Here is a 68,461-nt window from a genome sequence, read left to right on the forward strand (position 1 = left end):
TGTAATGTGATCTAATGCCCTCTTCTGGCATGCAGGTGTACATGCAAATAGAGCGCTCATATACAATAAATAAATAAAATCTTAAAAAAAAAAGGCTCTTCAAGATAAACACCCAAACACACTATTTTGTATTCCCATCAGCAATGTATAAAGATTTGTTTGTCCACATTCTTGGCAATACTTTAAAATTTTTCAGCATCCTGTGGGTGTGAACTGGTTTCTCAATGTGGTTTCGACTTGCATATCTCTGATGGTTATGACACAGAGCACTTTTTCTTGTGTTTATTGGCCATTTGTGCTTAAGTATATGATTTGCCTATTTTAAAATTAGTTTGTTTTCCCCTTCCTCCTTCTCTTCCTCCTCCTCTTCCTCTTTTGAGACCGAGGTTTCTCTGTGTATCCCTGGCTCTCCTGGAACTCTCTTTGTAGAGCAGGCTGGCCTTTAAGTCACAGAGATCCACCTGTCTCTGCCTCCCGAATGCTGGGATTAAAGGTGTGCCACCACTATCTGCCTCAAATTAGTTTCTTTTTGAGCTGCAAAAGTTTTTGTTTTGTTTTGTTTTTGTTTTTTGTTTGTTTTTCAAGACAGGGTTTCTCTGTGTAGCATTGGCTGTCCTGGACTCACTTTGTAGACCTCGAACTCAAGGAGATCCACCTGCCTCTGCCTCCTGAGTGCTGGGATTAAAGGCATGTGCCACCATCGCCTGAGTAAGAGTTCTTTATGTAGTCTGGATATAATTTTTTTTTTTTTGCTTTTTGGGGTTTTTGTTTGTTTTGTTTTGTTTTTTCAGATAGAAATTCTTTGTCAGCTATATTATTTGAAATATTTTCCTATTCAGTAACTTAAGATTCCTGTCTTTGAAAGAAAAAGTCTTAAATTTTGGGGCCAGAGAGATAACTCTGCACCTAAGAGCCCTGCTTGCTCTTCTAGAGGACCTGGCTTGAATTCCTAGTACTCAGCACTCAAAGGGCAACAGCTCACACTGTCTGTAACTCCAGTCTCAGGTGATCTGGCGCCCTCTTCTGGCCTCTATAGGCACTGCATTCACATAGTACCTAGACACAAATGCAGTCAAAGCATTCATACACATAACAATAAAGAAAACCAACAGATCATTGAAACTTAAAACTCTTAAAAATTAGCCTTATTAAATTCCTTCAAGTAATATCCTATCAGATCTGTGAAATTTTTGTTTATGTTAGTTTCTCTGGTGGCTTAAATGAGGATGGTCCCCATAGACTCTCCACTTGATGGAACTCCTTGAGGATTATTGGAAGGTGTGGCCTTAGTTAGAAGAGGCTGGGTTTTGGAGTTTCAAAAGCCCTGTCATTCTTATTTATTTCTCTCCCTCTCTCTGCCTCATTTTGTTGGTGAGATGTAATCTCTAGCCAGCCTGCTGCCATGCTCTCTGCTACGACGGTCATGGATTTCAACCCTCTGCAACCAGGAGTGCCCAAATTAAATGCCTCCTCCTCCTCCTCCTCCTCCTTCTTCTTCTCCTTCTTCTTCTTTTTAAAACCAAGACAGTTTCCAAATGCTTAACCAAGTCAGCTACTTCATTCGTGTCTTGCTTGGAGACGGCCTAGCATAGGACTTACTTCCTCCCAGTCTAGTCAGGGCAGGTTTTGTTTTGATCCGTGGCACAGCTTCCATTCCGAGCATCTCGTCACCAGCCTTGTGTTCCATGCCTTGGATCTGATGCCTTTCTCTTTCCTATTATCCGGAGCCTGTCACATGGTAGACTGTTTAGACGAGGAAGAGGCAACATTTGTGACTCCTTACATATCTGCAGGGTATCTTTATTCTGCTTCCGTCTTTTCTGAGGCTGGATCTTGTTATGATTGGATCTTCTGGCCTCAAGCAATCTTCTTGCCCATTCTCCCCTCTGTGGTGAAATTCCAGGTATATGGCCCCAGCCCCGGTTTCCCCTCACCTTTATTAAAACTGGAGATGTTATAGAATTCTATCTTAGTAATCTTTTTGCCCAGGCTAAATATTTGTTTTGGGTATACTCCTATGTGTGTGCTTCAGCATATGTATGTGCACATGTGTGCAGTGCCTGTGAAAACCAAAAGAGGAAATTGGATCCCCTGGAACTGGAGTTACAAATGTTTGTGAGGCACCATGTGGGTCCTGGGAACCAAACTTGGATCCTCTGGAAGAGCAGCCAGTGCTCTTACCTGTTGAGCACCCCTCTAGCTCCTGGAAGTTCTTTCTTTTCTTTCTTTTTTTTTTTTTTGATATTTATTTGTTTACTTTTATGTATGAGTGGTCTATCTGCATGTACACCCACGTCCAGAAGAGGGCACCAGATCACATTATAGATGGCTGTGAGCCACCATGTGGTTGCTGGGAATTGAACTCAGGTCCTCTGGAACAGCAGTCAGTGCTCTTAACCACTGAGCTATCTCTCTAGGCCCGGAAGTTCTTAAGTTACTATTATTTTTGTTTGTTTGTTAGGAGCCGCTGCCCTGTCTTACTGTGTTGTGATGCCATCCTTTTTCCTGTTTCACTTTTATTCTATTTTTGAATGATTTAAAAATCCTGTATTTTTCTCTTCTGTTCTGAGGTTACAGAAAGATGTGTCTTTGGTGTGACTCTCTTTCTTTCATTGTGGTAGCTAGAACCCACTATTTAATCTGAGAAAATCTCATTTAATTATGGAAAACTTTTGTTATATTTATTTTATGATTAATTCCCCATCTACGCATTTCCTTTTCTTATATACCCTGTTTTCTCCTTTTCAGCTCCTTTATTACTCATACACTGAACTACTTGGCATAATCTTTTAATTTCCTTAATTCTTGTCTCTGTCTCTCTGGTTCTTGGCACTTCTTCCCTGACTTGTTTTCAGCATATGACCACAATTTATTTCTTTTGGAACTGTCTCTGTGGAAATTCCCCAAGGCCTCCATTGAAGGCCTCACTAGGGAGGTCTGCATTGCTCCTGCTGCTGGAGGCTTAGGTGCTACTGTCAGTGCTGGGCCACTTGCAAATTCTTGCCATGTTGATTTTAGGAAGAAGAGATGCTAAAGCTTTCAAAAGGAATAAAACACGGATTTTAGGCAAAGTATTAAAGGCATAGTTGGAGGTTATGAATTCAAATATTTAAAAGAATAGAGAGAGCTTCGGCAGGCACCTAGTTTGCAAATAATTTCAATTGCAGAACACTTGGGTGCCAGCAGTTTAAAAACTCTCTTAATTGCCAATATATGTAGGGACTTTGTACTAGATTTCCTTTTATTTTTTTTCCCAGACAGAGTTTCTCTCTGTAGCCTTGGCTGTCCTGGACTCACTTTGTACACCAGGCTGGCCTCGAACTCACAGAGATCCGCCCGCCTCTGCCTCCCGAGTGCTGGGATCAAAGGCGTGCGCCACCACCGCCAGATCTTGTTGCCAGGTGGAGGGTATGACTGGGTTTGGTCTTCTGAGATGGACCAAGCAATATTCCCACTTCAGCCTCCCAAGTGCTGGGGTGACACTGGGCATTGTAAAAGGATGTTTATGAGCAGACAAGAGAGTGAGCATGAGCTGAGGACAAACGAGGGAAAGCTGATGCCCAGAGAGATGGCTTACATTGGGCTTGAGTGTGGTGGCCTCGTGGGGTGCCACTGTAACAGGAAACAACATGAAGCCAGGACAGCCAAGGCTACACAGAGAGACCCTGCCTCGAAAAACAAAACAAAACAATGTCTGGATCCCAATGAAACCCTACTATACCCAGGTTTACCAGAAAAATTGGGTAGGAATGGGGTTAATGACCCTCATCCTTTATAAAATCATGAATGCTGACAGAAGAAGAAAACTTTGAAAGGCTGCAGTCCTGCACCTGCCCTGGCCATCGTTAACCGCTCTCTGAGTCCACTCAGGATGAATCGTGTCAGCTGAGCTTAAGCAAACTGTGTTAGATGGACATGGAACATCACTGTTCACTTGCCTAAGTAGCATATACAATGTGGCATTAATAAATGTATGTGAGAAGAAAAAAGAAAAAAAAAAAAGAAAAAGAAAATAAAAAGAAAGAAAGGAAAAGAAGGACAAAACCAAAATGTAACCACTTTAAAAAATAAAACCAATGCCATGTATGGTGATTATGATACTTAGGTAGCTGTGTGGTAAGAAGGCTGGCACGGCCTTGAACCTGGCTGCTCTCCTTTTTCTTTCCCCCTTCCTTTTCCCATTTTGGCACCTACTGATTTGCTGTAGCTCTTAGTCAGTGTATTTAGCTCTTGGACACTGTGTTTGTCCTACTTGCTTATGAGCTCAAAACTCGCAAAACGAATGCCAGGTGATTTAAAGAAAACTCCAGAGGGAATTTTCCTAAAAGAGGAGTATCACCAAATGCTGCATCACCAAAGACTTAATGACATGCACACAGCACACGAGCTGTGGATGTGTGGACATCTGAGTAAAAAGCACGAATCCCTGAGAACTAGTCTCTGGGGGGGTGGGGGGTGGGATGTAGCTCAGTTGGCAGAGGGACTGCAGAGCATGCAAAAGGAGCTGAGTGTGATGCCCAGCACTGCAGAAACTAGATATGGTGGTGTGCTTCCGTAGTCCCAGCATTCAGGAAACGGAAGTGGGAGCACCAGAATTTCAAGGTCATTTTTGGTTACACATCATGTTCTGTTCGAAGCCAGCCTGGACTACATTAGCCTCTGTCTAAGAAAAAAAAAAAGTCTCTCTGGGTGTGGTGGCCTGTAACTCCAGCACTCAGGGAGGCAGAGGCAGTGGATCTCTGTGAGCTTGAGGCCAGCCTGGTCTACAAAGTGAGTCCAGGATAGCCAAGGCTACACAGAGAAACTTTGTCTCCAAAACCAAACCCCAAAAAAAGTCTCTGGATGTGAGGTGGTAGGTGTATTAATATGTTATTATTTTCTATTTTCCTTTAATGCCCAAGAGCAAGATATAAAAATATACACTGTATACAAACCTAAGCTTTCAATAAATGTAACATAAACATTCTAAGGCTAAGTAAACGCAGTCACAGTTTAAAGAGGTGAGGCATAAAATGATGTTGAATTTTATGATTGATGACTAGGAAAGGGATAACATTGGAAGAAAGAAGAAAATTCTTTAAGTATTAAGAAGGAAAAATGGTTGGGGGTGGTGGTGGTGGCACACGCCTTTAATCCCAGCACTCGGGAAGCAGAGGCAGGCGGATCGCTGTGAGTTCGAAGCCAGCCTGGTCTTCAAAGCGAGTCCAGGTTAGCCAAAGCTACATAGAGAAACCCTGGCTCGAAAACAAAACAAAAGAAAAGAAAAGAAAGAAAAATGGATTCCACTTAGTTTTTGGAGGAGAGGTAAAAAAGAAAGGAGTGGGGCTGGAGAGAGATGGCTCAGTAGTTGGGAGAGCATACTGCTTTTCTAAGAGGGAACAAACCTGAAGCCATTTTGAAAAAAAATTTGAGTTCCCAAGACCTCCCTGTATAACTGATATCCTGCTTGGCAGAAAGAGACAAATATATAGGCAACTGACATCATCCTGTTTGGCAAGTTGAGACACAAATGCCAGGCAACTGGCCCCACCAGTTGAATAACCCCACCAATGGGTACAGGATCAGGAAGTCCTCTATCCCTAAATCCTGATTGGAGAGATAACTTGGCACAGATGTTTGTAGTTTTGGAGCTTAAAAACTCTGTAACATCCTGGCTCGGGGTCGCAGTTCAGCTCTCTGGTCTGTTCCGTAGCTCTGATTGATCAGTAGCGGCCTGAGTTCAATAAAATTTTATCATCTGCTTAATACTAAAACGTACGTACATGCAAAGACACAGTCAGCTCCCGAGTCTATGGGGTTGTCCCTGACTGGTCAGTTTTTGATGCCTAATTCAAACAAAGATGTTGCTTGGCTGGACTCTTGTGACTACTTGGGTTATTTTTGATTTTCGGACACCAACACTTTTGCAGTAGTGGGGCTGGTTCCCAGCATTCACAAGTACTCAAAACCATCTGTAAATCAAGTTCCAGGGGATACGCCCTCTTCCGGCCTCCAAGGGCACTAGGCATGCATACGTGCAGTCAAGAACTTGTACCATAAAACAACATATTTTTAAAAATCTAAAAACGAGAGAGAGAGAGAGAGAGAGAGAGAGAGAGAGAGAGAGGAGGAGAGAGGAGGAGCGAGAGAGGAGAGAGATTGATTAAAAAAAAAAAGCCTCGAATGTCTAGTTAATCCACATTTCCGGGTTGAGTGAACTAAGTTGCTGAGGTAACCTAGAAAGAGCAGGTTTAGGGACGAAATTCAACTCAATTTAGGGCAGATTACATTGAAGGAGATGAATGAAGCCTTCGTGGGCTTTACGGTTTCAGGCCGGCAGGGTGGCAGGGTGGCGGTCTGGCCAGGGCGTCATGAATATTGCAAACAGGTCTGAACCGCCGCCGCCCGTAGGATTCCAGCGTCTAGGTCACCTGGGTTTCCTTCCGCCATGGTGCTGTGGGCGGGGGCGGCAAGAGTGGCAGGAGCTTCCAGCTCAGCGATTGGTTGATGAGACCGCCCTCAGAGCCTAAGCTGGACATTAAACAAGCCACAGTCGTATTGGCCAGTGATGAGAGGAGAACTGTGATTGGTATAGGTGTAGGGGCGGGGCTAGCAGGACCTACCCCGTGTGGATTGGACAAAACGATTTCAACGTCATTTGAGAGGCGTGGTCATCTCTAATAAAGGAGAGAGTCTGCACTGCACCTGCAGTAAGTTCCACCGCAGTTAGAGGTCCGGGTGGTCCGTGTGAGGCGGAGCTCGGCGGTTCCGTCTGCTTCAGCCGCAGCGTCTCCTTTCCAGTCTCGCTGCATTCTCCAGAAAGGGGGACGGACCTCCACTTCCTCTTTCAGAAAAATGTGAGTTGACTCTGGTCTAGGGTCCTCGACACCTCTTTATCGACTCTTCCCCCGCAGTGTCCGACTCTGCGGGACGGAAAATGGCGCATTGCAGCAGCTGCGGCGACGCCGGGAACCACCGGCTCGCGCCGCCCCCAGACCGGGCCACCCCGGGATGCTGGCCAGCGCTCCATCCCGCACCAGCTGCAGCTGGCAATCCACGGCAGGGCGAGGGCGCGGGGGTCCCACGTTCATCTCCTCCTCTCCTCTTGTCTTTGTACCGTGGAACCTCAAAGGGGAAAAAGTGGGGTGGGGGGAGGTATAGATCAAACAGGGAACTCAGAGACCCTTTCTTGTTTGACAGAACCTGTCTCTTAAAGCGTCTGGGAAGACTTTTATAGGTGCACCTGTCCATTCGTGACTCGGTTTGCCCGCGGTCTCTGGGGGCTTGTGCTTGCCCCTCACCCAAAGTGTGATTTTGATGTACCTGCCTCATGGCTGTGAGCAAAGCTGCAGTAGAAACTTACTTGCTAGTTCTGTAGCGTCTTGTGAGCTGCTCAGAGAGTCTCAGGGGACAGTGGTATGAGATCCTGATGCAGCCGTTTATGCTAAGGTGCTTTCCAGCGATCAAATCCTAGCCAAGACTGGAGGAGAAATAGGGAGAGCGGGGATTTCTTCATTTTATCCAAAACGCGTAGTTTAGTGTTCAGCATCATTCCTTCCGAAGATCTGTGGCTAGATAAAGTAAGAACTATCTTTTAGGTTCCCATATACATAATGAGGGATTTTCTTTCCATTGCTGCCTGGATCTCTTGCCTGGTACTAGGTGTGCTTGTGTTCTCTCGTTCTCTGTCTGTCTTTTGTCGTTGTTTGGCTTTTCCAGACAAGGTTTCTCTTTGTAGCCCAGACTGTCCCAGAACTCTGTAGACCAGGCCAGCCTAACTCAAGAGATCCACCTGCCCCTGCCTCCCAAGAGCTAGGTTTAAAGGTGTGTACCACTATACTTGGCTTGTATAGCTTCTCTTGACAAAAAAAAAAAAAAGGGGGGGGGGGTAGGATTTTTGTATTACATAAGGGTTAGGTTATGTGGATAGGTTAGTGTGGACTGTTTTTACCTCCCAACAAGTAGTAAGTGACGTGAGCCCTCCAAAACCTTTACAGTCATTTCATCTTTTCTTTTTGAGTTCTATGGCTTTAATGTTCTGTGCATTTTTTTATGAGCCCATAGATCCTAGCTGGGTTTTTATTGGGGGGGAGGCAGGATCTTTCCTTGCTGACTGGCTCCAGGTAGTTTCATGTGTGAGGACTGGAAGGAAGGAGACAAAGCATGGTGCCTAGCAGGGAATCACGAGGTCTCTGACCTTAATCTTGTCATTGGTGCCACCATCCTGGACTCCTTCCAACACTAGCTGCTACCAACTCATTGAAATCCCTGCCCTCAGCCTAGAACCGGATTGCTTAGCTAGCTCAGTAGCAGCGCAAGTCTTGCGTCTTCCTTTCCCCTCCTCTGTGTCTAGGAAGGAAATGGGAAAGTGACCCTTTAAATGGAAGAGGCCTATAGGCTCTCCGAGGGCCATTACAGCTTGCCTAGAGGGTTTCCTTGAGTTATGGACAAGGAGCTTGTAGATATTAATTCATTGTAATTAATCAAGGGATTTACTTTTTTGGCAACTTTCTGATGGTTTAACTTCTACTGTAGTTATTCTTGGACTTCTCTTGCAAAGATGTTTTGTAGAGTTTAAGAAATATCTGTTCTCAGCTGGGTGTGGTGGCACACGCCTTTAATCTCAGCCATCGGGAGGCAGAGGCAGGAGGATCTCTGTGAGTTTGAGGCCAGCCTGATATACAAAGCGAGTCCAGGACAGCCAAGGCTACACAGAGAAACCCTGTCTCGAAAAACCAAATATAAATATATTTATGTATGTATATATATGTATGTGTGTGTGTGTGTGTGTGTGTGTGCATATATGTGTATATATATATATGTCCTCCATCAGACTTTAAATATCTCCCTTTATCTTGCTTGTGCAGCCCCCACCATGGCAGGAAAAAAAAAAAATCTCCTCTGTAGGTTTGATTCTGGAGACTCGTTAGCTGGTGAACGTCAGAGAGAAGTTTATCTTAAGGACCTCACAATTGCCGTGCCCGCGGGCCCACACCTTTAACCCCCAGCAGATGGGAGGCAGGGGCAGGTGGATCTGCATTTCAGGCTAGCCTGGTCTTCACAGACGGTTCCATGACAGCAGTGGCTACATGAGATCTTATCCCCCAACCGATCAAAACACGAAACAAAAACAAACCCACTCTGGATTATTCCCTTTTAAGGCCATGGGAACACTTTGCCTTCGGTGGTATTGGAAAAGAGACTGGTCCTCACATGCATAGTAGCATCGTTCAAGCTTTCTTTTCTGATGCAGGGGACTAGGAGAGTATCCTGAGACACTGCCAGGTCTGAAGAAGGGTGGGACAGAGTGTCTGTGCTGCACACACATGGAGGACTATTTATAGCATATTTACTAATGGCCTGTGCTTTTGGAACAACTAATGTCACTGTTTTAGGTCCCAGAGTCCATTGAAATGAAACTCTTATCTCCTCTGCCAGAAACAACGCAAACAGCCCTGACTCGCTCCACCTATATAGACTTTGCTTTCGGTGATTCTCCAAACTTTCTTTGCAGCAGCTGTAGCGTACCAATTACAGTGTGAAACGGAACGGCAGCCAGATCTGCTCCCTTCCCCCATAAGCAGGGGGGAAGTTCAATTGCCTTGATAGTTTAGGCTTTTCTACGCATTCCTCTTCCCCTGAATTGGGCTGTCCTATTCTGTTTCATGTGAAGAGCTACTAATGGCTTGGCAAATTCCATTAAGGTCAAGGCTGGCATATTTGTCCCTATGGCCATTGTACTAGAGGACGTGCTTGAGTCTGCATCACAGGATAGCCTCAATCAAGGTCTCTTAATGGTGCTGTGAGCCTCATCCGAGCATTAGGGGAGCTCCCCGTGCTTCGGATTGCAGAGGGGCTGAAATGCCTTCTCATTGCTTTCAGCCTTTGCTTTGGTAGCGTGAGGCGAGGACGCGCGGGATTCCTTTCTTGTCTCAGTTACTTTATGTACCGTTTGCTTCTCGCCACAGGTCTGCTCCAGCTCAGCCACCCGCTGAAGGGACAGAAGGGGGTGCTCCAGGTGGGGGTCCTCCTGGTCCACCTCCCAACACGACCAGTAACAGGCGACTACAGCAAACTCAGGCACAAGTGGAGGAGGTAGGCTTTCTAAACCAAGAAGCTCAGAAGCAGAAAGGATTGTCTTGGCTGTTCTCCTCTTTTTTTCTAGGGGGGAAGGCTGTGGCAGGCAAAGCATCCCTTGTATCCATAGGCCCTGGCTTGTGATCTCCCAGGCAGTGTTCACTTCCTCTGTCTCTAGGGGGCGCTAGTCACTGCAGCTTTGTTTCTGCAACCCTCTCAGGTGGTGGACATCATGCGTGTGAATGTGGACAAGGTCCTGGAGAGGGACCAGAAGCTGTCAGAGCTGGATGACCGAGCTGATGCCTTGCAGGCGGGCGCGTCACAATTTGAGAGCAGTGCTGCCAAGCTAAAAAGGAAGTATTGGTGGAAAAACTGCAAGGTGAGTTTCCCTGCCCTCTCTGGTTAGCGGCTCCTCTGCTTTCCTCTGAAATCTAAAGCCTTGATATGCGCTACCTGTGTTGGCCACCAGGGTAGGCTAGAGTACTCCGAACCACTGAGAAAGCTCTAAGTAGAGGAATTTAGAGAGGGAAGAGCTTTTCCCCATCAGCACCGTGTGCAGAAATTCTCCCCTGCTTTTCCTCAGACCCATGACAATAACACACTGGCTCAGTCAATGTGTTTAAATACCCACAACTTCTGCGAAGCCAGCAAACAGTTTACAAAGTTTGCCTTCCCGTTGGAATTCCAAGAAAGAAAGAAAGAAAGAGAGAACAGGCAACAGGCCCTAAACAAAAAGAGGTTGCTGGTCCTACTTCTTTTTTTGTTTTGTTTTGTTTTTGTTTTTTTGAGACAGGATTTCTCTGTGTAGCCTTGGCTGTCCTGGACTCACTTTGTAGACCAGGCTGGCCTCGAACTCACAGTGATCTGCCTGCCTCTGTGCTGGGATTAACGGCGTGCACCACCACCGCCCGGCACAGGTCCTACTTCTGAGGTCATGATCCTGTGGGGAGCAGAGGTCTGTGGGTGACCTGCCATCTCTAGGCCTGGTTCCTTCCTTCCTCCCTAAGCGCGAGGGCTCATGCTCTGTCTGTGTTTCCTCAGATGATGATCATGCTGGGAGCCATCTGTGCCATCGTCGTGGTAGTTATTGTAAGTAAGTATCACTGTGGCTGCTGATGGGGTGACGAGGTGGGAAGGTCGTGGAGTCTTCTCCCAGCCCTGCCTGCCTGCCTGCCTGCCTGGGGAGTGGGGCTGCCCTGACCGAGGTACGGAGACTGCGGCTGTGGGATGGGAGGGAGGAAGGGCAAAGACAAGGAAACTCCTTGATGGCCAGGCCTCCCCACAGCAAAGAATTGTGGGGAGGTGGTCCCTTCTGCTGAGGAAGTGGGGTTGTGCTGTTTGTCACTGGCTTGGTTGGGGCTGGGGTACTTATAAGTGAGAGACCTGAAGGTGCAGGAATGTGATGTAACTTGCCCTCTTGTTTTCTCCTGTCTCTTTTTTCTTCTCCATCTGGGACTTCCTGATTCCTGTGTCCAGTCTACTTTTTTACTTGAGAATGTGCCATCCCTTCCTGTTCTCCATCTCAATCCAAGTTCATGTCTCTTTCCCTCTGTTTGCTCTCTCACCAAACTCCTCCATCTGCCTTTCTCCATTCTAACCCAGGCTTCACCATCATCCATTCCTCCTTTTTTTTTTTTTTTGGTTGCGTTCATCTGCACTTTCTTCTTCAACACTAGAAATGCTGCTCGTGGCACAGTCTTGAAGTCACTACCCAAAGAGCAATGGCTGGCACCTCCTCCTTACCCATTTATTGTGTACCCCAGAGCTTAAATGAGTTGTGGCCAAGGGAAGGAGGAGGCCGGGAATGGCAGAGGTGAAGTGTCTGAGGAGTTGGCATGGCTGAGGGGAGCAGAAGGGGATTTGTGTCCATAGTGCCTCCGAGAAAGGCTGGCCTTTGCCAGGAGGGGGGCAAGAATAGTTGGGAAGTAGTAGTGTGCTGCCTGTTTTGCATATATGTAATAGTTGGGAACTACTACTTGCTGACCTCATTTGGAACTTTCCCCCATACCACGCCTGTCTTGGGTCCCAAAGGTCTGTTGAAAGACCAACTTCGAATCCCTTTTAGAAAGTCGAACTTGTATTTTGTTAATGCTTACCTGTCAATCCGAGATTTTCTGTGTCTTTAAGGACCTTTCCAGCTTTTTACGTTGCTCTCTGTAGACTTAGAAAACAAATCCTTACTGATTATAAAAATAGCAGGAGATGCTTACTTCCTCCTAGAAGCCGTCCCATGTGCTTCTGAGTAGGAGCTGCCCTCTTTTCATGTTATCCAGAGCACTTATGTTGTTGACAAGAGCATCACCATGTTATTTCAGTGGATCAGTGGCTTTGACAGGAACAGGCTTTCAGGAGCATGCTTCTTGCCCCCTCATTAATGGAAGTCCGCTACCTCCCTTGCTGTTGATAAAGGAATAGGAGAGTTATTAATTGGTGAGACTCCCAGGTTCCCACAGAACCCTTTCCTCCACACCACCCCTGTGTTCTTGCCCGAGACAGGGATGAGGCAGGAAGGCCTTTCCAAATTGAGAGGAGTCCAGCAACCCTCTCAGCTCAGTCTCGGCTAGGAGTGTGGCAGCCTGTGACAGGTGTGCATCTGTGCACCTGTGCATCTACAGCTGTCTGCAGCCCTTCCTTCGGTCCCTTCCCTGGAGCCAGCCTTGCTCATCTGATTTCTGCATTGCCTCCTCTCTCTCACTCCCTTTGCATGCTTTGTGTGTGTAGACACTGGAACCCGAGGATGGGAGCTACTCTGTCGTGGCAGCTTCTGCTAGGCCTCATGATAGCACGCTGCATGGGACAAACCCAGGTGCCGGGGGAAGGCAGGTGGGAACAGGAAGCGGATGCTCTCAGACCTTCATTCCTTCTGTCCTCTGGTCCACAAGCAGGAACAGGCGGGGGCCATGCTAGGCTGGGGTGCCCACTTTTCCACGCAGCAGCATTTCATTCTGCAGAACCATTCCTCCTTTCCCTTTGCCCATCTCCCACATTCCCTTCGTCCTGCCTCAGGGCAGGACTGAAGAGCTGGAAGAAAGCAGTCAGTGTACCCTCCCAGCATTCCCCCGGAAAGTCTCTACTATCCTCTGGGCTTCTCTTTGCCTAATGCAAGGGGGTCACCGCTGGAGAAGAACCAACAGTGTCCTCGATGTGTCCCAAGCCTGGAGCAAATTTACCCTGTTGGCCCACCCAGCCGTAGCACGGGAATTATTTTCTGGGTTTTTGTCCCTGTGAGGCTTACCAGGTGTAGTTGGCTTTGTTCTTTTGGGGGTGTTAGCCCTTCTACTTTCTTTCTCACCCCACCCCAAGCCCTCCTTTATGTGTTCGCAGTCTCCTTTCCCTCCCACCACCCATGTGCATGAGCAAATCTACAACTAGACCCTGGGACTTTGCAGTCAGTTGAAGCCAAGCTCCCCACATCCCCTTCTTTGGTTTGCCATGAGATGATGTGGGGTTTCCATTGTGTCTGTCATTACCTCTCTGTCTTTTTCCTAACCCCGTCTCACAGTTTATGTGTAGTAGTTAAGAGTTCTTCCACCAAAGGCATGTGACACATTTACCGATTTCATGTATTCTCAACAAAGGCGAAAAATACAAATTCCTACCACATCAGTTGACTCGGTTGTTGTTTGGGTTGTGCCGGGGAGGGGGACAGGAAGGTGTTGTCCTGCGTTGGCTGTAGGCCAGAAAGGCTGACTTGTGTGTGTTCTTTGTTTTTCTTGGAGATTAAAGTCTCTCTGTTGGCAGAGGAAGTGGTCTGCGTTCTTACGCTTCGTACCTGAGGCGGCCAGCGCTGGCAGGTGCTGGTGAGAGGAAGTGATGACAGGAAGTGGGGTGGGCACCTCGTGCTGGCAAACAGTTGCAGGCTTTCTAGGGGCTCTCCCAGTCACCCCAGCCGCTTGTCCTGCTCTAAGGGTTGTATGAGGCTTCCGGCCTGTACCTCCAGTCTTCATCCTCACACATGATTTGCTCCCCTCTTGTAGTTCTTTATTTCTCTTTGGTGTTTCAAGACAGGGTTTCTAGTGTGCACCATTGTACTTGTTTCATAAATGGATTCTCCATACTAAATGTTTTTGAAATAGCAAGTTCTGTTTAAGATCTATTCATGTTTATTTTGCGCATGTATTTGCCCACATATATGTATTTACATCACATGTGTTCCTGGCAATCCAGAAGAGGGCTTCAGATCCCATGGAGTTGGAATTGCATGTGGTTGTAAACCACCATATAGGTGCTAGGAAGCAAACCAAGGTCCTCTGCAAGAGCAGCCCTTGCTCTAACCACTGAACCATCTCTCCAGCCCCTCCCCCGCTCCCTTTAAAACATTGTTCTGTTCCTAACAATGTCTACAAAAAATGGCTTCTAAAACCAGATCTTGTTTTATTTTATTTTGTTCTGAGACAGGGTTTCTTTGTGTAGCCCTGCCTGTCTTAGACTCGCTCTCTAGACCAGGTTGTCTTTGAACTCACAGAGATCCGCCTGTCTCTGCCTCTGAAGTGCTGGGAGTAAAAGCGTGCACCACCATTCTCTGTTTCATTTTTTAAAAAATTATATTTAGGGCTAGAAAGTTGGCTGAGCAGTTAAGAGCACTTGTTGCTCTTGTAGAGTATCTGGGTTGGATTCACAGCACGTACATGATAGCTCAAAACCATTCCCAGGGGATCTGGTGCTCCCTTCTGGTACCAGGCACATAGGTGGTGACATACATACACGCAGACAACACACTCAACACACATAAAATAATACATCTAAAAAGAACTTCCAGAGGTTGTGTGACCCCTGCAGGCTTCTGCATGGATGTGGTGCACATATACACACTCAGGCGCGCGCGCGCGCACACACACACACACACACACACACACATACACACACACACACACACAAATATTTTTTTTTTTTTTTAAATATTTATTTATTTTTATGTATACAGTGCTCTATCTGCATTGACAGCTTCATGCCAGAAGAGGGCATCAGATCACATTATAGATGGCTGTGAGCCACCATGTGGTGCTGGGATTTGAACGCAGGACCTCTGGAAGAGCAGACAGTGCTCTTAACCTCTGAGCCATCTCTCCAGCCCACACAAATATTTTTTAAAAGATACATTTTTTTTTATGTGTATACCTGTTTTTCCTGCATGTATGTCTGTGTACTACGTGCATGCCTGGTGTCCAAGGAGGCCAGAAGAGGGCATTGGGTCTCCTAGTTACAGATGGTTGTGAGTTGCCATGTGCTGCTGGGAACCAAACCCAGGTCATCCGGAAGAGCAATTAGTGCTCCTAACCACCGAGTCATCTCTCAAGCCTCCCCTGCCTTATTTTTTGATAATAGACCTTATAATCCAGCTTTTATATGCTGAGTTGCACTGTATCCACAAGGCATTTCAGAGAAATGAGCACAAGAAGCCTGTCCTGTAGCTGAGGGAGTGTAGTCTAAGTCTCACAAACTCCTGGCAGCTGTGCATACAGCAGTGGCGCTGTAGCCCTGGCAGGCCTCTGTGGGCCTCTGCTTTATACCTTGAAACTGCAAGTCGAAGCAGCTCAGAATGGGACCCCAGACCTTTGCCGGGACCAACCGGGGGAAAGAGAAGAAAGTAGAAAAGGTTGGCTCTGTAGACACAATGTGTTTTTATTTGGACAAGGTTAGAGTTTGTGAGTGGTGGCCAGCCCATACCCTCTTTCCCCCTTTCACTTTATTTGCCCCATTTCATTTCTTAGATTTCTTAACACCTCATGTCAAATATGGCCGTTGGTGTTAGCCTCCACTCGATAATCCTGTCCTCCCTCTCTTGTCGCCTCTGCTTCCATCAGCCCACTGTTCTCAACAGTGAAGGAAGGCAGCACCTCACTCCCCACGTGGTGCCTCCTTCAGTCCCACACCTCAGCATAGACAGGGTCCTTCCGGTAGCTGGAACACGAGCATTCCGGGAGAGCGGCTACCCAGAGTGCCTCAGGGTCTTGGCGGACCTTGGTGAAGAAGGTGAGAGAAAATGGAATTAGATTGGTTTCAAGTGGGTAATTCCAAAAGCAGCTGTTGGGAGTACGGTAGAAACATCTGGGACTTGGCACTTTGGGCTTCATCTCTGCTTTGGGTGGGCAGGTACTTGGGAGCGGGGTTATCTACAAACTCACCCTGCTGTCTCCGAAGTCCCAGATACAGCAGTGCCAAAAGGAAGAGAATGCTGGCAAAGATGACTCCAAAGGCTCTTCTCTGCTCTGTGGGTGAGAGTGAGCACAGAACCACGTGCTGAGGCCTCCTCCCCTAGGCTGAGGCTCCCGCTAGGCTGAGGCTCCCCCTAGGCTGAGGCTCCCCTAGAGTGCCTCTCCCTTCAGGAAGCAGGCTCTGCAGTGGGTGCTTGTGAGTTCTCACTGGAGGACCTGGGCTGGTGCACACAGCAGCCCCTGCATTTGTTCAAGGTTGTCAGCTGTCTATGTCGCTGTTCTGCCTCTTCTTACACCAGGGCTTTGTTCTGAGACAATCTCACTGACGTCCAAGCTAGCTTTGGATTTATAATCCTGCTGCAGCCTTCAAGTGCTGTGATTATGGACACACGCCACTATACCCTCTTTCACCTTGGACACTAGAAAATGTTTTGCAGAAGAGATTGGGGTTATACTAGTGACAAACATCAGATAGCTAGGGAAGAGTGTGAGCCAAAGCAAACCCTAAGTTTTGGGGAAGCTCAGAGTTTAGTGAGCAGCCAAATGAGATTTTAGGCTCTTGGATATTTTCATTTTGAGGTGTATATCCTTTCCTGCTTAAAGCTGCAACATTCTATGGCCTCTGCGGTGAAACCCTAGTGTGTGATGCATTGAGATTATAGGGTGTTCAGCTTGCCTGCTGGCTGGTTTTTTTCTTTTACTGTTTATTGGCAGAGAACCCTGGGGAAACGGCTCAGCGTCTGCAAATATTGGCTGACTCACCTGTAGGATGAGTGCTGGACGTGGTGACAGTGTCTGTAGTCCCAGCTCTTTGGGAGGCTGAGTAGGAGGGTTGCTTGGCACGGGAGTTTGAGGCCAGCCTGAGTGGCAGTAAGGCCCATTTCCAAAAACAAACAGGAGGTGTAATGTGGGAGAGCAGCCTTGAAGAGTTGCCTAAGTAGTTAAGAGCTCTTGCTCTTGCAGAGGACCTGGGTTCCATTCCCAGCAGCCACACGGTGGCTCACAACCACCTGTAACTCCAGTCTCAGGGGATCTGGTGTCCGCTTCTTGGCCTCCATGAGCACTGCATGCACACAGTGTACTTATATCAGGCAAACCACTCAAACACACAGAATATTAAAATCAGTGTAGGAAGCTGAGTTCAGAGTAGCTGGTGATGTTAATGTGCAGATGTGTTTACCTTGAAATATTGCCTCTCGGCCTTTCTCCCACATTCCCTTGGCTATAGCCATGTTCCCTAAGTTCTCTGTAGGCTGCTGTACAGTTTGATGTCACACGAGCTGAGCTGAGTCTTAAGGGCTCCCTTCTTGCTGAACTACCTAACCGGGTTCGAGCGTCTGTTCTGGGTCTTATTCCCTGCCTGCCTCCACCTGTCCCTCTAGCTGTTCCACCTGCCTCCACCTGTCCCTCTAGCTGTTCCAAGCTCTGTCACCCCTGATCTCCAGCCCAAGCTGCTTATTTGGAGGCTGGGGATTCACAGCGGTGGAGGCTGCCGCTCTGGGAGAGGTAAAGTCAAGAGTGTGAAGAAGGTGGACCTGAGGGAAGTGTGTGGGCGTCACCACGAGGCCACAGGTGACATGGAAGTAGGAGGAGGACATGGGGAGGAGAAGGACACTCCCGGTACCTGTGTGTGTGGATATCCTCATGCTGACTCTGCGGGGCTCCTCCAGGGAGATGTGGGTAACTTGGCAAATGTAAGTGGCACCGGAGGGGCCAGGCTCCACTGTCACAGTGGAAGAGATGCTGTAGGTTCCCATCATGCTTTGCCTGAGGCCAGAGAACGAGGCACCAGAGACTTGGGCTGGAATTCCACCTGGCTCCTCTCGAATCCATGTCACTGCCACATCCATAGGGTAATAGCCAGCCACACTGCAGACGAGGGAAGGCAGCAGGTCTTTGTTTGCCAAGTTCAGTTGTACTTTGGGGGGAGCTGGAGAAAGAATGAGTGAGGAATAGGTTATAGAGGCAGCCAGTGATTGCTCATTGTGATCAGAGCTGCTCCTTCTGCCTGTCCCTGATTGGCAGGGATTGGTTGGGAGCACAGCATGAAGGTTCTTGTGCCCACAGAACTCCAGGGAAACCAGGAATGTTAAGCATGCAGGACTGTCTTTGTAGTGGGAAAGGTATTTAAAAAACAAAAACAAAAACAAAAAACACCTGTTCTTCCGTCCAGAAAGTTGGAAATAGGAAGTGATCAGTAGCCTAGGGATTTGTGTTTTCTGTTGGGCCAGGCCATATGGAGCTCCTACAACCAGGACTGGAGGTGGCCACTACTTTAAATGACCCTTACATTATCTGTATAGCCAGGGGCTCCCCCAAGCTTCCCAAACCGGGACTAGAGGTGGCTAATAGCCCAAATGACCTCTATACTGTCTGGATGACTGAGACCAGCCCAGAGCCTTCCCTAGGCCCTAAAGCTGGTAGAGGGAGCCTCTCTCTAGAACCCATCTTCTGGGAAGAAATGACACTACCCTGAGACAAGTTTTGATGTAATTACAGGAACCCCCCCCCCCAATTATATTGTGTTTAAACGTGTTGGGAACAGACTACCCGATCAGACTCCCCAAGTCTAATTCAGGGTGACAAGAGTTTTTATTCTCACCTCTTTGTGGTTTGCTTTCCTGCCTGGACGCCTGCAGGGTCCCCTCAAGGAAGTGGTTCAGAGGACTGAAGTTACAGATGGCCAGCCAGGGCGGTACGGTTCTGGGCTGGTCATTTCTCGGGGGACTTATCTTGGTGCTCAGTGAGGGCTCCCTCATCTGATGCTACCTGTGCCTCCAGGATGACGCTGGAGCTTGGGTTGTGGGAATGACTTTCAGGAAGTCCCCTCTGGCTTTGGGTTCTAGGCTGGAGAACACGCCCCCAGGCGCCCCCTCTCCCTTCTCCCCAGAACAAGCAAGGCCTGGCCTCACCTAAGATGTTAAGTAGGATGATCTGTTGAGCTTGGTACAGAGAGGTAGTGACCTGGCAGATGTAGCTCCCCTCATCCTTTAGGCTGAGGTTGGGTAAGGTGAGGGAGGCATCCCCAGCCGCGAGTAGCTGCTCAGGCTCCAGCGAGGCACCCGTGCGCAGAGCCTGCACCTGCCCTGTCTTCCAGCTGTACACCAGCTGGCCGCTGCCTTTATGCTGCAGCCGCCACTCCACGCCAGTGAGGTCCAGGCCTGGTGCCGTGGAGAAACTGCAGTGCAGAGAGACAGAGGACCCCAGGAGATGATTCACGGCCTGGGTCTCTGATGTCACCTGGAACTCCACTGTAGAGAGAAAAAAGGATGACTTGTGGCCTGTGCCCTCCTTGAGGTCCCCTGGCCTCTGAGCTGGGACAGACAGCTTCTACCAATTGAGTTCATTTCCTGTCCAATGGAGTCACACATAAACGGGGCTCTGCAAGGGCAGCATGGCACATGTGAGTGTGAACTCAGGGCTCTGCTGCTTCAGTCTCGCCAGTGTTAGGATTGCAGGTGTGTACAGACACACCAGGTTTACTACTCAACTCTACTTTCCATGAATAAAACCCTACTGAGGTATATATGCACTGGGCCCCTTGTTACTATAAGTAAAACACCCAGCCTTGATATGCTTCTGGGATCATTGGCGCTTGTGAAGCAAATGGCCTTGACTTCCAGCTGTAAGATGTAACTGTACATGGGGACATTTGGGGGTGAAGTACCTACGGCCCAGTCAGCTCAAGGGGAGATTATATGTCTGTTTTAGTGGAGAGAGGGGAAGTACGACGTGATGATCGATGAAATGGGTCAAGGCTGTGTGGGTGTGTTATGTAACGTTTGTAGGTTTGAATAATCTCAGAAAGGAAGAAGCCCTAAGCCACACAAGGCCTGACGTAGATGCTGGACATCTTTTGTGATGTGTCAGGGCACGTTTAGGTAGGGCTTTAGAGCCAGTGGGTGTAGAGTGCATGCCTGTACTGTCAGCCACTCAGGGGCTTGACAGGATCACAAGTTCAAGGCCTGCCTGGGCACTGTGGTGAGACCCCCCCCTGTTTCACAAAAAAAACTGAAAAAGCAGTTGTAGCTGTAGCTCAGTGGCAGGACACTTGTTTAGCACAGGGTCTAGGTTCAGTCCTCAGTACAGGACAAAATAATACTAACGGCAAATGTTTCTAGGGTCTTCTGTGGACTCGGTTTTCTTCATTTTGGAGGCAAAATATTGAACAGGACTCTCCACATACCTGTCATGTTCTCAATTTTTTGTACCTGGTAGGAGGTGCTAAGTGGGAGAGGACAAGGACTTGGGGTTCACTAGTAGGAGGCACTGAGCAAATTCTGTCCCCCCATGCGCTGCTGCAATTGCTGAGAAGCACCAGACCAGCCTCAATTTTCACTGGGAGGAAACAGGTGCGTGGCTGAGTAAGACAGCAGTAACAACGTGTGTATACAGAGTAACTTCATGTGTTGCTTCCCCATGACAGCCAGTGAAATAAAAAACATCTCTATTTTGGAGAAAATACTTGATGATTTTTATGTTTTGACCCCTTCCCTCTTCTTGAGTCAGGATATTTTAGAAAGAAAAGATGAAGGTCTGTGAGGTACCCTAGGAGGACCTACAAGTTAGATTATAGACTTTGTTTCCTTCCTTCTATCCCATCTCTCACCACCACCCAAAACAAACAAAACCTTGGGGCTACTGAGAGGGCACAGTGGGTACAGGTGCTTGCTGCCAAGCCTGGTGAAGTAGTTCAGTCTCTGGAACCCACGTAGGAGAAGGAAAGAACCAACTCCTGCAGTCTGTCCTCTGATCTTCACCTGTGTGCTGTGGCATGTGTGCGTGCACACACACACACACACACACACACACACACAAATAAAAAATTTTAAAAACCCTTGTGCCACTGCTTTTATTGTCTCACCTTCAGTCCTCACAGTGCCCTGGGGGCTCATGGGTAGGTTCAGCGTAGGGTGCCAGACAGCTCCAGTGTCAGCATCTCTGAGAGTCTTCATCACCATGGAGACACTGGGGCCCCCTCGAGAGACCTGTATGTTGATGATGAACCAATCTGCTCTCTCAGAAGTGGCCTCTTGTGTGGCCTGGAGGAAATACTGGGAGATCTCACAGGTCACCACCTTCCCACTGCAGTCAGCATGGAGCAAAGCCTCCGCCTGGGGAATCTGTACCAAGTCCACTGTGGAGAAGGGTGGCACAAAAAAGTGATGCTGGCTGGACACACCGCTGGGCAGCTGGGACGAGGGTGTGGCTAGACAGGACTGGGAACTGGGCTGTCCCTGTGGAGGAAGCCTAGGACGACGCAAAGCTTTTACCTGAGGCCTCAAAGATAATAAGTGAACCATCTTCGGCCGCTGTGCTTCCTTGGAAATCTGTGATGCCTTCCAGGGAGCCATCGTCCAGCACTGGCACCTGCTTCAGCACAAGCAAGGCCTTTTCTCTGTCCCCACTGCTGGCAAAGGCCCCTCGGTGCCTGTCTTTTGTCACCAAGAAGCAGTCTAGGACTATGTCCGTGGCCTGCCACTGGCTTTCTGCTGTGAGGGGCTCTGCAGAGAAAGTGATATGAGTACCCCCTTTTCTCCGCGGTTGCTTCCCACCCCTCCCCCAACCATGGCCGCATCACTAGGTGGGTTGCCTTCTGGGTCCTGCTGTGTTGGTGTTATTACATCATGTATAAACCCAGCTGCTGGAGAGGCACCTGCTACCCAGGCAGCTACTCAGGTAATCATCCTAAATTCTAGATCTGTCCTGTTTATAGCCAGAGGATTATGTTTTCATATTTCTACATTCCAAATGTGAGATGCAAGGAAATTTCTTGAAAGGAATTCCCAGTAAAAACAAAACAAAACCCAAAAAACAAAGGAGCAAGTGCTGCCATGGGAGAGAGGGGCTGGGGCACTTTCTGCTCCTAGGGACGTTGACAGCCATTTTCTCATTTCCTAACCTGCCCAGAGTCCTCTGCTTTCTGTCATTGCTGTGGCCCTTAGCCTCCCCTACCAGGAGTCACCTCCCAAGTGATGTCTTAACCTGGGGAGCCTGTTCCTCTTCTTCGGCTCACAGGGCAGCGCCTTCTCTCATGAAATGGCGACACCCTGCCCCTTCCACAGAGGAAGCCTCTCTACTCTTTCTTTTGAGTTCTCAGTCGTACCCCTCACCAAATTAGTTCCTCGTGTTGTTAAGTGTCGCACTCAACTGCTGGGCTTAGAGGACAAGTGGAAGCTGCTGCTGTTGTGGGTAAGTGGCTCCCTGGGGCTCCATTAGCTCAGTGCCCCAGCCCCGCCCCCCACCCGCCAGATCACGGCACTCACCAGTCTCTGTCGCCCCAGAGAGAGCCAAACTGAACAGCAGACACCAGCTGAGCTCCGAGCCCATGAGGTTGCTCTCAGGCTCTCCCTTGCTGGAGATCCCCCGCAGCCGAGGAGAGGGTTCTGTGAGCACCTTCCTTGTACTTGGTCTCTTCTCTAGTCTGCTTCTCTTTCACTTTCACTTCAACTGCCTATGTCGCCTGGGGCCTTTGGCAGCAGCAGCCAGAACCCCCACTCGCCTGTCCGTCTCCCTTCTGTCCATCCCGCACCCAAGACATCCCCAGGTGATTTAAAAACCTGAAATTAGCGCATGGTTTCTTTTCCCATCAGCCTTAACTATGAGAAAGCTGGAGAGGGGCTGGAGCCAGGAGATCAGGTTTCCCAGAAGTCTGGGCCCTTCTTTGCAGTCCCTGTGAAATCCTGTTGGTCTGCTCTGGTGACAACTCCCTGTTCAGATTCATAACCCCACGGGTGAGATGGGGTGTGGCCGGCTAGTGGGAGTGGAGGAAGCTGGAGAGCCACAATATGGAGTCTCACTTTAAATGTGTGTGTGTGTGTTAGTTAGACATGTGCATGGGGATGGGTTATGCCCAGCCATACCTGTGTGAGGAGGGTAAGGACACTGCGTGTCTTGAGCTATTACTCCACCTTACTCTTCTGAGACAGGGTCTCTCTCTGAACCTGGAGTTGTTTGGTGGCCAACAAGTACCAGTGACCTCCTGTCTCCACTCCAACCCCTGCCCTTCCAACACTCCTACCTCTTGAATTACAAGCACCCAGGGCCACATTGGAGCTATTGTTTTATAAATTGTTTTGGTTTTATTTGTTTATTTGTTTTTTTCGATACAAGGTCTCTCTGTGTTATGCTTGGCTGCCCTGGACTCACTTTGTAGACCAGGCTGGCCTCAAATGATCTGCTTGTCTCTGCCTCCCAAGTGCTGGAGTTAAAGGCATGTGCTACCATGCCCGGCCTTGTTGTTTTTCTTATGTGGGTGCTGGGTATTTGAAGCTAACATTCCCCCCTCACTCTTTCTTCCTCTTTCTCCTCTTTTTTTCCTCCTAATTTTGTAGGGAGGGAAATAGCACATGGAGCTAGCGTCCCTGGGCCATAAGGTCTGGCTATGGTTCCAATGCTTACCTACATTGAGAGACGAGGACAGTGTGTATAGAACTAGAAAAATGAATTTATTTACAGTTTTAGCTTAAACTGAGAGAAAGTCTCCGCTTTGCTCACAGCAGTGTCACAACTTACAGAGAAAATAAAACTAAAGCCAGAATGTCTGTGTGGCATTAGATAGTATCTCTTGCGGCAGGTCAGTCCTGGCACCAAGCCTCCTTCTGGGTAGCCCATTAAAATGTTTTAAAATTTTAATTTTAATCATGTGTTTGTGTGTATACCAAGTGTCTGTGGGTGACAGAGTTACAGGTGGTTTGGATCCATCTGAGGGTGTTGGGAATCGAACTCTGGAAGAACAACTTGTGCTCCTCACTGCTGAGCCATCTCTCCAGTCCTTGGTGGGCCATTTTCACCCTCAGCGTGTAATTTTGCCAGTTGTAGGGCTTCATTTAGAGGAAGTGTGTTTTAAGTCGAGAGTCTGAGCCTCCCCAATCTTGCTGGGCCACACACTGGGGATTCCGTTCTTGTCGTGGTCAGTCTCAGAAGGGCAGCTTGTGGAGTGTACTCAGGGAAGGGCCCCCTCATCACAATGTTAGGGGAGCAGGCCACCACCCAGATCTCCCCTGGACTCTATGGTGCTTCAGTGGAAAGGGCCCCACCCAGCACCAGGCTCAAGGGTAGGAAGCAGGTTCAGGCTTCCGGTAGTGTTCCTGGATGGGGACGGCGCTGCCCTCCTCCTCCCTGGGGCAGCTGTAAGGACAGAGCTCTTCGGGTTCTGCCTGGCCGTCTGTGAAAAGAATCAGCCAAGTTTTGGTCAGCAGTGGGGAGAAGTGAGGTGAAGGTGAGAAGAGGATAGCCGGGTCAGGGGGTGGTGGTGGTGGGGCGGCTGTGGGAAGGACGTGTAAAGAGAGAGTAGGTGGGTGAGGTTGGGATGGGGGGGACTTAGGTGGGTAGCAGAGCTGAGATGGTGAGCTGGGGGCAGGAGGGGGGCTGTCTCTTACTTGGTCCATGATTTCTCCTTTGATGGAAGAATAAGATTCCACCCAGAACGAAGACAAGGAACACGCTGGAGAAGGTCACAAAAATGTGGACGCAGCCTGAGCCGCACAGGGGTCTTTGCGCTGCAACAGGCAAGGGCACCGAGAGGCTTTGGAGGAGGGTTGAACCCTGGACTCTCAGTCCAGCCTGTCCTTTTCCTGCCTGTTATTACCCTTCCCCCGTTGGACTAGTTCCCTCTCTCCTAATCTCTAGCTCGCTTCTGCTCAACAACTCCCCCCCCCCCCCCCCCCCCCCCGCCAACCCCTAACTCTGTCTTTCTCTTTCTGTGCATAGTGAGTGCATGTGTGTGATGCAGAGTCCCAGTTATCCTGTGAGACAGGGGTCCTCTCTGACCTGGGTATGTCAGCTAAGCTGGCTCTGAATGTTAGGGTTACAGATGCGTGCTACCATACCCAGCCTCTTTTTCTGTGGATACTGCGTATCATGCGTGCCCCTTTATCTGCTGAAGTTTCTCCCCAGCTCTATAAACATATCCCTCACCCCATGCTTAGGAGTTTCCCTTGCTTAGGGGCTGTCCTCTTTCCTCTGTGATTTCTCCTTGGGGTGGGGGTGAGGGAGAGGGAGAAAACTCACATTGTGGCCAGTGGGTATACACAGTTGAGTGAGGAAGCTGCCTGAAGTCAGCTGCAGTCCTGGCCTCTAGCTTCTCTGGAAGGGACAGACAGAATGCATCACAGCAGGAAACCTCCCCAGAATGCACCGGGCTGAAAGCCTGTGATGCCGCAGGAGTGAGAGGGAAAGCAAGCTGACCCAGAACCTAGCTTGGAGTGAGTGCCAAGTGGACAGTGCTGGGTAGGCTGGCTGCCTTCCCACCCCCGCCCCCCCACACCGAGACTGGATTGAGGAGCAGCCTGCTACTTACCTGTGGCATTGGGTGAGTTGATGGGGTTCGGAGCTGGGCTCAGGGCCTCAGATGGCTGTCTAGTCTGTGTAGGGCTTAGAGGATGATTACAGTCTGTACACTCCTGGTCCCTGCACTGCCAGCCCTTGGAGCAGGTGCACTCGGTATTGGAAGTGACCGTGCAATTGCGAATGCGATGACCTTGGGAGAGAGGAGAGAGTCAGGAGAAACAGGGCACAGCAGATCTTTAGAGGTCTTTAGGTCTTTAGGTGTCTACTTGGCCCTGATCCTCACCTGAGACCCACTCAGAGGATGTAGATGTTTTCCCACTGCCATCACCTTACCTGTGTCCCCCCCCCCCCCCCCCCCCCCCGCCACCTGCTACCTTGCTATTGTTTTTGAAGAAGAATGGGGGACAGGAAATTCACAGGCTCAGAAACTGAAAGTAAAAGATTGTTTAATTTTCTTTCCTACTCACTGCTACTTGAAAGGTTTTTTCTGTGTTTTTTTTTTTTTTTTACTGGCATATTATATACTTCTGTAGAAATGTGCACATCATAAGGACAAAGCTTAGCGAGGCGTGGTGGTGCATGCCTTTAATCCCAGCCCTCACTCTGTGAGTTCGAGGTATACATAGTGAATCCAGGACAGCCAAGGCTACACAGAGAAACCCTGTCTCGAAACCCCTCCCCCAAAGAACCAAAAAAAAAAAAAAAAAAAAAAAAAAAAAAAAAAAAAAGAACAAAGCTTAAGATTCAGTATAAGGGGCGGAGTGATGGCTCAGTAGTAAAGGTCCCTGATGCCAAACCTGAAAACCTGAGTGCAATCCTTGGGACACATATGTTGAAAGAAGAGACCTGACTCATACAAGCTGTCCTCTGACTTCCACCAGTGCACTATGGCAGGCATGTACTCCCACACACAAACAAACAAACAAATAAATATACTTTAAAAGTTAAAAAAAAAAAAAAAGCTGCCAGGTATGGTGGCACATACTTTTCATCCCAGCACTTGGGAGGGAGAGCCAGAAGGATCTCTATGAGTCTGGGTCCAGCTGTGTGTGAGTTCCAGGATAACCTAGGCTACATAGTGATCTTCTGTCTCAAAACTTTAACAAAAAGTACAGCCGCATAGTAAGAAACAGTACATATAAATTATAATAAATAAATAAATCTTAAAAAAGGAAACAGTCCATAACCAACACTGTCCTCTTTCAGTAACTAAGCTTTCACAACATGGTCATTGCCTTGACTTCTGCTGCCATAAAATAGCTATGCCCCTATCTGTGCTATGTGAGTGGAATCATTTAGTGGGACCTCAGTTTTGTCTGGCTTCTTTTACTTAACGAACCTAACTTTTTGCTTAATTTACATTTTCTTTTAATTACTTTGTGAATTTTAGCTATTTTCTTGGCTGTAATTGCAGGTCATTCTTTCTCATGACTGTATAATATTCCATTTACGTATCCATCTGATCAGCGGCCAGAGAACATTTGAGGAATCTCCAGTTTTTAGCCGTTAAGAATAGTGTGTCTATGACGCATGGTATGTTTTTAATGTTGCCAGAGACTAACTTGAGTGTAGGCATCATTTGCACTTAAGATAGACAGTTTAACCCAGAGTAGGGGCCAATGCTGGGAGCAGCCCATCAGTTATACCAGCGGGCAGTGTGCTGTGCTGTGCTGTGCTTACAGGTTGTTGGGGTTGAAGGGGAGCGTGACTCTGTGAAAGGCAACAATGTCTGGATGTGGGACACACTCCCGGGAACTCAGGTAGCTCTAGGAGCCCTACAGGTAGAAGAGGGCTGCAGAACGAGTGGCTGGCAAAGACCTGCATCAACTGTAACAGTTTTCTTTTGCTTAGGCTGACTCTGAAGGCAAAAGTGAAGGAGCCAGCCTGGCGCTTAGTGAAGGGGCTGAGGGCAGACTGGGTGTTAGCACACGGCCTTTTGATAAGGCCACAGAGTGAGGCAGGAAGCTTTGGTTAAGAAATACCCAGCCATGTGGAGGCTGCTGCCAGTCTTATCCTAAGTGTTTATGTTGCTTTGCTGGGTGTGTGCTGGCACATGCCTTTAATCCCAGAATTTAGGAGACAGATGAATCTCTAGGAAGAGGCTAGTTTGGTCTATGTAGCCCAGGCAGGGCTGCATAGAAAAATCTTGCCTCAAAACAAAGAAATAAACCAACTACAACCAGTGTTTCTTTTATTATGACTTTATTCTCCTTGGTGTATAAAAAGCGTGGAATGTTTCATGAATCTGTGTGTTAATCTTTCTTGTATCTTTTGAGTTTCAGCGTTTGTGCCACCAACGTGAGCCCTTGACCAGTGCCTCGCCATGCTGTGCTGAGGATGGCGCCCAGTCCACTGAGATGCGAGATGGATCTCTTTGATGGGTTCACAGTGGGGGAACTTTTGTTGTTGTTACTGTTTGAGATGAGGCTTCTCTATGTAGCCCTGGCTATCCTGGAACGTGCTCTGTAGACCAGGCTGGCCTTGAACTCAGAGATTCTCACAGCGATCTGCCTGCCTCTGCCTTGGAGTGCTGGGATTAAAGAAGTGTACTACCATGCCTGGCTCCATTTTTTTTTTTTTTTTTAAAGACAATGTCTCTCTTTGTAGCCTTGGCTGTCCTGGACTTGCTTTGTGGACCAGGCTGGCCTCAAATTTACAGTGATTCACCTGCCTCTGCCTCCTGAGTGCTGGGATTACAGGTGTGCGCCACTACACCTGGCTGTTTGTTTTTTTTAAAAAAAGACTATAATATTAAAAGACAACTTATTAGCTAGACACAGTGGTGCATGCCTGTAATCCCAGCACTCGGGAGGCAGAGGCAGGCGGATTGCTGTGAGTTCAAGGTCAGCCTGGTCTACAAAGTGAGTCCAGGATAGTCAAGACTACACAGAGAAACCTTGTCTCAAAAAAGCAACAACCCCCCCCAAAGACAACTTAATCAAACCACACAGTTAAGTTATAATTGTCTTCCTAAAAGTGTCTTGTTGGATATATGGGAAAATATATATATTGTATGTTTTTTGAGACAGGGTTTCTCTGTGTAGACCAAGCCTGGCCTTGAACTCATAGACCTACCTGCCTCTGCCTTCCAATTGTTAAGATTAAAGGCATGGGCTACCATGCCCAGCCTTACTTATATGAAGCTCCCCCCCCCCCATATAGGGTTTCTCTATGTAGCCTTGGCTGTCCTGGACTCACTTTGTAGACCAGGCTGGCCTTGAACTCACAGTGATCAGCCTGTCTCTGCCTCCCAAGTGCTGGGATTAAAGGCGTGCGCTACTAATGCCTGGCTGTATATGACGCTTTTAACACTTGGAAAAATAGCTCAATTTGGTTTAGGCACAGTGCGGTACTTCCGCAGGAATCATCTGAAAGCCCCCAGACAAGGCTTTTGTTGTCAGGCATTTGCCTCAGTGTAAGCATCAGGTGGTTGTGTTAACTTGTTAGAATTCACCAGCCAGTTGCCTCAACTTTCCAGAACACATTCTCTATTAGTGAAATTAATTTCTAGCTGGGCGTGGTGGTGCGCACCTTTAATCCCAGCACTCCGCAGACAGAGGCAGGTGGATCTCTGTGAGCTTGAGGCCAGTCTGGTCTACAAAGTAAGCTCAGGAGAGCCAAAGCTACACAGAGAAATCCTGTCTCGAAAAACCAACAAACAAAAATAAAAAACAAACAGACAAAAATACCAAATCAATTTTGACTTCTCACAGATTTTTTTGGTAACAGCAATTGAAATGTTACACACACACATACACAAGTGTCTTGCCAGCAACTGTTATTTCAAAGGGGCCTCTTCAAAGTGTGCTATTCTAGTGTCTGATAGCACAGGCATCCTGAGTCCCTAGCAGAGGTGGGGAAATGACAGCAGAGTTTGAAAACAGAGCTGCAGATATCCTACCTCTTCGTTTGCAAAAGTAGAAATTGATAAATTAAGAGAAAGGACAGATCTATTTGCTTTTTCCCCCAAAAGGCTTTTGTGCAAAAAGTTGCTATGCCCTGGCCTCTGATTATCTCCCAAATTCTGAACAGCTGACCTACAGATGTACACTGGGAACACGGGCCCTTCACTGGCTGGGAGTCGCTTTTCTGAAGCCTGGGTTTCTGGACTTGCCATACCCCCTTCTAAAATCTGATAAAGATAAAGACGTTTCGTTGTGTGTCCTCACGCACACATAGGACCTCAGGGGACAACTTGCATGCTGATTCTTTCCTTCTACCATGTGGCCAGGAATGAACTCACATTGCTGGGGCTTGGAGGTGGCAAGTATCTTTACCTACTAAGCCATCTTGTTGCCCCCCCACCTTTTTTTTTTTGAGACAAGGTCTTGACTTCTGTGATCAAGCAATCCTCCTGCCTCAGCCCACCTTTTAGTTGTGCTTATGGACATGTGCCATTGCACCAGGCCCCATCACTCCCTTTGTCCTCCCAATCTTATCTACAGAGTCCTCCTTACCACCCTTCCAATTCTGCATCCCTCCCACGAAATACTAGATAGCATCCCCCCACATGCCCTGCCCAAGGCACACTGCATTTAAGCACTGGCCCCCGCTTCCCATGAGCCTTGAAGCAGCTGACGCTCTCTGGCTCCAACTCTTTTGGCTTCTCTACAGCCAGCCTTGCAGCCCCAGCCTCTCTCGGTGTCACCTTTTGTACCCCTTACCCCCTTACCAGAGTTACAATGCCTGCAGTTCTCACAGTGTGGCCGGTGGTGGTAGTTTGGGGAGAAGGAGATGCCTGGGGTACACTGATCGCACTGAGTGGCTGTTCCGTCTTGGCTACAGTCCTTCACTAAGAATGTTCCTGTGAGCAGAATCAGGGTCCAGAATCAAACTCCAGGCTCTGCAGCTGCCACACTTCGCTTGAGCTCAGCCTTACCCCATGCACCCCCTTTCACCTTAAACAGCATTCCCCAACCCCTACTGAAGCCCACTCTTACCTGGCTCACACATCTGGCAGCACAGTCCTCCCTGAGTCCGGTAGTGTCTATCTGGGCAGATATTGGGGGCTGCAGTAGCTGAGAGCCCTATCAAGGTCCCCAGCATGCAGAGCCAGTAAGGAGGTGGCCATGTCATGGCTCCTGTCCTGGGAGATCTTTTCTGAGCCCCAGATATTGGTGTGGAGTCACTGGAGGCTCCTCTGTGCAGCAGCCTCCACTTGGGTGGTAAACCAACCTCCGATGGCAGTTGTGGCTGTTTTGGTTTTCTCTCTCTCTCACAGCAGCCTCCACCCCCTTCTCTTTTCCGCACTCTGGAGAGACTATGAAGGAGCAAACCCAGCACTGCTGCTCTTCACAGACACGTGCCCTCCTCAGACACCGCTCTCACTAATGAAGCCAGTGTCTAACCTGTCTACACATGCTGCTTTTCCTGGGACAGGGTACTGCCTGTCCTGTTCACAGGCTGGACACCAGATGCCCTCATCTGTCCCTGACATGTCTCCTCTCTCATTCTTTTCAGAGATGACCAGTTTGAAGAAGGAAAGGAGCCAGATTACTTCTGAAGCTCTTAGGGTCAGATTAGTTTTAGGATCATGACATTTTCAGATTCTTCATAAAACTAGCACCACAGGGCACTCTATTGGAGGTGGGGTAATGCAACTGACAACGGTATTGGGAGATGGTCTTATATATCCCCAAGGAAGCCTCAAACTTGCTTTGTAGCTGGGGATGACTTTGAACTTCTGACCTTTCTGCCTTCATCTCCTGAGTGCTGCTAGTGTTGCTAAAGGGGTGTGCCACTGTGCCACTGTTGCTGGTGTTACAGGGGTGTGCCACTGTGCCACTGTTGCTGGTGTTGCCATGCCAGGTTTATGTGATGCTGAGGATTGAACCCAAGACTTTTTGCATCCTGGGAAAACACTACCATCTGAGCTATGCCCTCAGCCTCAGATGCAGCACACATGCAGCAAGCTATTGCATGTACAGAGGGGAGGAGTCATGACAAACAGCCTTGCATAACTCAGGTTTGGTTTTCTTTCTTTCCTTCTTTCTTTTTGAGACAAGGTTTCTCTGTATAGCCCTGGCTGTCCTGGACTCCCTTTGTAGACCAGGCTGGCCTCGAACTCACAGAGATCCATCTGCCTCTGCCTCCTGAGTGCTGGGATTAAAGGTGTGTGCCACCACCCCTGGCCAGGTTTGGGTTTCTGGCCACAGAAGCTCTTCCAGCATTGCTTATAATTAATGGCCAAGAGTTAGACCTTGTCTCCTGTGTTCCTTTCTGTGCTGTAAGATCACCTGCAGTCTTCTTTAATCCTTGTGTGTGTGTAGGTGTGTGTGCAGGTAGTATTGTGTATGTGGATGCACAGTGTGGAGGTCAGAGGACAGCCTTGATTTTATTCCTCAAATGCATCTCTTCTTGTTCTTCTCATTCTTCTTGTTCCTGTTCTTCTTCTTCTCCCCTTCCCCCCTTTCTCCCCCTCCTCCCCCTCTTCCTCCTCCTTGCTGTTTTGAAACAGTATCTCTCACTGGCCTGGAAGTTGCCTACTAGAGGAGGCTGGCTAACCAACAAACCCAGGGATCCTCCTGTTTCCACTCCTCCAGCACTGAGATGAATATGCGCCACCATACACAGCCTTTAAAAACAAAACAGACCGGATAACATGGGATTTGGAGATCAAACTCTGGTCCTTGTACTTTCCTGACTGAGCTACCACTCCAGCCTGCTTTTCTTCCCTCTTAATGCCAGTCCGTGACGCAGCTATGCCCCCTGCCCATGGGACTTTTGCCAACCCCTCTCCTTCACCTACTCCCATTTTTATCCTTCCTTCTGGCTTCTGGCTGAGTTGGTCACCAGTGTCTTCAGGCACCTGAACCATCTCCCCTCATAGCCTTGGGCACGTGGGACTAAAGGCAGGCTCCCGGGTCAAGCCCAGTGACTAGTGACTAGCTCCTCTGGGAATTGACGTGCTGTTGGAGTCTCTGCACTGAAGACGCATGGACCTTTGAACTGCCCCATGCTTTCTTTCCCCGCTGACTGATCTTGAGGATGCGTCTCTTTTGGGGGCTTCACAGTTGTTTCCACACTGCTGGTGAAATGTCACAGCCTCATGGTCACACCTGGGGGATGTTAGATCTGCTCTATCTCATGCTTCGGTTTCCTGCCTCTTCATTTTTTCCACCCTCCTCCCTTTCCCCAGCCCCTCTCTATAGCTCTTCAAGGGTCCACTCACGCCAGGAGCCACAGCATGCTATGATTTAGAGTTGCTCAAGGGAAACTACCCTCCACCACATGCCCATCACAGACTGTGGCAGCTTTAGCACTGAAGGAACCTGCTTCCCCCTTCCCAGGCTCCCACAGCATCACCATTAATCATAATCTTAAAACAGATGTGGGGGTGGGTAGCTGATAACTGAGAGCTGGCCCTGTAGGAATGGAGGTGACCCTGGTGTTGAGGAACTTACCTGGCGCTGAGGAACTTTAGAGACAGGGCTGCTAAAAGGGTTGTTGAGTGCACAGAGAACATAACATCTTGACCATACTGTGAACTTCCATGTCACCTGGGGCTTCCATCCCTAGGGTTGAAGCCTGTCCCTCCTTTGTCTACTTACTCCTCCTCAGGGGTCAGAACAGGGACAGGGCCTGCCTGGCTCTCCTGGCTCTGAAGTGTATCCCAAGTGCTCATGTATTGAAGGTTTTGGCCAAAGCCGTAGCACTACTGGGAGGGCAGGTAGCTTCTTCTGTGAATTTAGTCCTTTGATGAGTTCATGGCTAAACAGGAAGTGGGGTCAAGTTAGAGCCAGTAGCTCACTAGCTTTGAAGGGTGTATCTTGTCCTTAGGCCCTTCTTTCCTCTCTCTGTCCCTCTCTACTTTCTAGCTGCCATGAAGTGAGTAGTTTGACCCTGCCACACCCTTTCACCATAAAGTACTGCTTTGCCACAGGCCCAGAAACAATGGCGCCACTCAATCGTGGGTTGACATCTCTGGGACTGTGAAACAAAAATAACGTCTTTCTCCCTTGAAGTTGTCTTCTCAAGTATTTCGCCACAGCCATGAAAATGAACACATCACCTTTCATCGCCATATTCTTTTTTGTTTGTTTGTTTGTTTGTTTGAGACAGGGTCTCTCTGTGTAGCCTTGGCTGTCCTAGACTCACTTTGTAGATCAGGCTGGCCTCGAACTCACAGCGATCCACCTGCCTCTGCTTTCTGAGTGCTGGGATTAAAGGCATGAGCCACCACGCCCGGCTTTTTTTCTTTTAAAGTTTACTTTGTTTTTCAAGACAGGGTTTCTCTGTGTAGCCCTGGCTGTCCTGGACTCCCTTTGTAGACCAGGCTGGCCTCGAACTCACAGTGATCCGCCTGCCTCTGCCTCCTGAGCACTGGGATTAAAGGCACGAGTCACTTCATCCAGCCTCCATATTCCTTTTATCATGTAAATTTAGAACTCTGAAGCTAGACACAATCATGCATGTGGTTCTGGGGCCTCAGGAGGCTGAATGAGAGGATTGCTTGAGTCCAGGAGTTCTAGACTATCCTGAACATAATAGTGAGACCGATCTCTTTTTCTCTCTCTCTTTCTCAAAACTCCATACCCATTAAACAATAATACCCCAATTTCCCCTCTCCTTAATTGTCCATATGCTTATTGATATTTGTGTCTCTGAAGAAATGTTTATTAAGTCTTTTGCTCAAGTTTTAATCATCTTGATTTTAGTTATTGGTTTAGCTACTAGTCTCTTATTGGAAATATTTTTTTTTTTTGGGTTTTTCGAGATAAGTTTTCTCTGTGCAGCTCTGGCTGTCCTGGAACTTGCTCTGTAGACCAGGCTGGCCTTGAATTCACAGAGAACCGCCTGCTTCTGCCTTCCTGAATGCTGGGATTAAAGATGTGCACAGTCACGTTGGGCATATTACAATGGTTTGTAAGTGGAAATAGAAGAGCAAAAGAGGCGGCCACATGAGGACTCAGCCCAACACTGGTGATTTAGAAGATGAAAGATAAAGGCTGTGAGCCTCAGAATGCCCAGGAAGAACCAATTGCAGCCCAGTGACCCTGATTGGACCAAGCTGAGGGAGCCCCATCTTGTCCTACTTTGCTATGCTGTGGACTAAAGTGAGGGTCTCACCTGTGCTAGGCAAGTGTTGTACTGTTAAACTACATTCATAGCCCAACCTAGTTTAGACTTCTGACTTATAGAACCTGGAGGCAGGAACTGAGCAGAGATCATACAGGAATGGTGCTTACTGGCTTGCTCAGTCTGCTTTTGTTTGTTGTTTTTTGAGACAGGGTTTCTCTGTGTTACTCTGGCTGTCCAGAAATCACTTTGTAGACCAGGCTGGTCTCGAACTCACACAGATCCACCTGTCTCTGCCTCCCAAGTGCACCACCACGCCTGGCACAGCCTGCTTTTTCATACAACTTGGAACTACCTCTCTAGGGGCCGCACCACCCATGATGTGTTGTTTTCAGTAATAGGGTCTTAACATCTAGTTGCAGTGGCCACCAAGAGCAGTGGCAACATCATGTGCTATTTTGAGGGCCTCTGGGGAAGACATTTTAAAAAATTTTTTATCTACCTTTATTTTATATGCATTGGTGTTTTGCCTGCATGTCTGTGTGAGAGCATCAGATCTTGGGGTTACAGATAGTGTGAGCTGCCATGTGGGTGCTGGGATTTGAACCTGGGTCCTCTGGAAGAGAAGTCAGTGACTTTTGACTACTGAGCCATCTCTCCAGCTTTCCTTCTCAGGAAGCAGCTGGAGAGGGCTAAATGGCTCTGCTGAGCTTCTGAGTTGTTGAATAGGGTCCTTGTTATTTTGTTTAGATTTCCCTTAAGGTTTCTACATTTATTTAGGAGGATGTATTTTCCAGCTTCCTATCTGGCGGCTCTCATGCTTTCTTTCCCAGACTCTGGGCTACTGAAGCCCTGGATGGTGCTTGCTGGTGTCTCCTTGGCAACTGCCGACGGATGCTGTCCACATCCATGGTACCTGATGATTCTGATTCAGTTGGAAGGTTTTATTTATTTTATTATTATTATTTCAGATAAGGATGATGGCCACACACCACCACAGCCAGTTCATGCTCAGATTATTTAACATCTTGACTAGCAGTGCATGAAAACTCCATTTTCCTGTTTGCCAACATGTTATGCCACTCAAAACTTATAGCAGTTGTGGCTGGGGGAGATGGTTCAGTGGTTAAAGTGCTTGCCATGCTAGGGTGAGGTCATGAGTTAGATCCCAGCACCTGTCAATACCAGCTGTGTGCACTGTGACTTGACTATAATTCCAGCCTCAGAAGGCAGAGACAGGGGATCCCAGAGCAAGCCTGCTATCAAGATTAGCTATCTTGGTGAATTCTGACTATATCCCAAAATACAAACAGAAGTTTCATTTTGACCCATAGGTGGCACTACTCATTCTGGAATCTTCCCCAGGAGCACAAGAAAGGGCAGAAAGCCATACATACATACATACATGGCAGAAAGTCATACATACATACATACATACACATATATACGTGTGTGTGTGTGTGTGGTTTTTTTGAGACAGGGTTTCTCTGTTCCTGGCTGTCCTGGACTCACGTTGTATAACTGGCTGGCTTTGGACACACAGAAATCTGCCTCCCAAGTACTGGGATTAAAGGCATGCACCACCACGCCTGGCTCAGAAAAGAATTTCTGTGCCAATCAAGCAGTATTTGTAAATAAAGCAGTTTATCCTAAAGTCCTTAGTTAGAACTTACAACTGAAAATACAGACACGTTTATTGTTTCTTAGGAAAAATCTAGTATGCTCTCCTCAGAGAAACTTACTTGGAAAAGGCAGGTATCTAGAAAGGAGTTGTGTTAGAAAGCTCAGCACACCAGGCAGGAACTAGCTCAATACGACATTTTAATAAGTAAATACATGCTTTAGTGTCAGTGGTGGGGCAGACATAAGCAGATGGCTGCCAGGCAGAGCCCCACACTCAGTACTCCTCCCCTTCTTCAGCCTCTGCTTCCACGGAGTCCACGCCCACCTCCTCATAATCCTTCTCCAGAGCTGCCAGGTCCTCGCGGGCCTCTGAGAACTCCCCTTCCTCCATGCCTTCCCCCACGTACCAGTGCACAAAGGCCCGCTTGGCGTACATGAGGTCAAACTTGTGGTCCAGGCGGGCCCAGGCCTCTGCGATGGCAGTGGTGTTGCTGAGCATGCACACGGCCCGCTGCACCTTGGCCAGGTCTCCCCCAGGGACCACGGTGGGGGGCTGGTAGTTGATGCCCACCTGCCAGAGAAGGAGAAAGGCAGTGAAGTTTATAGTGACCTCAGAAAAGATAGTTCACTCCAAGTTGGCAACTGTGGACTCTGCTCAAAGTACAAAAACTCATACTATCTTTTAGGAAATGAAAAAAGATGTTAAAGTATTTACTTGAATTACCAAGGCCAAACTGGGAACAACACACTGAACAGACCCACACCTCACAGTACAATAAAGGCCAAAAAGGAGAAGCCTACCCAAGGCAGACTGCTTGCTTAGTGAAAAGAAAACTGACAGAAATCTTCATGTGTAGTGCTTAGTGAAAAGAAAACTGACAGAAATCTTCATGTGTAGAAAATACCCATAGAGCTGTGACCTCTGGGAAGAACATGTTGGAGCTGAAGGATGGAAACACCTGGGAATATGCTAAGCTGGTGACCTTTTACACCTGGGAACATGCTAAGCTGGTGACCTTTTACACCCTGATCAACACATGGTTGTTAGCAGCAACTAGGAACACAGCCAGACTGGAGCTGGGACCAGGTAAGGCCAGAGAACAAAGGGGTCCTCCTCAGATCAAGAAGTACACTCCTACCCTAAGAAGGAACACGTGACCTTTGCTCCTCCCTGCTGGCCTGTCAACCAACATCACCTGTATACTGCATCTTAAATATGCAAAGACCAACTACATTGATACTAACAAAAGGAACCTAGGGAAGATCCTAACAGGGTCCATCGGCTGCTGGCAGACCCTTTCTGTAAGAACTGCTCCTAATTTACACTTCCCTGTAGGCCAGCTCTTTACTACAGACACAGGTGCAGCTGGAGGAAACTGGACTGAGGTACAGCATTCCCCGACCTCACACAGATACACGCTCATACGGGAGGCCTTGCCTTCTCAGTATTTCACTGAGAAAAACTCTTCTGCTTAAAGTCTGGTAATTGATGGTATGATAAATAAGGTTTGGGGCCTGGAGATGGTGCTGCATGCTTTAATCCTAACACTAAGAGGGCAGAGGCAGGGGGATGTGTGTGAGTTGAGGCCATCCTGGTTACATAGTAATTTCCAGAACAGTGAGGGCTATACAGAGAAACCCTGTTTTGAAAAACCCAACCATCCAACCACCCCCACGCCCCAAAACAACAATGAGAACGAGATAAAACAAGAAAAAAGGGTTGGTAGTTGACAGTTCTAAATAAGGGTTCCCAGGATTATTTACAGCACCTTAACTACTCACTACACACATTCTTTGGAGCCTGACATGGAAAGAGAAATTCTTCCCACAGGCTGTCGCTTGCTCAGCTAGAATGTCACAGCACCCATCCTACCTTAAATCCCGTTGGGCACCAATCCACAAACTGGATGGTGCGCTTGGTCTTGATGGTGGCAATAGCCGCATTGACATCCTTCGGGACCACGTCGCCCCTGTACAGCATGCAGCAGGCCATGTATTTGCCATGGCGAGGGTCACACTTGACCATCTGGTTGGCTGGCTCGAAGCAAGCGTTGGTGATCTCTGCCACTGACAGCTGCTCATGGTACGCCTTCTCAGCTGAGATGACCGGGGCATAGGTAGCCAGCGGGAAGTGGATGCGAGGGTATGGCACCAGGTTGGTCTGGAATTCTGTCAGGTCCACATTCAGGGCCCCATCAAACCTCAGGGAGGCTGTGATGGATGACACGATCTGCCCAATCAGACGATTGAGGTTGGTGTACGTGGGGCGCTCAATATCCAGGTTGCGCCGGCAGATGTCATAGATGGCTTCGTTGTCCACCATGAAAGCACAGTCAGAATGTTCCAGCGTCGTGTGTGTGGTCAGGATGGAGTTGTAGGGCTCCACGACCGCTGTGGACACCTGGGGGGCGGGGTATATGGCAAACTCCAGCTTGGACTTCTTGCCATAGTCCACCGAAAGCCGCTCCATGAGCAGAGACGCGAACCCAGATCCTGTGCCGCCTCCAAAGCTGTGGAAGATGAGGAAGCCCTGCAGTCCCGTGCACAGATCTGCCTGTGGGAAAGCCAGAGGGTGTAAGCCAGTGACCGCAGAGCTACACCATGACCTCCACGCCCTGCATTTGTGACTTCTGTTTCTGCAAACTGATCCAGTTCAAACTGTCTACAACACACAGGGGCACTTGGAATACAAGGAAGACCGTGGATGTGTCTCAGCACAGGATGTGTGTAAGATGTTTTGGTAAGAACTGGGTATGGTGGGGCATGCCTTTAATTCCAGCACTGTGGAGGCAGAGGCAGGGGGATCTCTGTGAGTTGGAAGCCAGCCTTGTTTACAAAGTGAGTCCAGGACAGGTAGGGCTAAACAGAAAAACCATGTCTCAAAAAAAAAAACAGAAAAGAAAGAAAGAAAGAAAGAAGATATTTTGGTAAACTAAGTGATTCTAAGAGATTTTCCAAAATTACCATTTTTGATTCTTTTATGTCAACCTGACAAAAGCTAAAGTCATCTGAGGAGAGATTCTTTACTTAAAAACAAAAACACAACAAAAGCCTCCTTAGGATCAGGTTGTAGGAAGTCTGTAAGGCATTTCCTTAATTAGTGATTGATGGGGAAGGGCACAGCCCATTGTGCCATCCCTGGGCTGGTGGTCCAGGGCCCTATAAGGAAGCAGGCTGAGCAAGCTAAAGGAAGCAAGCCAGTAAGCAGCGCCCCTCCATGGCTTCCGCATCAGCTCCTGCCTCCAGGTTCCTGCCCTGACTTCCTTCAGTGATGAAGAGAGCTGTGGATGTGGAAGCTAGTTAAACCCTCTCCTCCCCATGATGCTCTGCTCATGGTGATTCACCACAGCAATGGTAACCCAACAAGACAGTGACCCCACCACCATTAACACTGACTCTCTGGACCAGCAAGCACCACAGGAAGCCTCCTCTGCGATCCTCTCACCAGTTTCCGGATGCGGTCCAGGACTAGGTCAACAATCTCCTTGCCAATGGTATAGTGACCTCTGGCATAGTTGTTGGCCGCATCTTCCTTCCCAGTGATGAGCTGCTCTGGGTGGAAGAGCTGCCTGTAGGTTCCTGTGCGCACTTCATCTAGAGAGAGACCATGTGGACTGTGAGTCTTTCAAGCAAGGGCCTTTCCGTTCCACTGTGCATGTCTGTCTCCAATGTCTCCTGGCCTTTGGGGACACAAACACCACACACGACACTCTCCGGTTCTTACTAACTAGGTCCCAGCATACAGTGCACAGCCTGGCTCTTCTGCAGAGGTTTCAGTGGGCTTCTGCCACTCTGCCAGGAAAGCCTCCACCCAGGGCCCAGGCACCTACCGACCACAGTGGGCTCCAGGTCCACAAACACTGCTCTGGGCACGTGCTTGCCGGCTCCAGTCTCACTGAAGAATGTGTTGAACGAGTCGTCCCCGCCGCCAATGGTTTTGTCACTTGGCATCTGACCGTCAGGCTGAATACCATGTTCAAGGCAGTACAACTCCCAGCAGGCATTGCCAATCTGGACACCTGCCTGCCCTACGTGGATAGAGATACACTCACGCTGGAAAACAGAACAGACACTTGACTCTCGCTCACGTGAACCTGTATGACTGACTGAGAGATAATTATGTACAGTACCTCAGTATCTATCTTCAGGCTTTATTCACAACAATGGCTCACGCGTTCCTTTTCTTTTTTTTTTTTTTTTTTTTTTGTTTTTCGAGACAGGGTCTCTCTGTGTAGCCTTGGCCATCCTGGACTCACTTTGTAGACCAGGCTGGCCTCGAACTCACAGCGATTCGCCTGCCTCTGCCTCCCGAGTGCTGGGATTAAAGGCGTGCGCCACCACGCCCGGCTACGCGTTCCTTTTCTCTCTATTAAAACTGCCCATAGGTGTGGTTGTGCAAGCCCATGATCCCAGTACTCAGAAGCAAAGATTAGGGAGAGTGCATGCCCAACCCTATCTCAAAACACACACACAGTGGCGGGCGGGGTGGGAGATTTGTCTCCTCTAAATTTGCCCTATTTGGATATATAGTTTCACTCACCCTGACTGACCTCAACCAGTGGCAATTCTCTTGCCTCAGCCTCTCCTGGGCTAGGATCACGGATGTAAGCCACCACACCAGTCTGGCCAAACTATTAAACAGCAGTTAGCCCAGAGCATAAACATTTGCCACTCTTTTAAAAATGGTTAGTTTAAGACTTGGAAACCATGCAATACTAACAACAGTTCATCAGGGATAGTCACAGCAATTCTCAGAAAAATCTGTCAGGTTTTACCTTAGCCTGACAGAAGGATAGGATATTCTCCAGCTAGGACTACCATTATAGTTCCCAGGTCACCCACGCAAAGCCAGGATTATCACTGTGTCTTCTATCTGCCCATCTAGATCAGCCTTTTTTCTCTCTCTCCAACCCACTGTGTACCTGGAAGCTATCTCATGTACACATTAGTCAATCAATATTCTTCACAAAGATACCATCCCACTTAAGAGTGATGCTCTTCCTTTTAGGCCTCATGAATATAACACTCCCCGACATTGTTATGTGTTGAGATCCTGGCTGCATCATCCTGAGGTTTTTTTTTTTTTTTTTTTTTTTTTCTTTATTCACAACTTTTAAGGGAATTTTAACTTTTATTTAAAAACTTAAGGGACTGGCTACATATTCTAGGCTGGCCTGGTGAATGCAATCTTTCTGTTTCAGTGTACAGAGTGCAAGGATTATAGGCATGGGCCACCATATCCAACTTTTGGGTTCCTTAGCCCTACACTTATATAAGTTGCACATTTTATGATTCTACCCAATTGATCAATTATAAATGGAATATCTATTCCATGCAAGGACCTAACTACACTCAGCAACCACTTGTTCAATTTTAAACAAATACCTGGAGGTTAAGTGAAAATTGCAGGAGTATGTCACATTATATACTGTACAGCACAGTATCCTTCCTGTGGCTGATGGGCAAAACATGACCCAGGCTAACTATCAATGTGGATATAAACTTATTAAGTATATATGTATATACATATATGAAAATATATGTAAGCCATGGGTCCTTGAGCATAATTTCGCAGAGAACACCGTTGCAATGTCATGCAAACTGCATGCATGTTCTTGCTGCTTGTACTCATGCATGCTTCGGTTATGAAACGCGGTATGCACCGTCCAGCGCGCTGTCTCTCAGGAGCAGAAGCTGAATTAGTAGCATGAGCAGTAAGTGACTCCTGCTTGTGGGCAACTGAAGAGTGGAACACAGCAACTGTTTTATCGACCTCCGCAAACAGTAGGTGCCAACTGCTGTCTAGAGGACAGGAAGGGGCATTTACTAAGACTGTTTCTACCCCTCGGACAGGCCTCAGCGTCCTCTCTGAGCTTTACAGGTGGCTGCTTTGTGATGCACTGAGGGCTGCAAAGGCCCAACCCCCTGCTCTCTAATTTCCTGTCAATTTTCTTTTTCTTTCTTTTGTTTGGAGACAGGGTGACACCATATAACTCTGGCTGACTCAAACTCACAAAGATAAAGCTTCTGCCTCAGGAGTGGTGGGGTCAAAGGCATATGCCACTATGTCCAGACACCAGTTTCATTGTTTATTTTTTTTGAGACATGGTTTCTTTATGTAGCCTTGGCTGTCCTGGACTTGATTTGTAGACCTGGCTGGCTTTGAACTCACTGAGATCCACCTGTCTCTGCCTCCCTGAATGCTGAGATTTCTGTGTGGCACTGGACCTGGCTACTGGGTTTCTTAATTTAAAAAAAAAAAAAAAAAAAAAAAAAAGAGGGCTTTAGAGATGGCTCAGTGATATAAAGTCACTTACTGGTAAACTTCACTCCCTGCTTTGATCTCTGGGACCTACTTAGTGGAAAAAGAATTGTCTCCTGTATGTTGTTTTCTTATCTCTACTGACAGCCACGTGCACATTCATTTAAACAGATGTTAAAAAAAAAGATGTAAAAGTAAATATATTTCCTTATCTCATTTCTTAAAAGCTCAGCAAGCCTTCTTCTATAATGTCTCAAAAAAGAACAGAACACCCCTCTCAAAAAAGAAAAAGTTGCTGGGTAGTGGTGGCGCACGCCTTTAATCCCAGCACTCAGGAGGCAGAGACAGACAGATTGCTTTGAGTTCAAGGCCAGCCTGGTCTACAAAGTGAGTCCACGTCAGCCAAGGTTACACAGAGAAACCCTGTCTCAAAAAAGAAAAATAAAGTTACCAAGATTCTTAAATGAAAGATGGATAGATTTATTTTTTGGAGGCAGTTACTAACATTTGACTTAATCTGCAGATAATTGTATGTTCTTAGAGGTTAATTCGAAAAGGCACATGCAAAAACACTGTGGTTAATTTTGTACAAATGACACTAAGGAGAGCCAGCTGGTAAGAGGGGAAGTGAACATGTCTGTTGGTCATTTCCTTGATTAATGGCTTATGTGGGAGGACCCAGCCCACAATGGGCGGTATAGGGCCTGCTGTATTTAAACAGGCAGGCTGAGCAAGCCAGTAAACAATATTTCTAGATTGCTTCTTCAGTCAGTTCCTGCTTAGGTTTCCTGATCACAGACTATAACCTGTAAGCCAATTAAATCCTCCCTGATAGCAGTGTTTTATCATGGCAACAGGAAAGCAGATTAGCACAAGCTGCCAAATTCTATGCGTGTCAAGGATTGTGTCATAGAAACAAAGTGATGCGATTAATGTATCTTCTCAATAGGAAAAAAAATGAAAAAATAATGATCAAGCCAGGCACAGTGGTACATGACAGTGGCCAGGCAATGAGGAGACTGAGGCAAACAGATGAGTTTGAGGTTAACATGGATGATGAGATCCTGCCAAAAACAAAGACAAATTCTGGCTGTTTAGAGACAGATTTTATGTTATTTCTAACTATGTGCTCCTTTTCAGAGAATACAAGTTCTTAAGAAGTTTTCTGCTGGGTTGGAGAGTTGGTTAGGAGAACACACTTGACAAGAGCAATGTGGTTCCTAAGCTCACAATTGCCTGACTGCAGCTCCTGAGTCTTCAATGCCCTCTTCTGGCCTCTCTGGGAAACAGCTCTTAGGGACACATACTTCTTACAGACACACATGGACAATGGTTTCTTATTCTTTCTTTCTTTCTTTTTTAAAGACTTATTTATTATGTGCATTGGTGTTTTGCCTGCATATGTCTGTGGGGGAATGCCAGATCCCCTGGAACTGGAGTTTGAGACAGTTGTGAGCTGCCATGTGGGTGCTGGGGACTGAACCGAGGTCCTTTGGAAGAGCAGCTAGTGCGCTTAACTTCTGAGCTATCTCTGCAACCCCTCCCCCCAACTTTTTTTTTTCCTCTCGAGACAGGGTTCCTCTGTGTAGCCTTGCCTGTTCTGGATTTGCTTTTTGGGGTCAGTTACCTTTCACTTTCGTTAAGGTGAATATTAGTCCAGAAAGATCTGTAGCTTCAAGAATCTCCCTGGCACCAACTTCATTGCTGTTCTCTCAGTCAAGGGCACAGTCATCAGGAAACAAAACAAAAGCTCCCTCTCCGAAACCGCATCTGCCACATCCTTTGTTGCATTTTCCTGAGACTGGAATCCCATGAAGCTGAGGCTGACCTCAAACTCTCGTACCCTCTCCATCCTGCAGGGACTCCACGCAGGAGCTACACCCCACCAGCCTGGCTCCTCACAGGACCTAACACAGGTGCATGTCGCTCGCACTCGCGCGTGCGCGGAGTCAGGAGGAAAGCGCGGACTCCTGGGCTGCTTTGCCTCCGCTCACCCTCGCAGGAGCCCGGGCTGGGAGGAAGCCCCAGGCTCTGAGGAGATGGCGGTCTCCCTCCCGTGGGAACCACCCTCAGAGGCCCTGAGCCCGGCCAGCGCGGCCTGGGGCGGCTCTCACCATGCTGAACTCCGCACACCAGCTCCGCTGCCACCTCCTCGGCCGTTCCTCACTACTGTCCTCAACCGCCTCTCGCCTGCGCGCTCAACAGTCCAGGCCGCATGCGCGGGGGCTCATTGGCCCAGAGCGCCCCAGGGGCGGGCTTAGGCCCCACATCCCACTTAGGATTGGATGTGGCTCAGTTTTCAGTGCTGGCACTTTCTGATTGGATGTGTGGCTTTGGCGGGAATGCTCTGGAGTGGCTGGAGGGGGACGAGCATTGAAGAGCGGCTGGAGACTGGGGGTCTGCGCGTCCCCGATGTCCAGCTTAGGTCAGCACAGGCGGGGTGTTGGGGGGGGGGGGCCCTTCCTGGTATGCGCATGCGCAGGGGAGGGAATCCCCTGCAGGTGCGCACACTTGCCATCCCTCAGTCCTTGCTTTTCCTGCTCTCGCTTCACCTCACCTCACACCGCCTTACCTCACCTGGTGCAGAAAAGCTGTAGATCCCGCTTCTTCAGAGACTTGAGTTTCTGGACACCTGTGGAGCCCTGCGTTGCGACCCAGCGCCCTTTTGGAAGTCTGGGTGAACAGTCGTCTATTCCGCCCGACGCTGTTGAAAGGGTTTGGCTGCGCGGCTCTGGCTGGCCTCCAAGTCTGTGTAACCCAGGCTGGCATAAATTGAAGCTGTCTCAGCCTCCCTCAGAGCTGAGGCTATAGATGTGCACCGTGTGCGGTGCGGTCAGACCTTCGACCTGCAATTTTGGGGAAACACAAGTTATCAGTATACCTTTCCTTCCTCCGGATATCTAACTGCAGGTAATTGAACTGTAGGCTGTATCGTGCTGAGTTTTGTTTTTGTTTTTAGTGCAGTCTTATGTATCCCACCCTGGTCTTGACTTCACCTGTAACCAAGGATGGATCTGAACTCGCGATCCTCCGGTGTCCACCTCCTGTAACTGGGATCGCAGATACCCAGGTCAAGCCTCCTGCTCCAATGGATCCAAGGCCTCTCTTCACCTTTTTAAGGGCGCCTGCATTAATATGTGTATACTGACATATTCTGTGTTGATTGGGACGCCCTGACTCCGCAAACGAGGTGGGAGAATAATTGAGGGTGATTCTAGACATTAGCCTCAGGTCCCCCCATTCACCCACACCCCCATGAACACACATTCCACCGCACAAGCAAACATCCACACACACTCCACTCACACACAAAACTGGAAAAAGAAAAAAGCTACAGTTTTCCCAGTTAGCATAACTAGTATTGTCAGTTTGGTTTTGATTTGCTTTTCTGAGAGACTAATAATGTGCATATTTCTAAGTACTCACTGGCCATTTATATATTTCTGAAAAGGTTGTTGATTTTTTTTGTTAGCTCATTTTTAAAATAATCTGATATCAATGAAATGTTATTAATATTTTAGTAATCATAAACATGATCAAAATATTACTAATATTTTGTTAATAGATAATAAAAATTGGATTATTTGTTTTTTTTTTATTACTGTGTGACAAGATTTTTTTTCCTTTATGTAGCTAGGTACTAATTCCTTTTTGGGTAACCTAGATGTACCTTCTGGGGCTGGTGAGACACTTGCACACACCTAATAAGCATATCTCAATCCCTGAAGTCCATGTGAGAGCGCCTGACACAATGTGCACATCTGTCATCCTAGCACTCCTATGGTGAGATGGTAAGAGACAAAGAATTGCCTGGAAGCTCACAGCGAACCACCTGGAGTACACAGGGCAGCAGAAACAGGAGCGCTTCTACTGCAGCAAGGTGAAAAGAGAGAACTCACTCTCAAAAGGGGTTCTCTGGGGGCTGGGGACGTGGCTCAGCAGTAAGACGGCTTCAACTCCTGCAGTGGACCTCTGTTCAGTTCTCAGCGCCCACATCAGGTGCCTCACAACTGCCTGTAACTCCAGTTCCAAGCAATCTGATGCCCTCTTGTGGTCTCTGTGGGCAATGCATGCGTGTTCAGCACATGCGAACAAGCAGGCACCTACTGGTACACATAAATACAAAATTTCAAGCTTGGCTGGTGGTGCACACCCTTAATCCTAGCGCTTAGAGGCAGAGACAGGCAGATCTCTGAGTTCCAGGACAGCCTGGGCTGTATGGAGAAACCCTGTCTCCAAAACCAAAAACAAATAAAAAATGTGAAAGTTGTCCTCTGATCTGCACATGCATTTTATGGCATGCGAATGCACATGTCCATGTGTTTGTGTGTGCAGGCACCCAATACCTTTCCCACACAAGTAACAAGGGTAATAATAATAATTATAATAATAATGTCATTTCTCTCTGTCCTTCCTCCTTCTCCTGGGCTATCTTTTGATGTGTGAAATTTTTAAACCTTGAATTTTAATTCACCTATTTTTTCTTTTGTCGTTTATGCTTTTGGTGACGCACTTAAGAAACCGGTGCCTGATCTAAGGCTGCAGAGGTTGCCACCTGTTTCCTTCTAATGGTTTTATAGTTTTAATTCTTGCATTTTGCTCTTTGATCTATTTTGAGTTAATTTTCATTTACTTAAGTGCCGGTGATTGAAACCTGGCCTCAAAGATGTCAGGCAGGTGCTCAGCCTGTCACACCCACATGCGGAGTTGTTGTTGATTTTAATTTTAAAAATATCATCTTGCGGGGGGGGGGGGAAGAGGGGAAAACAATTTTTAAAAAAAGAAAGAAAGAAAAGAGAAAAAAAATATGATCTTAGAAGCCACTCTTCACCCTGGCTGGTGGACAGGCAGTTATCTCAGGACCTCAAGTCAGAAAAGACTGTTCTTTCCCCCACTGAATAGTCTTGGAACCCTCGTAGAAATCAGCTGACCTATGGTTTGATTTCTGGACTCCATTAACATTAATTAACTCCATTAATTAATGCAGTTTTACTCAAGTAACCTACGGCCATCTTTGTGTCAGTCTCACAGCTTTGATTACTATGACTTTATTGTAAGTTTTGACATTAAGAAGTATCAGCCGAGGGTGGCAGTGCATACCTGTATAATCCCAGCAGAAGGGAGGCTGAGGCAGGAGGATTACTGTAAACTAAAGTTCAGCCCGTGCTACATAGTGAGACCTGTCTTAAAAGAAAAATGAAACAGGAAAGTGTGAGTCATCTGTTTTTGTTCTTTTCTGAAATAGGATTTTTGACATTATCAGTTTGAGTGTGGGTGTGAGCGTATTATGGCACCTGTGTGGAGGTCAGGGGACAACTTGCAGAAATTGACACTCTTCTTCCACCATTGTGGGTGCCAGGGATTAAACTCGGGTCTTCAGGTTTGGTGGCAAATGTCTTTACCCACTGATCTTTTAGCCATCTTTCTGGCCTCTCCAAAATAATTTGATCTATTCTGTGCCTCCTGAATAAGCATATGAATTTTACAGTCAGTCTCATTTCTACAGAGGGGGCAATGGAATTTTCACAGGCATCGCCTTGGACACGCAGGTGGAAGTCAGCAGTGACACTGTCAGCTCCTTCAGTCCACGAGCACAAAACGCTTCTGATTAGTTAGTACTTTTTTGTTTTTCAAGACAGGGTTTCTCTGTGTAGCCTTGGCTGTCCTGGACTCCCTTTGTAGACCAGGCCGGCCTCGAACTCACAGCAATCCTCCTCTGCCTTTGCCTCCTGAGCGCTGGGATTAAAGGCATGCACCACCACGCCCGGTTTATTTAGTACTTATTAATGCCTTTAAGTAATGCTTTTTTGTGTAAGTCTTATAACTTATTTGTTGAGTTTCTTGGTAAGGTTTTAATATTTCTGATGCTATTGTAAATGGACCCCCCCCCAGTTTTATTTCTGTTTGGTTTTTTGAGACAGGGTTTATCTGTACAACAGAGCTGGCTGGCTTTGAACTCACAGAGATCTGCCTGCTTCTGCTTTCCCAGTGTTGGGATTAAAGGTTTACACCACCACACCTAGTCCCTTAGTTTTATTTATTTATTTATTAAAAAAAAAAAACCAATGTCTCGGTGGCGCAAGCCTTTAATCCCAACACTCGAGAGGCAGAGGCAGGCAGATCACTGTGAGTTCGAGGCCAGCCTGGTCTATAAAGGGAGTCTAGGACAGCTAAGGCTACACAGACAAACAAACAAAAGCCCTACAAAAGACAAAACAAAAAAAAACAAAAAACAAAACAACAACAAAACCCCCCAATGTCTCATGAGAAATTTTTTGTTTTGCTTTGTTTTTGTTCTTTGAGACAACCTAGGTTTCTTTGTGTAGCCTTGACTTTCTGGACTTATTTGTAGACCAGGCTGGCCTCAGACTCACAGAGATCTGCCTGCCTCTTCCTCCCCGAGTGCTGGGATTACAGGCGTGTGCCATTGCACTTGACTCTCAAATTGATTTTGTAGCTAAGCATGACAGTGAACATCTGATTTTCCCACCTCTACTTTTTAAGCACTAAGACTATAGAGGTGACACTACATCCAAGTAATTTTCAAGTTAATCATTGCTTAGGTTGCCTGCCTGCCTGCCTGCCTGCCTATCTATCTATCTATCAAGACAGGGTCTCCTGTAGTTCAGCCAGCCTCAGTATGGCTGCTGTGGAAGTAGTGGAAGATGTCCTTTAATTCCCTGCCCCTCCCTCCCAAGTGTTAAGGTGATAGGTGAGTGTCACGATGTCTGGTTGCATGTTGTCTTTTGAAGAAGGCAGCTGTTTTCTCTGTAGAGCAGGAAGATGAGAGCACAGGGTGGAGGTATGTTGCTATGACTGCCTGTGTGCTGTTGCTGGGGTTCTCTCACGTAACTTCTCTCAAGTCATAGATGGAGAGTTAGATTCTGTGACACAAGGGAGGAGGCAGGTCTGACTAATTGTTCCCACACTACTGTCACTTCTGAATCGCTCCTGAGCTGGGGAAGTTTAAGCATAAGTGTGAGTTTGTGTCTGGAGTTTTCATCTCTTCTAGTTGCCTCCCTGACCCTTCATTGCTGTGGGATTTGACTACCACCTTCTGAAGGGAAAGGAATGCCCATAGGGACACAGGATGTGGTGGGTTTTCTTCTTCTTCTTCTTCTTCTTCTTCTTCTTCTTCTTCTTCTTCTTCTTCTTCTTCTTCTTCTTCTTCTTTTCTTCTTCTCTTCTCTTCTTCTTCTTTCTTCTTCTTCTTCTTCTTCTTCTTCTTCTTTCTTCTTCTTCTTCTTCTTCTTCTTCTTCTTCTTCTTCTTCTTCTTCTTCTTCTTCTTCTTCTTCCTTTTTAAGATGGGGCCTTAGGTAGCCTAGGCTGACCTCAAACTCAGTATGTAGAGGTGAGGATGGCCAAGGTGCTGACATTTCAGGTGTGTGCCACCATGCCTGGCTACTGTCATATTTTGGGGTTTACCAGCCTTTTGTGTGTACTGTCTGGAGGTGAGTTTATTCAAGCACTTTGTTCTGTCAAAACTGGGTACCTGACTCTTCTCCTTTACATATGAGTTAGACCAGAATGGGCCTAGTGCCTAGAGAGAGATGGTGGGAATGATAGAGGCCGGCAAGGTGAGACAGAGGAGGCCGACAAGGGAGTTCCTAGAAGCCCCAAAGATCAGTCAGATGGCAAAGAGCTGAAGGGATACTGGGCCCTTTGGGGTAAATGTCTGTTCCCCCTCGCCTGAGGCCTTCCCTCTGCTCCTTTGCTTGTGAGTGGGGCTAGTTGTTGAAGGTCTTTGAATGAGTCTGTCTCTCCTGTAACAGGGAGGGTGTGGATTGGGAGTGTGGGTGGAAGGGTGTATCTGTGCCAATGCTTCCCTCACAGGGAGAATGTGAGGAATCCTGTCAGGTAATGAGCTGACAGGGCGCAGTGCTGGTGAATGCGTCCTAGAATGAGTCAGTCTCCAGCCCCTGCCTTCTCAGCCAGGGTGAGAGCAGCGGGAGAATTCAGGGATCCTGAGGAGGAGCCCCAACTCAGAATGAAGGGAAAGAGTAAAGGTTCCAGGAGGACAGGGCAGAGGAGGCGACAGGACAAACCATTTCCTCTCCTAGAGTTCGGAGTGGGAAAGTGGGCACTGCAGGACAGGATTGCAGTGAGGGGAATTTTGGGGACCAGCACATGCATGTTAAAGGATGTGACAGGCTGGTGACAGGCTGGCAAGGGACTAGAATAGGAGCTAGGATGATGTGAGTTTCTGAGTTTTGATTCTTTTTATTTTGAAGACATGGTCTCTGTGTAGTCTCCTGACATAGGACTTACTGCACAGATAAACTGGCCTCCTTCCCTTCCTGCCTCCTCCTCTCAAGTGCTGAGGCTACAGATTCACGCCACCACACCCAGTTGTTTGTGTAGTTTGGGGTGAAGGTACAGAGAAGTGGTCTGTGAATAATTACTGACATTGCAAACCAATACAGCTTATTCATCAATTAAACATCCTAGGAGCCCTTTTGCCTTTTAAGTTCAAATTAGACATTTTGTTGCTCTGTTATGAAGTTCTAGGTATGTTGTATGTGTGTGTTGGAGATTTCACCTCAGGCCTCAAGTTGCTTAGGAACACCTCCTCTACCTACTGAGCTGTCTCTGCAGACCCATCCTTCTTTTCCTCCTTTAAAAAAAAAAAAAAAAAAGTTTTATTTTTACATTTTTTGAGACAGGGTCTCACTGTGTAGCCCTGATTGGCTTCATAACTTGCCACTATGATTAGTTACCATTTATCCTTTTAAAATTTTTAGTTTTAAGCTGGGTTTGGTGGCGCATCCCATTAATCCCAGCACTCTTGAGGCAGGCAGATCTTGGTGAGTTCAAAGCCAGCCTGGTCTACACAGTGAGTGCAGGACAGCCAGGGCTCTGTTACACAGAAACCCTGTCTCAAAAGACCAAAACCAAACCTAAAAACCAAAAGAAAACCCCTTCTTTTTAGTTTTGTTAACTCAACGTACAAAGTCTAAACTTTATTATAATATAGTCTATTGGATCTTCTTAAATATTTTAAATTGCAGGCTGGAGAGATGGCTCAGTGGTTAAGAGCGCCGCCTGCTCTTCCAGAGGTCCTGAGTTCAATTCCCAGCAACCACATGGTGGCTCACAACCATCTATAATGTGATCTGATGCCCTCTTCTGGCCTATTGGTATACATGTAGGCAGAGCACTGTATACATAATAATGAATAAATCTTTAAAATTTTTTTTAATTGCTTATCTAAATGTAGCATCAGATATATTGGATTTTCTTTTTAAGCAGTTAGATGCATGACATGGCAGTATCTTTTTAGACATAGTTTTGCAGTGTAGCCAAGGTTAGCCTCAACTTACTGTGTAGCGTAGGTTCTTTGAACACTTGATCTTCCTGTTTCAGCCTCCTGAACACTGGGATTAAAACTGTGCATTACTATCACGCAGCCATACATCTAACAACGAGAAAAAACTCCCTAAGTACTTAAACACTTCTTGTAAAGCTAACTAAAGTTTACATTTAGCAACTTGGTTTCTTGAAATAGTATAATTGTTTACAGTCAGGATGTAAACATCTCCAAATTGGAATTGCTGTCCTACTTAGGGTTACTGTTGCTGCAATGGAGCACCATCACCAAAATCAAACGGGGGAGCGGGGGGAGGAAAAGGTTTATTTGGCTTACACTTCTGCACCGTGGTCCATCACTGAAGGAGTCAGGACAGGAACTCAAGCAGGGCTGGAACTTGGAGGCAGGAGCTGATGCAGGGCCCATGGACCAGTGCTGCTTACTGGCTTCCTCCTCATGGCTTGCTCAGCCTGCTTTCTCCTAGAACCCAGGACCACCAGCCCATGAGTGGCACCACCCACAAATAAGGTGGCCCTCCTCCACCAATCACTAATTAAGAAAATGCCTTACAGCTGGAGGCATTTTCTCTGTTGAAGTTCCTTGCAACGTGTCTGTATTTTTTTTTTTTTAATTTTTTAATTCTATCTTTTGTGTCTCTATTTTCACCTCTAATCAGTATATTCATTCTCCATTTTAAAAAATTACTTTGGCCAAAGGTTTGTTAAAGAGATAGATATTTCTCAAGGAATCATTGATACTTTGTTGTTGTATTCAGTTTGTTTGTTTCTGTTTTATTTATTTTAGCCCTGACTTTATTTCTTCCTGTCTACTCTTTGAAGGTATTGTTCCTTTCTTGGTTTTTTTTTTAGCACTTTCAAATGTGTAATGAAGTTATTAAAGTGATGTCACAGCAGTTGCTGTGTGTAGCACTTGGTGCTATGGACGTGCCTCTTAAAGCTGTCTTCACTGTGCCACATACAGTGGGGTTTGTCATGTTTGCGTTTTCCTTCAGTTCGGCATGTTTTTGTCCTCATTCAGTTGTCGTTCAGTTGTGAGTTGTTCAACACCATGAGTTTGCATACTTCCTCCCATATTATTTTATTGGTATCCAGCTCCACCCATGGTGGTCAGATAGGATTTAGGGTATATTTCAGTTTTCTTATACCTGTTGAGGCTTAGTCTGTGTCCTAAGATGTAGTTAATTTTGAAGAAACTTCTGTTGGATGATGAGAAGACAGTAACTTTTTTAGTGTTTATGTGGAATGTTCTATAGCGGCTTGTCAGGTACACTTGATTTGGAGTTATTTAACTGCAGTATTTCTCTGCTTAGCTTTTGCCTTGAGATAAAATGTCTATTGGTAGAAGTTGGGCATTAATATCACTCAGTCTCACTGTGTTAGGGCAATAGTTTAGCTATAGTACTATTGCTATATCTACTTACTTGGATGCCATTTTGATGCATAATGTTTAAATTTTTAATATACCCTTGGTATATTTTTCCTTTAATGGATATGTAGACTTTTTTTTTATCTTTTCTAATTATTTGTGGTTTGACCTCTGTTTAGTCAGGTATTAAAATAGCTTGCTTCCTGGTTCCATTTGTGTGGAATATTTTTCCTATCCTTTTATCCCAAGGCGAGGTATGTTTCTTGGATGCAGCAGAAAGATGGCTCTTGCTTTGCAATCCAGTGTGTTAGTCTGTGTCTCTCCACTCTGGGATTGAAATGCTGTGGATGGGTGCTGCTTGCTGGCCTGCTCAGCCTTCTTTCTTATAGACCCAGGTCCACCAGCCCAGGGATCCTATCTTCCAATGGGTGACTCTAGCTTGTGTCAAGGTGACAGAAAACTAGCTAGCACAATCACTAGCTGAAATGATTATATATACATATTGAGACAGAGTTTCTCTGTGTAGCCTTGGGTGTCCTAAACTTACTTTGTAGACCAGGCTGGTCTCGAACTCACATCAATCCATCTGCCTCTGCCTCTGCCTCCCAAGTCCTGCGATGACTGGCCTGAAATTATACCTTTTTCAATCACAGTGAGGCAAATCTATAGCTCTCCAGGTCAAGTCCTTTATAAACCTTCTTGGAAGCTTTGACTAACATACCGGTGGTTCCAGTGAATAATAGTTGGAGTCTTGCCAGAGTGAGATTTGTTTCACTTCTATTACTCATTCAATCCTTAGACCTTTCTGTGATCGTGAAGAGGCCAAGGAGGGCTGGGACCCCTGACTGTCTCTGGTGAGCCTGAGGACCACTGCAGGTCAGGAAAAGAAAAAGCTGGGTATGAGGTGGAGAAAATCAAGAACCAGCTGTAACCTGTTCCTCACCACCTTCAACTCTGGTGAGTTGTCTGTGGAAGGACCCAGCCCTCTTTACCAGGGAACTGCGTGCACAGGTGGCTCAGAAGCTAGTGAGGGAAAGAAATAGGGACTGGGCCCTGGGGGAGATACAGGTCTGACTGTTGCTTGTGCTTCATGCAGTCTCAGTCAGCCAGTAGCCAGTGAGTGACAAGTGAACTCAGCAATGCCTGTGCCACTGACCCTCAGAGTACTGTGGCCAGATTCCATCCAGCTTTCTGTCTCTTAATGCTTCTGTGTTGGAGGTTGGTCTGATGTATTTTTATGCTAATTACTGCTTGCTGTCTCTCTGTGACCTCCCTGTACCTTGCCTAGAGTCTAACCTGTTTGACCAATAAAAGGCCATCACACCTGGGCAGGGCAAATGGAATAGGCGTGGCTAAGGTTCCCTGGCTTGGAGAAACAGGGAAAATCTTGGGAGGAGAGACCAGAGGAGGGGGGAGAAGAAGGCTGCGCCATGTCTTAGGTGGAGGAGAAGCACGTGGCAGGCATGGATGGAGGATTTGGCCCAGATGATAATCAGCAAGTATTTGGTATTATGGACGGGAGGTAGCTTGATAAAGATTATTAGAAGCAGATGGCCTGCGATTGGGGCAGGTATCCCGTTCCTGCCCCACTATGGGAAGTAGTTTAGGGAATTAATATCTGCCTTGCCCCAGGCTAACTAAGGCTATTTTCAAATATAACAGATGTCTGTGTCTTGATCGATTGCTAGTGGGTTAGAAAATACTGCCGTAATAATAGTTATAGGCCTAATAATAAACATTAGTAGGCCATACTGGTAAAATAACTGCAATACTTGTACACATTTCTCTTGTGACCAGCCCTAACAAGAGTAATTTCCAGGATATATGTTCTTATTGTTATTGAGATGGTAGGAAGCTAACGAGAGGCCTCCAGTATTTCCTAATGTCAGAGGACTCCTGACCACTAAGAATGTTTTCACTGGATGAGTGTAATTTGTAGTTATCACCTCAGGAAACCTGGGTGCTCTCCTTGTCAGAGATTCAAAGGCTCAGTGCCATACCTGGGTCCATGTACATCTATGAGAGTGTCTTAGTTAGAGTTCTACTGCTGTGATAAAACACCATGGCCAAAATCAACTTGGGGAGGGAGGGTTTATTTCAGCTTATGGCTGTAAGTCCATCACTGAGGGAAGTCAGGGCAGTAACTCGAAGCAGGAATCTGGAGGCAAGAACTGTAGCAGTGACCAGCCTTCCTGACCAGCTCCTCATGCCTTCCTCATCCTGTTTTCTCATATAATCTCGGACCGCATGCCCTGGGATGCCATAGAGCCCAGAGAGCCGGGCCCTCCCATGTCAGTCATTAATTAAGACAATACCCCACAGATTTGCTTACATGGGAGCTCTTTTTTTTTTTTTCAAGTGAGATTCCCTCTTTCCATATATGTCTGACTTGTGTTCATGTGTGACAAAAAACACCAGCACAGCGTGTCTTGAAATTTTGGTACATAGAGCTCCTTAAAAGCTTTAAACCACACTCAACATTTAATAGCTCTGAAGTCTCCTGGGCACCTGCTGACCTCTGAAATCCATTCCAAATGCTGAACTGACCCTGAGCACCGGACAGGGCCTGCAGGGCTTCTGGGACATCCCAGGGAATGGAGATCAAGTCTGCTGCATTCTCCTAGGACCAGGAGCTTATACACCTGGGGTGGAGACAGTCCCCAGGATGGAGGGAGGCCTGTGGTGACAGAGTCTGTTTAAGAGGAGCTGAATCTGCTAAAGGAATGGTCACAGGACCTTGTGGGCCAGTTGCATAACCTGCAGCTTCAGGCTCTGCCTCAGCCTGCAAAGTGCACTTCTGCAGGATTTGAATGGAAGCAGGAAGGATCAGGTCCTTTTTGCCTGGGCTTTGGGTGCCCTCTTGTGGTGGAATACTGATTTTGGGTTGTCCCTGTGTCTCCTTCCCTCTCTGGAATCCTCCTGTCTTCAAGGTTAAAGGGCAAGGGCTTGGGGTGTAGCTCAGTGGAAAGGTTGTGAGGGTCTGGGTTCACTGTCTAGAACCAAACTGGCAGATGGGCTGGGCAGCAGGCGTACTCTCAGGACTTAGCTTTTTCTGCAGAACAGGCTGGCCCAAGTCTGAGGGGTAGGGGACCATCCCTAACAGGGAGGGAAAGCCACTGATTGGAGCACACTTGGTCTCAAAGCCTGTCTGTAATACACTCAAAAGACCTCACCAGGGCCTTACTTGATCTTCTTACTGGTCTTTTCTAGGCTAGACTCTAGGCCAGTGGCTCTTAGGGTGGGGCTTTGGGGGACAGAGGTGGGTAACAGGGGTTCTTTTGATCATCTTAGGATATGTGTTGGGGTTTTTATTTAGAAACTTACACTATTTTAATACTGTAACTAAGACTTGGGGGAGCTAGTGGTCTCTAGGGACCAGCCCCATATAGCTTTACATCTCCTGTTCTATTTCTCTGCTCCTGTCAGTTTCTCAGGGTCTGATGCTCTCAGACAGATGTGCTACCCTCTGAGGAGGTGGATCAGACAGGTCTCAGCGCTGGTTCCCTAGAGAGGGAGGAAGGACACGGGGGTGGTGGTGAATGTCTTCTCATGAGGTAAGCAGCATTAACCACAGCGATGTGTAGAGAGGGCCCTGTGTTGAGAGAAATGTTCCTCTGATAAAAATGCCTGAGGAAGACAAAGAAAGCTGCTCTATAATCTTAAGCCAGAGACTGTCTCCATGTTGCTTGGCTTGAGGGATCTGAGTGAGATGCAAGGCAAACCACACTCTGAAAGGATCTCCCAAGGCAACATGCCTCTCAAACTCTACTTTGGATAGACCTCAGAAGGTTGGAAATGCCTGTGAGTGCTTACAGAGGCAAAGCAAAGTATCTCATGTATTCTCACCAGCTAGGTGGACTTGTTTAATTTGACACACCTTTAATTTGATTTCCTGGGATGAAGAGTTGACCCAGTTATTGAGAGTGCTGACTGCTCTTCCAGAGTACTGGGGTTCAATTCCCAGCACCCACATAGCAGCTCACAAGGTTTATACATCTAGTTCCAGGGACTTTGATACCATCACTTAGAAATGCATGGGAGCAAAACACTAATGCACATAAAAAAATCAGTAAGAGTTTTTCTTTTGGTTAGGTACTATTCAAGAACTCTGCAAACTTTATAATGTTAGGAAAGTGATTTCTAGAGTTGGAAACCCTTACTCTGTTTCCTCTATTTTCACGAAAGCCATATGAGGACCAGAGAGTTAAACAGCATCCATCCACCCATCCATCCACCCACCCACCCCATTCATTCATCCATCCATCCATTCATTCAAGTTTAGTCATTATTTCCTGTTGTGTGAGGAACTGGGGTTTGCATGTGAAATCAAAAGAGGAGCAAGAGGAGGAGGAGGAAGAGGAAGAAGTACCATGAATAGGTAGAGAAGAAAACAACCAGAATATGTAGTACAAACAACTGTTTAAGTACAAGCTCTTCAGAAAGCAGAGAAAGGTTAGAAAAACAAAACCTCAAAAGATATCTGCCAGGGAAAGTTTTGTTTTGTGTTTTTCAAGACAGGGTCTCTACGTAGTTCAGGCCGGCGTTGGCTGGCCTCAAGCTTAAGGCAATCCTTCTGCTTCGTCACGAGTGTGTGTCACCATCCTGGCTGTTGTATTTGAAGGTGACTTCCCACAGCAGTGGCAACGAGTGAATCTGAGCTTATTAGGTTAGGTTGGCCAGCTGTTTGTTTCAGGCTGTGTAAGTGGTATTCAGACTGCAGGTGCTGCTCGGCCAAGGTAGGACTGGGAATCAGACCCAACACTGGTAACTCCTGCACTGGGGAGGCTGACAGGAAGATTACTGTATGTTTGAGGTCAGCCTGGGAGGCAGAATAAGACCATGTCTCAAAACAGGAAGGGATTGAGGGAGGGAGAAGAGTGAGGGGGGAGGGGAGGGAGACAGAGAGACAATAGAGAGACAGAGACAGAGAGAAAGAGAACATCTGTCTAGCAGGAAATGCAGCATCTTTTCCTGGTTTGCCAGTTCTGAGATGTGAGAAATCGCACTGGAATACAGGAATCAAGAAGCATTCTAAGAACCCTGAGTTCCTGGGGCAGAGCCTGAGGTGCTGATGTGGGAGCAGATTGGTGGTCGTAAAGGGTGGCAGTGGCGGCTTCTTCTTCTTCTTCTTCTTCTTCTTCTTCTTCTTCTTCTTCTTCTTCTTCTTCTTCTTCTTCCTCTTCCTCTTCTTCCCCTCCTCCTCCTCCTCTTTCTATTATTATTATTTAGTTTAACAGCTGTAGCACGTTGTTAAGAATAAAACCTTGGTTTCTCCTTCCTGGCTGTTACTGCTTCTACGGCAGCAGCTGCCTGGAGCCTAGGTGCTGAGAGCTGGGAGGGCACAGTGGGGCATACACCACCCTCCTGCTGGCTTTACAGGGTAGAATGAGACCTGCAGACAGAGTAGAGCAGCGTGGAGAGTAACCAAACAATGGCAAGCTCATAGAGCACACACTCTGGACCTAGAATCGCTTTGCTTAAGCCACATGCCCTAAGCTAGGACCGAAGCAAGTCGCAGTGACGTCAGAGCTGGTGTACTCATACACTCAAATGCCTTGAAAATGCTCACTCTAACTCAACAATTTCACTTCTAGCCCATGCTGGTTGGCCCAGCAGGATACCTCACTAGAAAGATTGGCTATGAGTCCCACAAGGGCCACCTTGACTCTTGAGTAGTGGTTCGCCCCCCCCCCCCTGCCCCCTAGGGAGCCTATTTCTTGTCACCTCAGGCAATGACAGACTATAGGAACATTCTACCTTCCTAGTTTGGTGAACAAATGAGTTTATTGGGGTTATGTACAGGAGTGGGGTGGAGTGGGGTGGGGGTAGGGTAGGTTCTCTAGTCCAGCCTGGCCTCTTGCCTCCTCTGAAGCTGAGGATGAGTTGAACTGGATCTGTCTGCCTCCACCTCCTGAGTTCTGGGATCACAGGTGTGCACAGCACACTTGGTTTATGTAGTGCTGGGATCATAGCCAGGGCCCGATGAGGTCCAGACAAGCCCTCTATCAACTGAACTACATTCCACCCCTTCCAAATATTCTTTGCTATTCTATTAAATGCCATGCAGCTAGGATGGATGAGTATGCTAAGTTTATCCTTTTCTAGTGAAACATGAAGTCTTATGGTAAAGTAATACAAAAATACAAGTATTCATGAGTTAAAGACACTCTGGTTTATCTTTATGTTGCTAGGCACGGTGGTGCATTTCATCCCAGCACTTGGGAGGCAGAGGCAGGCAGACATATGCGTGTGTACCCACAAAGTGAGACATGCATGCATACATACATACATACAATTAAAAGCAAAATTTTAAAACCAACTTTAAAAGAGGCAATGGGCTGACACAGCACTCATCTTCTGCTTATGGGCTGCGAGTGCAGTGGGAGCAGGAGGCGCCTCCTGCTCCTGCCTCCCCATCTCCAGCACGGTGGTCTGTCCTGGAAATACAAGCCAGACTCAACCTTTCTTTCCTAAAATGGGTTTGTCAGGGGTTTTGTGGCAGTGTCAGGAAAAGTAACTAACATGGGTATCTGTGGAATAGAAGGCCTGAAATCTTCTGTGGAATGTCACAGCTATCTTAGCTCAAGCCATGTTCAGAATTGGGGACTCTCCTCAACAGTGAGAGTGAAGACACTGGGATTTCTGCAGGCTCACTGTGTTAATGTGTTCTCATAGTTTCTACAGTTTTATGGAAACAACAGGTCAATAGCAAGCAGAAGGGCAAATTACATTGTTCTAACACTCCATAAAGAGGCTCCTGCACGCTATCACCATTAATTACTACTACCAATCATCTTTCTTCCAGTCTTAGAGTTGACTGGCAGTGAGATTCCTGGAGGTTCTATTTCCTAAACTATGAAAATAGATATTGGAAGCCAGGCAGTGGTGGAGGCAGGCCAGCCTGGTCTACACAGAGATCCAGGACAGGCAAGGCTACACAAAGAAATCCTATCTCCAAAAACTTAAAAAAAAAAAAAAAAAAAGGTTCATTGGGATTCATCTTCACACGGGTCTCTTTGCTAAGCTTGTTGCAACCTGCTTACAATTCTTAGGCCCTATATACCTGAAACCAGGAAGGCCCAATGCTTGCTGCTTACAGTAAAACAGGTGGTAAATGCATGTTCTGCTTGGGTTAAGGATAAATGATGTTCTACTGGAGTTCAGGCTGCAACGTCCTGCTTTGTTCCTTACTCCCAGAGAGCTGGAAAGCCCTCCAGAGCTCCCCTGCCCTAAATACCAGCCAATCAGCTCAAAATGCTTTGTCCAGCCACCTGGACATTGTGCTCAGAACAAAATAGATTCTTCTTGTGTTAATCTAGTCAGAGTGACGTAATGCTGCCCTCCCCTTGCTTCCCAGGTTATGGTTACCTGGTTATGGTTTTTCTTATAAAAAGCCCGCCTTAGAAGCTCCCGAGTCCACTGTGTCCCCGGCCACAGTCAGTCTTGGGGTGTGGCATAGGAAAAAACCATCAATAGCCCACTGAGGTTGGTGCTCAAGTGGTTTGTGTGGCAATTCTTGTATTATAACAAGCTATGTGGATCTTAATAGCTAGCTGTAAGGAGAGATTGCCATTTGGGGTATTAACAGAGAAAGGCCACACCATAGGGGTCCCAAAAGGCCTAGGCCCTGAGCCCTCCAACTACTGCAGACCAGGAGCTGCTGGCTCCAGGAGAGCTGTGACTCTCCACATCAGGAGTGCCCTGCTCTGCAATGGCTCCTGTCACCATGAGGACAACTCTGTTCTTTTCCACCTGGTCCCACAGCTGTGGGTATTGCTGTGTTGGTTTTATGGCCGGTTTCCTTCAGGGCTGTTCTCTGCATTGGTACTTTACCTTTTTCTATTCTTTCTCTCCACCCATCCTTCTCCCTTTGACACCAGCATCCTCAATTCACCACATTCTAGAAACTAACCAGCCATTAGCACACTCTCAATTCGGGCTCTCCCCATGATGGCCCTAATTCTGTTCTAATTACTTTTAGCCTCTTATACTTCCTGAGCAGTGGCTGCCCGTTTATAAAAATCATTATTTTTCACTTGTCTTTTGAGCTCCATTGCCATATATTTTCCACAGCTGCCTCTCAATACTTTTCATGATGCGGGATGTAACAGCCTTCTGTGGAGAAGGAAGGACCTGAAAGGGACATAGCATTCCCCACCAGGTTCCCATGGTGACGTCATCTCTCCACATTCATGCTTGTCTATTATGTTCTTAACTAAACCTCATATTAACCCTGTGATTCCTTTTTTAGTCAACAAAATTATCACTGTTATTTAAATCTCAGGAAGCAGGTTGAGAATAGTCAATTAAGATAGGTATCTAGTTCAAACACAGTTCTAAAAAAAGGCCTCTTAGTATTCATTATAAAAGGTAAAAACGAATTGGAGGAACAAAAGAGGAAAATGGGGGGGGAGGAGGGGTGGTGGTAAGCTCCAAAAGGCCAGAGAGCAACACAGGACAGTAGGCTCATATTGGATGACAAGGCTGGTGTGGTCTCACTGTCTCAGCTCAGCAGGCCTGGCTCCTGGCCTGAAGCCAAGCTTACATAGCTCTAACACATGCTGAATACCGTCTGCTCCCCAGAAGGCATCCTCCTGTGACACAGGCAGTGAGCTCCTCTATCACAGCTGCGGAGTAGAAAGAGCGCCCTTGGCCCTTCTGGCAGTCTGTGCTCACACCGGTGGTCAAGGCTTCCTCATCAGGACGTGGTGCTGCCATCCTCTGCCCATATGGGTACTCACATACTTAAAGCAGCTCTCAGAGTTCGAGCAGTACATGTACTTAGAAGGCAGGCCCCACAGCCCTGGCCCCAACAGTGGGCCAGCCAAGAGCCTCCCCTTGGGCTGTCTTTCTTGGGAAGCCTGTAGAGGCACAAACCTGTGCTGCTGTATCGGGAGGATGGACCCCCTATGGTTTTTTCAAAGAGCACTACCTGCTTAATATCGGGGAATCGGAGGCTTGGAAAAGGAAAAGCAGTTTGCTTAGCACCAGCAGGAAAATGGGACACAACAGCCCAAACCTGGAGATGTCCTGTCCTTGGCTGTACTCAAGACTACTTGGAACCCTCACAGAAGTTTCATATTGACCTCAAGAAGGCACCAGTCACTTTGGAAGATACATGCCTTTATATGTATGCATGGTTCATTTGTGCACCTAAGCATAACTACTGGTTGACTAGCATGGAGCAACTACATACCGGTCTATGTGGTGTGTTACCAGAACCTTCTGAGATATTGTCCTCAAGTGCTTGCTTCTTGCATAAAAGACTCTGCTAAGACAAGTACTCACTGCTTAATTCCATTCCAGGAATAGGGCTTGATAGAGGGTACAGTGGGTGGTTCTGCGTTACCGCCAACAGCAAAGTGACAGCAGGAAAAAAAGACAATCATATCAGTGGAGTGTGTCATACATGGAGCTTCCACAGCCCCAAGACACACCCATCCCCAGCAGCTCAAGACAGGGCAAAAATTAATTTCTGTGCCAATCAAGCAGTATTTGTAAATAAAGCAGTTTATCCTAATGTCCTTAGTTAGAACTTACAACTGAAAATACAAACACGTTTATTGTTTCTTAGGAAAAATCTAGTATGCTCTCCTCAGAGAAACTTACTTGGAAAAGGCAGGTATCTAGAAAGGAGTTGTGTTAGAAAGCTCAGCACACCAGGCAGGAACTAGCTCAATATGACATTTTAATAAGTAAATACATGCTTTAGTGTCAGTGGTGGGGCAGACATAAGCAGATGGCTGCCAGGCAGAGCCCCACACTCAGTACTCCTCCCCTTCTTCAGCCTCTGCTTCCACGGAGTCCACGCCCACCTCCTCATAATCCTTCTCCAGAGCTGCCAGGTCCTCGCGGGCCTCTGAGAACTCCCCTTCCTCCATGCCTTCCCCCACGTACCAGTGCACAAAGGCCCGCTTGGCGTACATGAGGTCAAACTTGTGGTCCAGGCGGGCCCAGGCCTCTGCGATGGCAGTGGTGTTGCTGAGCATGCACACGGCCCGCTGCACCTTGGCCAGGTCTCCCCCAGGGACCACGGTGGGGGGCTGGTAGTTGATGCCCACCTGCCAGAGAAGGAGAAAGGCAGTGAAGTTTATAGTGACCTCAGAAAAGATAGTTCACTCCAAGTTGGCAACTGTGGACTCTGCTCAAAGTACAAATACTCATATTATCTTTTAGGGAATGAAAAAAGATGTTAAAGTATTTACTTGAATTACCAAGGCCAAACTGGGAACAACACACTGAACAGACCTACACCTCACAGTACAATAAAGGCCAAAAAGGAGAAGCCTACCCAAGGCAGACTGCTTGCTTAGTGAAAAGAAAACTGACAGAAATCTTCATGTGTAGAAAACAAGCATGCAGCTCTGCAGGTGTAAGAAATAAGATTTGGGAGCTGGAGAGATGGCTCAGAGGTTTGGAGAACTGGCTGTTCTTCCAAAGGTCATGGGTTCAATTCCCAGCAACCACAACGTGGCACACAACCATCTGTAATGTGATCTGATGCTCTCTTCTTGCCTGCTGGTGTACATGCAGGCAAAGCACTGTATACAAAATAAACAAATCTTAAAATAAAGAAAAGAAAGAAAGAAGGAGGAAATAAGGTTTGGAGCCTGGAGATGGTGCTGCATGCTTTAATCGCAACACTAAGAGAGCAGAGGCAGGGGGATATCTGTGAGTTTGAGGCCATCCTGGTTACATAGTAATTTCCAGGAAAGTCAGGGCTATACAGAGAAACCCTGTTTTGAAAAAACCAGAGACCACCACACACCCCGCAAGAATAAACCAAAAACAAGAAATAAGGGTTGGTAGTTGACAGTTCTAAATAAGGGTTCCCAGGATTATTTACAGCACCTTAACTACTCACTACACACACTTTCTTTGGAGCCTGACACGGAAAGAGAAATTCTTCCCACAGGCTGTCGCTTGCTCAGCTAGAATGTCACAGCACCCATCCTACCTTAAATCCCGTTGGGCACCAATCCACAAACTGGATGGTGCGCTTGGTCTTGATGGTGGCAATAGCCGCATTGACATCCTTCGGGACCACGTCGCCCCTGTACAGCATGCAGCAGGCCATGTATTTGCCATGGCGAGGGTCACACTTGACCATCTGGTTGGCTGGCTCGAAGCAAGCGTTGGTGATCTCTGCCACTGACAGCTGCTCATGGTACGCCTTCTCAGCTGAGATGACCGGGGCGTAGGTAGCCAGCGGGAAGTGGATGCGAGGGTATGGCACCAGGTTGGTCTGGAATTCTGTCAGGTCCACATTCAGGGCCCCATCAAACCTCAGGGAGGCTGTGATGGATGACACGATCTGCCCAATCAGACGATTGAGGTTGGTGTACGTGGGGCGCTCAATATCCAGGTTGCGCCGGCAGATGTCATAGATGGCTTCGTTGTCCACCATGAAAGCACAGTCAGAATGTTCCAGCGTCGTGTGTGTGGTCAGGATGGAGTTGTAGGGCTCCACGACCGCTGTGGACACCTGGGGGGCGGGGTAGATGGCAAACTCCAGCTTGGACTTCTTGCCATAGTCCACCGAAAGCCGCTCCATGAGCAGAGACGCGAACCCAGATCCTGTGCCGCCTCCAAAGCTGTGGAAGATGAGGAAGCCCTGCAGTCCCGTGCACAGATCTGCCTGTGGGAAAGCCAGAGGGTGTAAGCCAGTGACCGCAGAGCCACACCATGACCTCCACGCCCTGCATTTGTGACTTCTGTTTCTGCAAACTGATCCAGTTCAAACTGTCTACAACACACAGGGGCGCTTGGAATACAAGGAAGACTGTGGATGTGTCTCAGCACAGGATGTGTGTAAGGTGTTTTGGTAAACTCATGATGTATTCCTCACTCTCACAGATTTCCCAAAATGACCGTGCTTGACAGTTTTATGCCAACCTGACACAAGCTACAGTCATCTAAGAAGATGGATCCTTTATTAAACAAACAAACAAACCAACCCAAAAAAACTCCTTAGGATCAGGTTGTAGGAAGTCTGTAAAGCATTTTCTTAATTAGTGATTGGTGGGGGAGGGCACAGCCCATTGTGCCATCCCTGGGCTGGTGGTCCAGGGCCCTATAAGGAAGCAAGCTGAGTAAGCCATGGGGAACAAGCCAGTAAGCAGCGCCCCTCCATGGCCTCCACATCAGCTCCTGCCTCCAGGTTCCTGCCCTGACTTCCTTCAGTGATGAACAGAGCTGTGGAAGTGGAAGCTAGTTAAACCCTTTCCTCCCCATGATGCTCTGCTCATGGTGTTTCACCACAGCAACGGTAACCCAACAAGACAGTGACCCCATCACCATTAACACTGACTCTCTGGACCAGGACAAGCACCACAGGAAGCCTCCTCTGCAATCCTCTCACCAGTTTTCGGATGCGGTCCAGGACCAGGTCCACAATCTCCTTGCCAATGGTATAGTGACCTCTGGCATAGTTGTTGGCCGCATCTTCCTTCCCAGTGATGAGCTGCTCTGGGTGGAAGAGCTGCCTGTAGGTTCCTGTGCGCACTTCATCTAGAGAGAGACCATGTGGACTGTGAGTCTTTCAAGCAAGGGCCTTTCCGTTCCACTGTGCATGTCTGTCTCCAATGTCTCCTGGCCTTTGGGGACACAAACACCACACACGACACTCTCCAGTTCTTACTAACTAGGTCCCAGCATACAGTGCACAGCCTGGCTCTTCTGCAGAGGTTTCAGTGGGCTTCTGCCACTCTGCCAGGAAAGCCTCCACCCAGGGCCCAGGCACCTACCGACCACAGTGGGCTCCAGGTCCACAAACACTGCTCTGGGCACGTGCTTGCCGGCTCCAGTCTCACTGAAGAATGTGTTGAACGAGTCGTCCCCGCCGCCAATGGTTTTGTCACTTGGCATCTGACCGTCAGGCTGAATACCATGTTCAAGGCAGTACAACTCCCAGCAGGCATTGCCAATCTGGACACCTGCCTGCCCCACGTGGATAGAGATACACTCACGCTGGAAAACAGAACAGACACTTGACTCTCTCGCTCACGTGAACCTGTATGACTGACTGAGAGATAATTATGTACAGTACCTCAGTATCTATCTTCAGGCTTTATTTACAACAATGGCTCAGGTGTTCCTTTCCTCTCTATTAAACTGCCCATAGGTGTGGTTGTGTAAGCCCATGATCCCAGTACTCAGAAGCAAAGATTAAGTAGAGTGCATGCCCAACCCTATCCCAAACGCGTGAGCGCCCGCACACACACACACACACACACAGTTGTACAGAGAGATCAAGCAGTTTGTTTGTGCTAAACCCTGGCTGACCTCATCCCAGTGGCAATGCTTTCTCCGCAGCCTCTCCAGTGGGAGCCACCACACCAGGCTCACCATTCTGTTTGTAGCAGTTAGGTCCAGAGCATAAATCTTTGCCACTCTCAAAAACCTGGTTAGTTTAGGACTTGGAAGCCATGCATTGTCAACAGCTCACTAGCAATAGTCAGAGTAATTCTCAGAAAAATCTATCAGATTTTAACTGTGGCCTGACTGAACAATAAGATAAACTCAGGAAAGAATGATATAATAGGTCCCAAGTCACCCACCTAAAGCCTAGTCACAGTGTCTTATATCTGCCCATCTAGATCAGCCCTCTCTCCATTCCCACTGTGCACCTGGATGCTGGTACACATCTGTTATTAGTCAGCTAATAATCTTCACAAAGATACCATCCCACTTAGAGCAATCGCTCTTCCTTTCAGGCCTCGGAATGTAACACTCCCCAACATTGTTAATGCAGTGAGATGGTACATTATCCTGAGTTTTATATTTAAAAACTTAAGGGAATGGCTATATAGCCCAGGCTAGCCTCAAAACTGCAATCTTCCTGCCTCAACATACAGAGTGCAAGGATTATAGGCATGTGCCACTGTATCCAATTTATGGGTTCTTTAGCCCTACAATTATAAGTTGTACATTTTGTCATTCTTTTTATTGTAAATGAAATACCTATTTCATGTTAAGGGCCTAACTACACAGTGCAACCAACTGCTCAATCTTAAACAAGTTATCCCCACAAATATGTAGAGGTCAAATAATATTTTCAGGAGTATGTCACATTATAAAAGCTATAGAAAGTGTGTCCTCCCTAAGGAACATGGCTAGCTATCAACATGGATATAAACTTTATGTTTTTGTAAGCCATGGGTCCTTGAGCATAATTTCACAGAGAACACCGTTGCAATGTCATGCAAACTGCATGCATGTTCTTGCTGCTTGTACTCATGCATGCTTCGGTTATGAAACGCGGTATGCACCGTCCAGCGCGCTGTCTCTCAGGAGCAGAAGCTGAATTAGTAGCATGAGCAGTAAGTGACTCCTGCTTGTGGGCAACTGAAGAGTGGAGCACAGCAACTGTCTTATCGACCTCCGCAAACAGTAGGTGTCAACTGCTGTCTAGAGGACAGGAAGGGGCATGTACTAAGAGTGTTTCTACCCCTCGGACAGGCCTCAGAGTCCTCTCTGAGCTTTACAGGTGGCTGCTTTGTGATGCACTGAGGGCTGCAAAGGCCCAAACCCCTGCTCTCTAATTTCCTGTCAAATTTCTTTTTCTTTCTTTTCTTTGGAGACAGGGTGACACCATATAACTCTGGCTGACTCAAACTCACAAAGATAAAGCTTCTGCCTCTGGAGTGGTGGGGTCAAAGGCATATGCCACTATGTCCAGACACCAGTTTCTTAATAAAAGCAAATATAGGTCTTGTGAGATGGCTCAGTGGTTAAAGGCACTTACTGCCAAACTTGTTGACCTGTTTTCATCTCTGGGACCTACTTGTAGAAAAAGAGAATTCCCTTCTGTAAGTTGTCTTCTGATCTCCACTAGCAGCCACATGCACACTTATTTAAACAGATGTAATAAAAAAAAAAAGTAAAGCAAATATAGTTCCTTATTTCTTAAAGGACAGCAAGGCTTCTTCTCCCTGCAGCCCCCCAGCCCCAAAGAAAAATTACAAAGATTCTTCCAAGCAACAGAAAATATTTTTTTTGAGGCAAATAGTAGGATTTTACTTAATTTAAAGGTAATCCAGGCTTTCAAGGATAATTTCAAAAAGCATATCCAAAGCTAACTAGCTTTGTTCAACTTGCCACAAACTAGAGCCACCTGGGAAAGGGAATGTGAACATGTCCACGGGGCATTTCTTTAAAAAGTTTTTTGACAAGAGTTTCTCTGTGTAGGCTTGGCTGTCCTGAACCCGCTGTATAGACCAGGCTGGCCTCGCATTCATAGAGATCTGCCTGCCTCTGCCTCTCCAAGTGCTGGGATTACAGGCGGGTGCATTTGAGGGGCCCCACCTGGGAGGCCCCACCCCACAATGGGCAGTACAAGGCCTGGGCTACTTAGGAGAGCA

At 47.4% G+C, this 68,461-nt stretch overlaps 5 protein-coding genes across 7 annotated transcripts; 1 reads left to right on the top strand and 4 right to left on the bottom strand.

Moving 5' to 3' along the window:
* The first annotated feature begins 6,669 nt into the window (after positions 1 to 6,669).
* Positions 6,670 to 12,262, top strand: Vamp1 (vesicle associated membrane protein 1). Its single transcript, XM_051155390.1, has 5 exons — positions 6,670 to 6,836; positions 9,948 to 10,074; positions 10,277 to 10,435; positions 11,098 to 11,149; positions 11,533 to 12,262. Coding segments are annotated over exons 1-5 (357 nt in total). The 5' UTR covers positions 6,670 to 6,834; the 3' UTR covers positions 11,550 to 12,262.
* Positions 12,263 to 15,974: 3,712 nt separating this feature from the next.
* Positions 15,975 to 22,690, bottom strand: Tapbpl (TAP binding protein like). The gene is made up of 7 exons (XM_051155391.1): positions 22,478 to 22,690; positions 21,485 to 21,715; positions 21,076 to 21,348; positions 19,124 to 19,462; positions 17,836 to 18,141; positions 16,182 to 16,265; positions 15,975 to 16,016 (listed from the first exon to the last, which is right to left on the bottom strand). Exons 1-7 carry the CDS (start codon positions 22,539 to 22,541, stop codon positions 16,000 to 16,002), a joined length of 1,314 nt encoding a protein of 437 aa, XP_051011348.1. The 5' UTR covers positions 22,542 to 22,690; the 3' UTR covers positions 15,975 to 15,999.
* A 1,377-nt stretch (positions 22,691 to 24,067) lies between these two features.
* On the bottom strand, positions 24,068 to 30,702 carry Cd27 (CD27 molecule). Of its 2 annotated transcripts, XM_051155393.1 has the most exons (6): positions 30,443 to 30,702; positions 30,175 to 30,306; positions 25,513 to 25,692; positions 25,224 to 25,298; positions 24,593 to 24,712; positions 24,068 to 24,378 (listed from the first exon to the last, which is right to left on the bottom strand). In XM_051155393.1, the coding sequence occupies exons 1-6, from the start codon at positions 30,576 to 30,578 to the stop codon at positions 24,263 to 24,265; spliced, it is 759 nt and encodes a 252-aa protein (XP_051011350.1). In that variant the 5' UTR covers positions 30,579 to 30,702; the 3' UTR covers positions 24,068 to 24,262. The 2 variants fall into 2 exon arrangements, with proteins under 2 accessions (XP_051011350.1, XP_051011349.1); XM_051155392.1 differs by lacking the exon at positions 25,224 to 25,298.
* Positions 30,703 to 36,196: 5,494 nt separating this feature from the next.
* On the bottom strand, positions 36,197 to 40,140 carry LOC127197472 (tubulin alpha-3 chain). The gene is made up of 4 exons (XM_051155398.1): positions 39,974 to 40,140; positions 39,589 to 39,737; positions 38,017 to 38,697; positions 36,197 to 36,714 (listed from the first exon to the last, which is right to left on the bottom strand). The coding sequence occupies exons 1-4, from the start codon at positions 40,092 to 40,094 to the stop codon at positions 36,418 to 36,420; spliced, it is 1,248 nt and encodes a 415-aa protein (XP_051011355.1). The 5' UTR covers positions 40,095 to 40,140; the 3' UTR covers positions 36,197 to 36,417.
* A 22,647-nt stretch (positions 40,141 to 62,787) lies between these two features.
* Positions 62,788 to 66,019, bottom strand: LOC127197470 (tubulin alpha-3 chain). Of its 2 annotated transcripts, XM_051155394.1 has the most exons (4): positions 65,846 to 66,019; positions 65,461 to 65,609; positions 64,057 to 64,737; positions 62,788 to 63,160 (listed from the first exon to the last, which is right to left on the bottom strand). In XM_051155394.1, the coding sequence occupies exons 1-4, from the start codon at positions 65,964 to 65,966 to the stop codon at positions 62,864 to 62,866; spliced, it is 1,248 nt and encodes a 415-aa protein (XP_051011351.1). In that variant the 5' UTR covers positions 65,967 to 66,019; the 3' UTR covers positions 62,788 to 62,863. The 2 variants fall into 2 exon arrangements, with proteins under 2 accessions (XP_051011351.1, XP_051011352.1); XM_051155395.1 differs by lacking the exon at positions 65,846 to 66,019 and having other exon boundaries at positions 64,057 to 64,733; positions 65,461 to 65,605.
* Between the last annotated feature and the right edge of the window lie 2,442 nt (positions 66,020 to 68,461).

This window comes from Acomys russatus, chromosome 13 (genome assembly GCF_903995435.1).
Source record: "Acomys russatus chromosome 13, mAcoRus1.1, whole genome shotgun sequence".
NCBI lineage: Eukaryota > Metazoa > Chordata > Mammalia > Rodentia > Muridae > Acomys > Acomys russatus.

Excerpts from the sequence above, each read along its gene's own strand:
- LOC127197470 (XM_051155394.1), bottom strand. The coding sequence starts at position 65,966 with ATGCCAAGTGACAAAACCATTGGCGGCGGGGACGACTCGTTCAACACA. Across the intron at positions 65,610-65,845 it reads CCTGGAGCCCACTGTGGTCG|ATGAAGTGCGCACAGGAACC; the intron begins GTAGGTGCCTGG and ends GTCTCTCTCTAG. Across the intron at positions 64,738-65,460 it reads TGGACCGCATCCGAAAACTG|GCAGATCTGTGCACGGGACT; the intron begins GTGAGAGGATTG and ends GCTTTCCCACAG.
- LOC127197472 (XM_051155398.1), bottom strand. The coding sequence starts at position 40,094 with ATGCCAAGTGACAAAACCATTGGCGGCGGGGACGACTCGTTCAACACA. Across the intron at positions 38,698-39,588 it reads TGGACCGCATCCGGAAACTG|GCAGATCTGTGCACGGGACT; the intron begins GTGAGAGGATCG and ends GCTTTCCCACAG. Across the intron at positions 36,715-38,016 it reads GGTGCCCAACGGGATTTAAG|GTGGGCATCAACTACCAGCC; the intron begins GTAGGATGGGTG and ends CTTCTCTGGCAG.
- Vamp1 (XM_051155390.1), top strand. Across the intron at positions 10,075-10,276 it reads CTCAGGCACAAGTGGAGGAG|GTGGTGGACATCATGCGTGT; the intron begins GTAGGCTTTCTA and ends CAACCCTCTCAG. Across the intron at positions 10,436-11,097 it reads ATTGGTGGAAAAACTGCAAG|ATGATGATCATGCTGGGAGC; the intron begins GTGAGTTTCCCT and ends GTGTTTCCTCAG.
- Tapbpl (XM_051155391.1), bottom strand. The coding sequence starts at position 22,541 with ATGGGCTCGGAGCTCAGCTGGTGTCTGCTGTTCAGTTTGGCTCTCTCT. Across the intron at positions 19,463-21,075 it reads GGGCACTGTGAGGACTGAAG|TGGAGTTCCAGGTGACATCA; the intron begins GTGAGACAATAA and ends TTCTCTCTACAG. Across the intron at positions 18,142-19,123 it reads CATCCTACTTAACATCTTAG|CTCCCCCCAAAGTACAACTG; the intron begins GTGAGGCCAGGC and ends TTCTTTCTCCAG.
- Cd27 (XM_051155393.1), bottom strand. The coding sequence starts at position 30,578 with ATGACATGGCCACCTCCTTACTGGCTCTGCATGCTGGGGACCTTGATA. Across the intron at positions 25,299-25,512 it reads CAACTCACCCAATGCCACAG|AGAAGCTAGAGGCCAGGACT; the intron begins GTAAGTAGCAGG and ends TGTCCCTTCCAG. Across the intron at positions 24,379-24,592 it reads AAGGAGAAATCATGGACCAA|ACGGCCAGGCAGAACCCGAA; the intron begins GTAAGAGACAGC and ends TTCTTTTCACAG.